Here is a 72089-nt window from a genome sequence, read left to right as displayed (position 1 = left end):
GAGAAAGTAGTACTAGTACTGCTACAGTACGAGTACGTACTCCTCCGTCACATAATGTAAGACGTTTTTTGACACTAGTTGGCGTGTACAAAAAATAGCAAAAACATACCCAAAATTTCTTAATCCACGCCAAAAACTACTAGCTAGTGCCAAAAATTTCTTACTAGTGCTATTATTTACAGTATAATGCAATCCCATAACGTCCCATAATGCTAGTACTAGTAGTAAATAATAGCCTCACCCCTTCGCTAAGGAACGATCTACAGTTGGAAGGGACGAGGCCCTGCGGTTACTACGCTCTTATCTCCTCCTCGCCAGTTCCCCTCCCCCCGAAGAGAAGGCAGTTCGTCGCTGCTCCCATGGATTCGCCAGGCGGTTCTCCTCCTCGTCGGGGCTGGGAGACCTTGGACGACGATCCTCTGGGAGAAATCGCACGCCGCTCCGACGTCCTCACCGCCGCAAGACTCGGTGCTTCCTGCACCAACTTTTTCAAGACGGTGCTTAAAATGGCTTGGGAAAAGGCCATGCTTGTTGGTCTTCCATGCGTCCTCGAGGAGAAGGTTCTTCTATGGGACAATCCTTCGAACAGTCCACCGCTCCCTGGCCATGGTTGCACGTTGACTCCGCTAGAGTTGCCGACGTTGAGAGGTAGTCGGATTTTGTCCGATGAGCAGGTCAGTAATGGAGTTTGATCATGTAGTACTTAGTTATTCCATTTCCATCCCGTAATTTCTCCGCTGCCCACCGTCTTATATATAGGTCTGGGTCGGTGCCAACGAAGATTGGCTTGCATACCTCCGGCCGGATACCACCATCATTTTGCACAACATCCACAGCAGTGCGGCCGTTCCGGTAGACCCCTTCTCCACCATTGGGATCGGCCTTCCGGACTGGCTGGGCTTGAATACGTATGATGATGCCTACATGAGATTGAAGAAGATAGCAATTGCGGACCCGCCGACAAAGCGACGCGGCTACGACGATTACTATCTCATCGCGGTGTTCGACATAAGGATTGCCATCAATGCAAGAGGCAGTAACGGCAGAGGCTGGCGCATGTTGGCGGCGGCAGATTTGTACCCCTACACGTTCGAAGACGCCGTGCGCCATCTAGGCCGCATCTTCGCGGTGACAAGCCAGGGGACTTGTTTCATCTGGTTGCCATCCTACGGTACGGGAGATTACAAACGGAATGCACAAACCATCATTTGCATCCCTAACGGTACTCCATTATTTTGCAGGGACCAGTCATCCCGCGATCAAAATAAGATCGCCGATCCTGGATGTGCATTTGCATCCGCGATTCGGTCTAACCTGGAACCTTGTAGCTGACTTTGGCATATTGGGATCAACTATCTTAGCAGTCGTTACCCATGGTACCACTGATGTGCAACATGGTCACACAATCTACCACGATCGGACCGTCACCATCTACCCAGGTATTCCATTTTTTAACCCTCTCGCCTTCTCTTTCATTGTTGTACTAGTACTCTACTTACGTACTAGTAGGAGTACTTTTTACCTTGGAGGACGCGTATAGCTAGCTAGGCCCTTGAAGACTTGAACCCACTAGCTGCCACCATTTTTGTTTTTCCATGTCTTACTATCTCATCCATGTAGCCAAGAGTGGCTATATATAATAAGCCGGTTATTTTACTTCCTCTATACCGGAGTAGTACTATTTGCTGCACAGTATTACTGACCGCCATATTTGAGCACAACATTATTATGCATGGACCTTGACTATGTACGTCACCATGTGTCCAGATCTGAGATGCCGCGTGTACCAGATGAACGGCGCCGAGTTCGACCCCCGTGATGCTACGTGGGTGCCGAGGAACACTCTTGGAGAGTACTCGCTTTTCATTGGGGACAGCTACCCCATTGTGAAGCGGATGCCACCTTCCGTGCACGACACGGAAGGCCTGCCGTTCATGAAGCATGGTTGTGTCTTCAGTGCGCACCGCCGGATGAACGACATGCTGGGACACGCTATCCCTGATTTATGCCGCTTCAGCTTGGATGAGTCTCCATCGTGTGGAACCGGACTAGAAAGCTGCGACAATGATTCCCGTTGCCCACCGCTATGGATCGTGCCATCCATGAAGAACACCTGGGACTGGAACCTGGAGGAGGACATGTAGCCCATCTATAACGTGTAAGTGGAGTACGGTAAATTGTGAACGGTAGCGCTGTGAATATATGTAGACTAGTCGTGCACAAATTTATCACATGAATTGGAGATGAACTTGTGTGGCATACTGGCATTTGTCCTTTAGAATTTATTACTAGTAAATGTGTTATGTGTACGTGCAACTTGTGTGGTTGTTGCACGGGCTCCAACACGCTCTTTGAGAAAAAAAGGTGGCACAGCTTTGGATATACGTGACGTGGCGGCATCATACAGTAGCATCGTTCGCTATAGTTGTAGTACGCTCCTACTAGGACGACAACTCCTATAAAACCTTGCGCTTGGCTCTTTGCCTCTTCGGGAGGTTCAACAGTTCGTACTCGTGTGAACCTTGCACTTGGCTCTTCGCCTCTTCGGAAGGTCCAACAATGATGATACTACAGTACACATTATGCTTCTGGCAATCTGACACCGATTGAACTGCTGCACGTCCACCGCGAGGGCGAGGGCGAGGGAGAGGGAGAGGGCGCTGTAGTCAAAACCCTCTCCTCGTCCTGCGAACCACCGCGCGCGTGGGCGAGGGAGAGGCGTAGTAAGCAAGCTTCTCCTCGTTCGGCGAGTTGACGGGACACATCAAAGCAGTACTAGTACTAGTCCATACTGCGTCCTTTCCGGTTAATATGGCTTAATTTGAAACGAGAAAAATACACTGGCGGTCAACGTATGTAACAATACGCTCTTTACGGTCACTATATATAGTTTTGCGGTGATTATACGATCACTAGCTCATCGTAGAGCACCGTATTGCACCCTACTGACCGGCCACATAGTCGACGTGGCACTTTGTTGACTGGTTAAATTGTCACCTGGTTTCTGGGTCCCACCTGTCAGTTGGCAGAGCAAAGAAATCAGCTAAAAAACAAAGAGTGTAGTACATCTACACTTCCAATGCATTTAGCCTTTAATCTAAATCGATATTGATTGACTAATGCACCAACTTGTGCTCTAGGTATAGGCTACATGTCTATCCTTAATTACAGCATGCAACGACCTTCATTTAATCTTCTTCTCTCAATGGTCGCATGCACACATAAGTCTGCTACTTTTGGGCGTTAATTATGCCCTGGTCAATGTGTAAATCTCTAAATGTACAGTCTTTCACGGACGTAGGGAGTAGGTTGAGCACTTGAGCGTGAGCGTGTGTGTTGCGTCGTGTGCTGTGTGCCGCATGGGTGCGTGAGTGTTGCGTGCGTCCATGTGTACGTGTGAGTGTTGCATGTTGCATGCATGCATGCATGGGGCTTACTCCCTCCCATTGACATGTTCATATTTCAAGCTTCCTCTGTTCCCTCCATATGGTGATACTCCCTCTGTTCCCAAATACGGAGTAAAATCCTCCCTCTGTTCCCAAATACGGAGTAAAATCCTCCCTCTGTTCCCAAATACGGAGTATTTGTCTTTCTAGAGATTTCAACAAGTGACTACGTACGGAGCAAAATGAGTGAAGTGAGCGTAGAGGCATAGGGATAATGTAGAAAGGAAGTCTTCGCGATCCATTATTCCCCATCTCGGTCAGAGAGAACTATTCAACTAGTCTTCGCAGTGAAGTGACAATACACGCTGCAGCAGATGGGACACTTAATTAATAAGCTGAACCAGCGTGTTGGTGTTACTAAATCAGCCTTACCCAGTACTGCCATCATGTTTGCCAGTAGAGCACGCTTCTGTCCTCCATTAACTGACATATGGGCCCTCTTGTGGTAGACCCACATGTCATCGGTGTAACTATTTACACTCCGAAGGACGGTATATCCTGGTAGTAGTAGTAGAATTGAGATTTAATGCACTTTCTTCCCCGTCTTCCACTCTTCTTCCTCCTCTCTTCTTCTTCCTCCTCTCTTCCCCATCGTCGGCCGCACACCATTTCCCCCCCGCTCACTGCTCGCCCGCCCGCGCTATCTTCCTTGGTAGCTCGCGCGTACCATATCCCCCCGCTCACTGCTCGGCCACACGAGGAGAAGCTTGTTCGCTCGCCCGCCCGAATCCACTTCCCCGCTGGCTCGCAGGCACCGAAAACCCCAATGGCAGAACCGACTGACACGCAGAGCCGCGATTGGAATTCCCTCCCCGATGTTCTCTTGGAGCAGATTTGTAATCGTATGGACCTACTCAGCACCGTTCGTCTGGCCGCATGCTCAGTGTCTTTGTACCGTCTACTCGTCTACAACCGGCCGGCTCTTTTCAAGACACCATGCTTGCTGATGCCCGATCCTCGCAGGTGGCCCAGACACCGACTTGACGATCCTACGGAGGTTGCCGTGGTGCCCCTCGACATGCTACCACTACCCGTCCACCTGTCCTTCATGCGCGGCCACTACTGGGCGGGCATGAAGGCCAACTGGATCGTCCTCATCCACCAATCCGGTAGTCCGTGGCGTCTCGTGGATATCTACACCCAGCGAGAGGTCACCCTTCCATCTTTGGATACCACCGCCATCGAGCCTCGCGGCCCGCCGGACACTCCTGCCTACTACGCACGAGACGCGTCGAGTTTTTGGCTCGACCTCTGTTTGCTGAAGGTTGTAATCTGCAAAGTGCCCACACCATCAAAAGACTACATGGATTACAAGCTCATTGCCGTGTTCAACATGGGATTAGTCTATCTGGAATCCGGTCGCCATACATGGTTATGGCTCATCGTCGATCCTCTTTACCCAACACTTCTGCCTGATGCTATAGTGCATGATGCCATCGTTTATGCGGTCAACGCACAGATTGGCTGCCTATACTGGTTGAATCTATCATCGTGTAATTGTTCTATCTCATCTCATCTTTACCTTAAGAATACGACTACCTATTCATTGTTACAAATTTAGAATATATAGTATGTCTATAACCACATCATTGCTATATGTTCCTCTCATTTCCTAGATTTTTATGACCACACATGTTATTGTTAGAGTTGATATGAGAACAATTGGTATCTAATGATTGTTAGAATAGATATTATGAGTATAACCTCATGATTGCTATATGTTACTCTCATTTCCAGGATTTTTATAACTACGCATGTTATTGCTTAGAGTTGATATGATAACTGTAGTAAGTGCTATGGTAGAATATGAGTAGGCCCTGTCATATCTGTTTTCCTCTCATTGTTACATGATGTTTGAACCATGATATATTGCTAGAATATGAAAGCCATTGGCTTATTTTGTTTTAACTTGGGGTATGATTATGACCACGGCATTGCAATTCTCTATCTATGATATGTGGCACTGTTATAATAATCTTAATTCCACACATACTCTGAACATGATTGTTTATTTTTGTCCTTTTGGTCTCCAATTTGAATTGTTGCAGCAGACACAAATGCGCTGGCCTTCATGATTCCAGGACCTGGAATCATACCAGCCGATGGGTGGTGGTTTATCGCTCGTTCAGCTGACGGTGGTCATTTGATGCTCATTTGCATGTACCAAATTGACCAAACCATTTCAGCAAACCACATGCAGTACAATGCATGGGGCGTTCGTGACATTGATGGCTATGGCTGCTTCGTGTTCGAGAAAGATCCCAGCTCCGTTGGGCCAGGCGTATTAAACTGGAGGTGGGTTTACAGCCTCGGCAACCACTCCATGTTCCTCGGGCTCAAATATCCGATCATCGAACCAATCATCGATCATATCACCGGCGATGATTACCGTGCTATGCAACTTCCATTCACCAGGGGGGACTGTGTTTACACATCATACCATGGGTTTCATGAATCACCATATCCAGAGATTCGTCGACACAGCTTGTTGCCAGATAATCTTCAGTGTGTGAAAGGCATCAAGCTTCCATGTGATGGATGGCTTTTGCAAACCCGACATGCGGTGATGTGGTTCATGCCAACAACAAATATCCACAACTTGATTCGTACTGATATGTAGACTGAGCCATGTATTCTGATGTTGTAGCATGACCCTCTTTTGTTGGATATTATGTACTGTTGTTAGTTTGAAGCACTCCTCTGGTTTGAAGGATAGATACCTTTCTGGGATCAAGTGCATCCTAACTCACCTGCACGGGATGTACTGATAATGATGATGGAGATGTTGTGCAGTATATGTATATATATCTCACTTAGGCTTGAAGTGCGTACTTGTTAGTTAAACCTATGGTTAAAATATGACACTAAATACGACTAGTAAGTAGTACAGTAGCAGTACTAGTATACATCGGTCAAATTATTCACCATGTCCACACATTGAATTGACGTGACAACACGCTGCGCGTGAGGTGACACAAGAATCCCGGCGGCGTGTTCGGGCCTTCTGGACTTCAGATTTGGAGTACCACTTATCTGTCGAAATCTTTCATCATTCACTTAAAACAGTCAATTGATCATACATTGAGTAGCATATAACTGGAATTAACCCATGCAAGTCGAAGAAGGATTGGCCAGTGCTGCCGGCTGGCATCAAGTTCGATCCCACGGATCAGGAGCTGATCGAGCACCTTGAGGCCAAAGTGAGTGCTGACAGCGCAAGATCTCACCCTCTCATCGATTTGTTCATACCAACCATTGACAGCAATCACATATGCTACACCCATCCTGAGAAACTTCCAGGTAAGATACCGATCGGTCGTCTACTTGCACAAACATATTCCTTTGTTTATAGCTCTATTTTTCTTTTTAGACGCAGACCTGGTGAAGCAATTACAATTTGACAGTTAATAAAAAGTGAAACAAGTGACTGCAACATGCCAAAGATGTTATGAAAATGCCAACTACGTACACTAAAACCTGTATTCGACAATACTGCATGTATCACACTGAGTGGCCTAAGCAAGCATTTCTTCCAGCGCAATTCCAGGGCGTTCAAAAGGGGCACGTGGACGCATCGCAAGATACAGTCGGAGTGCGGCATGCACGCGATGTGGCACAACACCGGCAATACCTTGCCGGTGATGGTCAACGGCCGGCAGACGGGCAGCAAAAAGGTTCTGGTGCTGCACACCAACAAGAACTTCGACCATCAGAGGACCAACTGGGTGATGCACCAGTACCACCTCGGGGACCTGGAGCAAGGGAAGGAGCGGGAGCTGGTCCTCTGCAAGATTTTCTACCAGACGAACACTAGGGCTAGGAGTAAAAAGATTATAAGTTAGTTTGGTATTGGTACTTGTACTACCTTGTCGTCCGCAAGTTGGTATTGTTGTTAATGATCTTTTGGTATGAACTTGGCATTTGCTTCCAACCATCATGACGAGGGTCGACGTGGATATAAAGCTGAATCATTTGTTTCGAAACGAATTTTCAGGCACCTGATTTTTATTTGATGGGTAGCATAAGCACCTGCCGTTCGAATTCCCAGTTCTCCAAATTTTTCGAAACAAGTGCATGCTCTTATTATCACGATGAAAAAACAATATCCCTGCTGCATCCCAGTTATCAGTCTGTACTTGCAGAATTCTCTCGTTTATTGAGCATGTATATTGTTTTTTCAGGTCGAGCAAGTTTCAACTGGGCTGTAGACTGCCCAGGCTTGGTTTTGTTTTTAACATGCCCAGCCCATGACGACAACGGGGCACAAAGATCCAGCAGGTATCTATTGGCCTCTGGCCCGCCAGCGTTAGTTATATTTTGTCTTACAACATCCGCAGGCAGTTTTTTTATTGAATCAAACACACAACCCAGTTCTATTTTCCTCTTGAAACGCATGTCCTACATCCGTTTTCCAATCTCTACCTATAGTTTAACTAGTTCATATACACGTATCATTATATTGAAAATACAAAAAAAATCCCTTTTCATATTTACATCCTTATTTTTGTTGTTGTTTTCCCTCCCAGCGCTGATTTTTTTTACCACTGGTTTTCCCTTAAACCAACTCAATTGTCCCACGTCTTATTTGCTTACAAAAACAAAATGGTTATTATTATATTTCTTTGTTCATGATAATTGTCTATTGTTCATGCTATAATTGTGTTATCCGGAAATCGTAATACATGTGTGAATACATAGACCACAACGTGTCCCTAGTAAGCCTCTAGTTGACTAGCTCGTTGATCAACAGATAGTCATGGTTTCCTAACTATGGACATTGGATGTCATTGATAACGGGATCACATCATTAGGAGAATGATGTGATGGACAAGACCCAATCCTAAGCATAGCACAAAGATGGTGTAGTTCGTTTGCTAGAGCTTTTCCAATGTCAAGTATCATTTCCTTAGACCATGAGATCGTGCAACTCCCGGATGCCATAGGAGTGCTTTGGGTGTACCAAACGTCACAACGTAACTGGGTGACTATAAAGGTGCACTACGGGTATCTCCGAAAGTGTCTGTTCGGTTGGCACGGATCGAGACTGTGATTTGTCACTCCGTATGACGGAGAGGTATCTCTGGGCCCACTCGGTAATGCATCATCATAATGAGCTCAATGTGACTAAGGAGTTAGTCACGGGATCATGCATTACGGTACGAGTAAAGTGACTTGCCGGTAACGAGATTGAACAAGGTATTGGGATACCGACGATCGAATCTCGGGCAAGTAACGTACCGATTGACAAAGGGAATTGTATACGGGATTGATTGAATCCTCGACATCGTGGTTCATCCGATGAGATCATCGAGGAACATGTGGGAGCCAACATGGGTATCCAGATCCCGCTGTTGGTTATTGACCGGAGAGTCGTCTCGGTCATGTCTGCATGTCTCCCGAACCCGTAGGGTCTACACACTTAAGGTTCGGTAACGCTAGGGTTGTAGAGATATTAGTATGCGGAAACCCGAAAGTTGTTCGGAGTCCTAGATGAGAGCCCGGACCTCACGAGGAGTTCCGGAATGGTCCGGAGGTGAAGAATTATATATAGGAAGTCCAGTTTCGGCCACCGGGAAAGTTTCGGGGGTTATCGGTATTGTACCGGGACCACCGGAAGGGTCCCGAGAGTCCACCGGGTGGGGCCACCTATCCCGGAGGGCCCCATGGGCTGAAGTGGGAGGGGAACCAGCCCCTAGTGGGCTGGGGCGCTCCCCTTGGGCCTCCCCCTGCGCCTAGGGTTGGAAACCCTAGGGGTGGGGGCGCCCCACTTGGCTTGGGGGGCAAGCCAACCCCCTTGGCCACCGCCCCCCCCCCCCTCAGATGGGATCTCCAGGGGGCCGGCGCCCCCCCCCCCAGGACCCCTATATATAGTGGGGGGAGGGAGGGCAGCAGGACCCTAGCCCCTGGCGCCTCCCTCTCCCTCCCGTGACACCTCTCCCTCCCGATTGCGCTTGGCGAAGCCCTGCCGGGATCCCCGCTAGTTCCACCACCACGCCGTCGTGCTGCTGGATCTCCATCAACCTCTCCTTCCCCCTTGCTGGATCAAGAAGGAGGAGACGTCGCTGCTCTGTACGTGTGTTGAACGCGGAGGTGTCGTCCGTTCGGCGCTCGGTCATCGGTGATTTGGATCACGACGAGTACGACTCCATCAACCCCATTCACTTGAACGCTTCCGCTCGTGATCTACAAGGGTATGTAGATGCACTCCTTCCCTCTCGTTGCTAGTACACTCCATATATGGATCTTGGTGTTGCGTAGAAAATTTTAAAATTCTGCTACGTTACCCAACAGTGGCATCATGAGCCAGGCCTATGCGTAGTTACTATGCACGAGTAGAACACAAAGCAGTTGTGGGCGTAGATGTTGTCAATTTTTCTTGCCACTACTAGTCTTATCTTGTTTCGGTGGTATTGTGGGATCAAGCGGCCCGGACCGACCTTACACGTACGCTTACGCGAGACAGGTTCCACCGACTGACATGCACTAGTTGCATAAGGTGGCTAGCGGGTGTCTGTCTCTCCCACTTTAGTCGGAACGGATTCTATGAAAAGGGTCCTTATGAAGAGTAAATAGAAATTGGCATATCACGTTGTGGTTTTACGTAGGTAAGAAACGTTCTTGCTAGAAACCTATAGAAGCCACGTAAAAACTTGCAACAACAATTAGAGGACGTCTAACTTGTTTTTGCAGCATGTGCCTTGTGATGTGATATGGCCAAAAGGATGTGATGAATGAGATATATGTGATGTATGATATTGATCATGTTCTTGTAATAGGAATCACGACTTGCATGTCGATGAGTATGACAACCGGCAGGAGCCATAGGAGTTGTCTTTATTTTTTGTATGACCTGCGTGTCATTGAATAACGCCATGTAAATTACTTTACTTTATTGCTAAACACGTTAGCCATAGAAGTAGAAGTAATCGTTGGCGTGACAACTTCATGAAGACACGATGATGGAGATCATGGTGTCATGCCGGTGACGAAGATGATCATGGCGCCCCGAAGATGGAGATCAAAGGAGCAAAATGATATTGGCCATATCATGTCACTGTTTGATTGCATGTGATGTTTATCATGTTTTACATCTTATTTGCTTAGATCGACGGTAGTAAGTAAGATGATCCCTTATAATAATTTCAAGAAAGTGTTCCCCCTAACTGTGCACCGTTGCGAAGGTTCATTGTTTCGAAGCACCACGTGATGATCGGGTGTGATAGATTCTAACGTTCACATACAACGGGTGTTGACGAGCCTAGCATGTACAGACATGGCCTCGGAACACACGCAATACACTTAGGTTGACTTGACGAGCCTAGCATGTACAGACATGGCCTCGGAACACAGAAGACCGAAAGGTCGAGCATGAGTCGTATAGAAGATACGATCAACATGAAGATGTTCACCGATCTTGACTAGTCCGTCTCACATGATGATCGGACACGGCCTAGTTAACTCGGATCATGTTTCACTTAGATGACTAGAGGGATGTCTATCTGAGTTGGAGTTCATTGAATAATTTGATTAGATGAACTTAATTATCATGAACTTAGTCTAAAATCTTTACAATATGTCTTGTAGATCAAATGGCCCACGTTGCCCTCAACTTCAACGCGTTCCTAGAGAAAACCAAGCTGAAAGATGATGGCAGCAACTATACGGACTGGGTCCGGAACCTGAGGATCATCCTCATAGCTGCCAAGAAAGATTATGTCCTAGAAGCACCGCTAGGTGAAGCACCCATCCCAGAGAACCAAGATGTTATGAACGCTTGGCAATCACGTGCTGATGATTACTCCCTCGTTCAGTGCGGCATGCTTTACAGCTTAGAACCGGGGCTCCAAAAGCGTTTTGAGAAACACGGAGCATATGAGATGTTCGAAGAGCTGAAAATGGTTTTCCAAGCTCATGCCCGAGTCGAGAGATATGAAGTCTCCGACAAGTTCTTCAGTTGTAAAATGGAGGAAAATAGTTCTCTCAGTGAGCACATACTCAAAATGTCTGGGTTACACAACCGCTTGTCTCAGCTGGGAGTTAATCTCCCGGATGACGCGGTCATTGACAGAATCCTTCAGTCGCTTCCACCGAGCTACAAGAGCTTTGTGATGAACTTCAATATGCAGGGGATGGAAAAGACCATCCCTGAGGTATATTCAATGCTGAAATCAGCGGAGGTGGAGATCAAAAAGGAACATCAAGTGTTGATGGTGAATAAAACCACTAAGTTCAAGAAAGGCAAGGGTAAGAAGAACTTCAAGAAAGACGGCAAGGGAGTTGACGCGCCCGGTAAGCCAGTTGCCGGGAAGAAGCCAAAGAATGGACCCAAGCCTGAGACTGAGTGCTTTTATTGCAAGGGAAGTGGTCACTGGAAGCGGAACTGCCCCAAATACTTAGCGGACAAGAAGGCCGGCAACACCAAAGGTATATGTGATATACATGTAATTGATGTGTACCTTACCAGTACTCGTAGTAGCTCCTGGGTATTTGATACCGGTGCGGTTGCTCATATTTGTAACTCAAAGCAGGAGCTGCGGAATAAACAGAGACTGGCCAAGGACGAGGTGACGATGCGCGTCGGGAATGGTTCCAAGGTCGATGTGATCGCCGTCAGCACGCTACCTCTGCATTTACCTACGGGATTAGTTTTAAACCTCAATAATTGTTATTTAGTGCCAACTTTGAGCATGAACATTGTATCAGGATCTCGTTTAATTCGAGATGGCTACTCATTTAAATCCGAGAATAATGGTTGTTCTATTTATATGAGAGATATGTTCTATGGTCATGCCCCACTGGTCAATGGTTTATTCTTGATGAATCTCGAACGTGATGTTACACATATTCATAGTGTGAATACCAAAAGATGTAAAGTTGATAACGATAGTCCCACATACTTGTGGCACTGCCGCCTTGGTCACATTGGTGTCAAACGCATGAAGAAGCTCCATGCAGATGGACTTTTGGAGTCTCTTGATTACGAATCATTTGACACGTGCGAACCATGCCTCATGGGTAAGATGACCAAGACTCCGTTCTCCGGAACAATGGAACGAGCAACCAACTTATTGGAAATCATACATACTGATGTGTGCGGTCCAATGAGTGTTGAGGCTCGCGGTGGCTATCGTTATGTTCTCACTCTCACTGATGACTTAAGTAGATATGGGTATGTCTACCTAATGAAACACAAGTCTGAAACCTTTGAAAAGTTCAAGGAATTTCAGAGTGAGGTTGAGAATCAACGTGACAGGAAAATAAAGTTCTTACGATCAGATCATGGGGGAGAATATTTAAGTCACGAATTTGGTACGCACTTAAGGAAATGTGGAATCTTTTCACAACTCACGCCGCCTGGAACACCTCAGCGAAATGGTGTGTCCGAACGTCGTAATCGCACTCTATTGGATATGGTGCGATCTATGATGTCTCTTACCGATCTACCGCTCTCATTTTGGGGCTATGCTTTAGAGACTACCGCATTCACTTTAAATAGGGCTCCGTCGAAATCCGTTGAGACGACACCGTATGAATTATGGTTTGGGAAGAAACCTAAGCTGTCATTTCTAAAAGTTTGGGGATGCGATGCTTATGTCAAGAAACTTCAACCTGAAAAGCTCGAACCCAAGTCGGAAAAAATGCGTCTTCATAGGATACTCTAAGGAAACCATTGGGTATACCTTCTACCTCAGATCCGAAGGCAAGATCTTTGTTGCCAAGAACGGGTCCTTTCTGGAGAAAGAGTTTCTCTCGAAAGAAATAAGTGGGAGGAAACTGGAACTTGATGAGGTGATAGTCACCCCTTCCGAACCGGAAAGTAGCACAGCGCGGGAAGATGTTCCTGTGGTACCTACACCGACTGGGGAGGAAGTTAATGATGATGATCATGAAGCTTCGGATCAAGTTACTGCTGAACTTCGTAGGTCCACAAGGACACGTTCCACACCAGAGTGGTACGGCAACCCTGTCCTGGAAATCATGTTGTTAGACAACGGTGAACCTTCGAACTATGAAGAAGCGATGGCGGGCCCGGATTCCAACAAATTGCTTGAGGCCATGCAATCCCAGATAGGATCCATGTATGAAAACGAAGTATGGACTTTGACTGACTTGCCCGATGATCGGCGAGCCATAGAAAATAAATGGATCTTTAAGAAGAAGACAGACGCGGATGGTAATGTAACCATCTATAAGGCTCGACTTGTCGCTAAGGGTTATCGACAAGTTCAATGGGTTGACTACGATGAGACTTTCTCACCCGTAGCGAAGCTGAAGTCCGTCTGAATCATGTTAGCAATTGCCGCATTCTATGATTATGAGATATGGCAAATGGACGTCAAAACAGCATTCCTTAACGGCTTTCTTAAGGAAGAATTGTATATGATGCAGCCGGAAGGTTTTATCGATCCTAAGAATGCTAACAAGGTATGCAAGCTCCAGCACTCCATCTATGGGCTGGTGCAAGCATCTCGGAGTTGGAACATTCGCTTTGATGAGATGATCAAAGCGTTTGGGTTTACACAGACTTATGGAGAAGCCTGTGTTTACAAGAAAGTGAGTGGGAGCTCTATAGCATTTCTCATATTATATGTGGATGACATACTATTGATGGGAAATGATATAGAATTCTTGGAAAGTAAAAAGGCCTATTTGAATAAGTGTTTTTCAATGAAGGACCTTGGAGAAGCTGCTTATATATTAGGCATCAAGATCTATAGAGATAGATCAAGACGCCTCATTGGTCTTTCACAGAGTACGTACCTTGACAAGATATTGAAGAAGTTCAATGTGGATCAGTCCAAGAAGGGGTTCTTGCCTGTATGGCAAGGTGTGCAATTGAGCACGGCTCAATGCCCGACCACGGCAGAAGATAGAGAAAAGATGAGTGTCATCCCCTATGCCTTGGCCATAGGGTCTATTATGTATGCCATGCTGTGTACCAGACCTGATGTAAACCTTGCCGTGAGTTTGGTAGGAAGGTACCAAAGTAATCCCGTCATGGAACACTGGACAGCGGTCAAGAATATCCTGAAGTACCTGAAAAGGGCTAAGGATATGTTTCTCGTTTATGGAGGTGACGAAGAGCTCGTCGTAAAGGGTTACGTCGATGCTAGCTTCAACACAGATCTGGATGACTCTAAGTCACAAATCGGATACGTGTATTTTTTGAATGGAGGGGCAGTAAGCTGGTGCAGTTGCAAGCAAAGCGTCGTGGCGGGATCTACATGTGAAGCGGAGTACATGGCGGCCTCAAGAGGCAGCACAGGAAGCAGTCTGGATAAAGGAGTTCATTACCGACCTAGGGGTGATTCCCAATGCGTCGGGCCCGATGACTCTCTTCTGTGACAACACTGGAGCTATTGCCCTTGCCAAGGAGCCCAGGTTTCACAGGAATACCAGGCATATCAAGCGTCGCTTCAACTCCATTCGTGAAAGTGTTCAAAATGGAGACATAGATATTTGTAAAGTACATACAGACCTAAATGTACCAGATCCGTTGACTAAACCTCTCCCTAGAGCAAAACATGATCAACGCCAGAACTCTATGGGTGTTCGATTCATCACAATGTAACTAGATTATTGACTCTAGTGCAAGTGGGAGACTGTTGGAAATATGCCCTAGAGGCAATAATAAAATGGTTATTATTATATTTCTTTGTTCATGATAATTGTCTATTGTTCATGCTATAATTGTGTTATCCGGAAATCGTAATACATGTGTGAATACATAGACCACAACGTGTCCCTAGTAAGCCTCTAGTTGACTAGCTCGTTGATCAACAGATAGTCATGGTTTCCTAACTATGGACATTGGATGTCATTGATAACGGGATCACATCATTAGGAGAATGATGTGATGGACAAGACCCAATCCTAAGCATAGCATAAAAGATCGTGTAGTTTCGTTTGCTAGAGCTTTTCCAATGTCAAGTATCTTTTCCTTAGACCATGAGATCGTGCAACTCCCGGATACCGTAGGAGTGCTTTGGGTGCACCAAACGTCATAACGTAGCTGGGTGACTATAAAGGTACACTACGGGTATCTCCGAAAGTGTCTGTTGGGTTGGCACGGATCGAGACTGGGATTTGTCACTCTCTGTGACGGAGAGGTATCTCTGGGCCCACTCGGTAATGCATCATCATAATGAGCTCAATGTGACTAAGGCGTTAGTCACGGGATCATGCATTGCGGTACGAGTAAAGAGAATTGCCGGTAACGAGATTGAACAAGGTATTGGGACACCGACGATCGAATCTTGGGCAAGTAACGTACCGATTGACAAAGGGAATTGTATACAGGATTGATTGAATCCTCGACATCGTGGTTCATCCGATGAGATCATCGAGGAACATGTGGGAGCCAACATGGGTATCCAGATCCCGCTGTTGGTTATTGACCGGAGAGGCGTATCGGTCATGTCTGCATGTCTCCCGAACCCGTAGGGTCTACACACTTAAGGTTCGGTGACGCTAGGGTTGAAGAGATATGAGTATGCGGAAACCCGAAAGTTGTTCGGAGTCCCGGATGTGATCCCGGACGTCACGAGGAGTTCCAGAATGGTCCGGAGGTGAAGAATTATATATAGGAAGTCCAGTTTCGGCCACCGGGAAAGTTTCGGGGGTTATCGGTATTGTACCGGGACCACCGGAAGGGTCCCGGGGGTCCATCGGGTGGGGCCACCTATCCCGGAGGGCCCCATGGGCTGAAGTGGGAGGGGAACCAGCCCCTAGTGGGCTGGGGCGCCCCCCTTGGGCCTCCCCTGCGCCTAGGGTTGGAAACCCTAGGGGTGGGGGGCGCCCCACTTGGCTTGGGGGGCAAGCCAACCCCCTTGGCCACCGCCCCCCCCTCAGATGGGATCTCTAGGGGGCTGGCGCCCCCCCCCCCAGGACCCCTATATATAGTGGGGGGAGGGAGGGCAGCAGGACCCTAGCCCCTGGCGCCTCCCTCTCCCTCCCGTGACACCTTTCCCTCCCGCTTGCGCTTGGCGAAGCCCTGCCAGGATCCCCGCTACTTCCACCACCACGCCGTCGTGCTACTGGATCTCCATCAACCTCTCCTTCCCCCTTGCTGGATCAAGAAGGAGGAGACATCGCTGCTCCATACGCGTGTTGAACGCAGAGGTGTCGTCCGTTCGGCGCTCGGTCATCGGTGATTTGGATCACGACGAGTACGACTCCATCAACCCCGTTCACTTGAGCGCTTCCGCTCGCGATCTACAAGGGTATGTAGATGCACTCCTTCCCTCTCGTTGCTAGTACACTCCATAGATGGATCTTGGTGTTGTGTAGAAAATTTTAAAATTCTGCTACGTTACCCAACAGCGAACCAGTGAACCCTCATACTCCTCTACGCGTGGGCATCCATTGCCGCGTCTTCCCCAGCTCCGCGTTGTCCCCTTCCTAGGCCTCACCGTCGTCCACCGCCCTGGTGCTCTCGGCACGGCGTGGTGAACATGGTCAAGGAACGGCTTCCATCGGACGTGGACTGTACGTGGAGAGGCTGACAGCTGGGTCCACGGTCGCAGGAAGGAAGTGCCTCCTTATTACGCGCAAAATAATTATTCCTCCACCTAATAGCGGGGACCCACCGGACGGGCCACCGTATTTTGCAAAAAAAAAATGTTTCCCCTGACTGTTGGGACCCACCAGCTACATCTTCGCACGCAAGGAAGTGCGTCCGGGCAAAAAAAGCGATTCGCCCCCCTGACTACTGGGACCCACCAGCTACATCTTCGGAGGCAAGGAAGTGCCTGGCAGTCGGGACCCACCTGGTCGAAGCGTACGTAGCGTTGTCATTCTGGTCGTTAACGTGTACGTACATACTGGTCGATGTAGAGGGGTGCACGTGTCGTAGTAGAGGCGCGCACGTAGCATGTACACATACGTACAGCGGCCAGTGTGCAAGAAAGAAAATACGGCCACGTACATACATACGGGTAGGGTCTCGAACGCCTACTCGGGCATACGTACGGCCAGGGCTCGTGTACATAGCTGGGTCGGAACAGAGAAACTGCATCGTCGTCGTGTTCATGGGGAGCCAACCGGCTGGGTCAGAACGGAATGCGTCGTCGTGTTCATCGGGAGGGCTTGGACGGAACAACCGATGGAAACGAGGCCTGGCATACCGCAGAACGGAGGAAACGGCCTTGTGTTCGACCGGCCACGGTCGAAACAGGATCCTGTTCATCGGGAGGGGTCTGGCGTACCGCAAAACGGAGGAAACGGACCTCCTACAGTCGAAACGGGGGTCCTGTTGATCGGGAGGGGTGTGGCGTACCGCAAAACGGAGGAAACGGACTTGTGTTGAGCGCTACGGTCGAAACGGGGGTCCTGTTCATCGGGAGGGGTGTGGCGTACCGCAAAACGGGACTCCACGGGATACTGTTCATCTCCACCGTCGACCCCCTCCAGCCTCCACGGGCTATTGTTCATCCACCGTCGACCTCCTCCAGCCTCCACCTGCGACTGTTCATCCACGGGCTCCTGTTCATCCAGTCTCCACCGCGCGCTACTCCACCGGCTACTGTTCAACCAGCCCTCTCCACGGGCTCCTGTTCAACCACCCCTCCACGGGCTACTGTTCATCCAGCCCTCCACCGTCTACTGTTCATCCAGCCCTCCACGGGGTGGTCCTGTTCATCCAGCCCTCCACGGGGTCCTGTTCATCCAGCCCCAACCGGCTCGATCGATCGGGGTCCTATTCATCCAGAGGCAACACCACGGGGTCCTGTTCATCCACCCCCACCGGGAACTGTTCATCCCAACCCCCCAGCAACGCTCACTGTTTATCCAGAGGCAGCATCGATCAGCTTCAGTTAGCAGCAGTAGCGAAGGAATCGCTCGATCGGGTTCAGTTAACAGCCATCCATCGATCGCTCGGGTTCAGTAACGCGTAGCCTGCAGTGCAATCGCTCAGGTTCAGTTAGAGCCCAATGCCTCGCTCGAGTTCAGTTAGAGCCCAACGCCTCGCACCCACGCGCGTGCGTGTACAAGAGAAACGCGCATCGCTCGGCCCCGACCACCCACCGTAACCGGGAACACCCCGATAATTTCCTCGCCCTCGCTTCTACCACGGTTTTTTCCGTCATGGACGGCCCAAAGTATGTCATGCGGCTGCGTCTCCGGCCCGCCCAGGACGAAAAGCCCATTTTCTGTCATGATTTTTTGTCATAGAAGTAGGACCCCACCACACCTATGATGATACCAGGTTTTGTCACAATTATCATCATAGAAGTGTCATAAGTATGACAGGAAAAAAAATCGTTCTGCCCAAAATGTCACGGATGTGTCTTTTTTTGTAGTGTAAGGGTATGATGCATAATGATCATGATGATCTAGCGACTAGCCTGGCCTCGGTTTATATAATGTACCAGAGGCCTAGGATAACAAGAGTCCTTGTCGAATACGCCGGTGGAGAGGAGTCCTTGCCTTGATCACCAAATCTTGTGGAATCTTCCTTGTGTATACATCGGTTGTCCGAACTGGCCCATGAGTAAACGGCCATGGGGGTCCTAGGCCCAATCCAACTGATCGGGAGACGACGTGGTGAGTACCCACTAGTCTAGGACACCGTCAGTAGCCCCCTGAACCGGTCTTCAAGTTGGGGACGCTCCTCGGTTCTTCCGAACTGTTCTTCATCTTCGGTCGTCGGTCTTGAAAACTGGTTCAACAAATCATCTCATCTTCGATCTTGAGGATCACCGAAGTGAATCTGAAGAGTTTACACGTCGGGTATCCGAGGAGCCCCTTTAAGTTCTCGGCCTTTATCAATGCCTTGTTACATTTTACACCACACCTCGGGTTTGAAGTGGTTCCCATGCGGTGGTGTCCCCTTGTATCCAAGCTCCAACGTCGGACTGCATTCGAGATATCTTTTGCAGCCGAGCACCAACGCCGGACTATATCCGAGATCCAACGCCGGACTGTATCTGAGCTCCAACGCCGGACTATATCTGAGGTGTCATAGATCACCTTGGCTTGAAATTTTTTGAAGGAGGTTACCTAAGTTTAACGTTGAAAAGTTCTCTATGGAACGAGCCATTCGAATCCGAGCTCCAACGATGGCCAGCGTCCGAGGTGTCGTAAACTACCTCGGTCTTTTAAAAGATTGAACGAATTCAGCCGAGCTTAATGTCGGAAATGCCCTCTATGGAGCCAGCCACTGGCACCCGAGCTTTATGCCAAACTGCTTCTGAGGTGGTGCACCACCCCGACCGTGGGCTGAGTTTTTGTGAATATTTTTGATTGGTGCAATTTATTCTCTGCCGAGATATATAGCTAGTATATGTATATCCAGTAGCGCTCAAGGTGTGTGTCGGTCTAAAACCCGAGATGCACCTGAAGGAAAACAGAAAATTGCTGATCCTTGTAGCCCCTGAGACTCAGGTCAATTTGCAAAATTGGCCTGAGGATCAACTCCTAGCTCGGCAGCATACGTAGGAATAGAAATGTAGTGTAATGTATTGGAGATAATAGTGATCAGTGAACAGGCCCTTGAGAGTGGGTCTTGAGAAGTTGCCGTAATATATTAGCTTGATGCCGGATAGGTCCAGATGGTACCTATTGTTGTCCGAAGACGCGTTTTCCCATAGTTCGGTCAAGCCGAACACTAAGCACTTTGAATTTTCTGCATTGAATAGGCAATGCAGTAGCCCCCGAGACACTGGTCAGGTGGCAACACCAGATCAGGGGATCGATGTGCCCCTGTAATATTTGTAAATAATAAGCGCGAAGCCCAGTAGCCCCCGAGCTTTAATGTGGGCACGGGTGGCCAAATTAAGGATCGATATCCGTTTGACAGAAAATTTTGTTGTGTTTAACACAAACTTCTCGGAAAGAGAATAAAGATCTCAAAAAGGAGCTAGAGCTAACGAAAGTTGAGGTCGCCAAGTTCGTCTTTAAGGGGCTTAATAGATAGGAAATCAATGCCAATAGGGAACTATGAGAGTGTTATGTCAGCTGATCGGTTGTCTCAAGGAGACTGTGCCATTGACTCTTTAAAAGATTGGCTGCGAAAAAATTGATTTTTGCTCACAATTTATGTGTAATGACTCTATGTACCCAAGTACTTTACATCATTAATGCTTGGATCCATATTGTACAAAACTTTCTTGACCGACCATCGGCTTCAACCTCTTCGACCAGTAGCCGAGGAATGTTTTCCTACTTTATAAAGCTGTTATAAGGGCAAAGATTTATGGAAAACAAGGCAATCCGGCCATACGGTTTTATAAACAAAGGTACACGGAGAGATATGTTATATTACATTTTAACGTAAGAAACATCTTCCAAAGAAAATAGTCCCGCTATCGGTTCCTTTCTTTGGGTCTTCATGCTTATCATGATCATGAAACCTCACCTCCAATCTATGTGGGAGGAAAATATTGAGGATTTAGTTCGTGGAAAGTTCCCGAACTCTATGGTACTAATGAACCAAAATTTTCAATTTCGTCATTGCCGACCAATGTGCTCCTTTAAGATTGCTAGCTTTCGGCTTCACCCAGTCTGAGGTACTAACTCGGATGACCCGGTAGTAACAATCACAGAGGTGCTCTCTTTACCGCCTAGCCGAACAATTGAGAATGTAGGGGTAAGCACAGGAGCCATGCAACCTAGCTTGGCCGAAATCTTAAGTCAAATTGATGCATATTTATGAATTTATAACGATGATTGCGGAAGGCAGCCTTCGTATATTAAATACAAACGCCGATGATATGTTTATTTTGACTCCGTTGCGACCGTTTATTAGTTGAAAGTGGCCCATCGTCGGCTTCCGCCCCCTTGTAGATGCTACGCAGGGTGTTTTCGCAATAACAAGACAACCCTTAGCCGACGTCTCGGTACCCGAAGGCGGTTGTGTTAGCGGAAACGAGGCAATCAGATATGCGGGCTTTATAACTTTCACTTAGTCATAGGAGTTTAAAGTTGGGAGGCCAGTTACTAGCCCCCGGTTAGTGTTCGGCGACAGTCGAGGTCAAGCCGTAAACACTTAGGCCAATGTTATGAACGGCCTGTCATTTAACATGGGTGACCTCTATCGATCTTATAGTTTAACACAGTCATCGGATCGCTGACCAGTTTGCGCTTATTGTGACAGTCAGTTTTCGGCTTTCTCCACTGAGGTGCTTTAACCATGCTAGCTGGAAGCACAATCGCAGTGGTTCTCCCTTTGCACACCTAGCCGAACAAAACGTAACGTAGGAGGCAAGCACAGGGGCTGGGCAACCCAACTATTGACCGAAGACACAATTCGAAACCGATGCATATATAGCAATATCCGAGAATGTTTTTTCCGAATCTCTAAAGGTGTCCGGCGTTGCACTGCGAGACTAATGTTGGAAACACACAAATAGTTTAAAAGTGCCATAGGCTCGAAAAGCCAAAAAACTTATTCAAAAGTTTAATGTCCGAACTAGATCAAGTGTTCGGTGCAAATCCAAAAATTGGTCTTAGAAAAAGAAAATTGTGCTTTTGTCGTGCTTTAACATGACACATCCTATCTCAAGACTTCAAGCGGGTCAGTCTACAGCTTCAACCTCCTATCCCAAAGGTGGAGTACTTCTCGTTAGGCCAGTTTAGCAAACAAAACTCTAGCGGCTTTGAGAGGGAAATTAGGCTCCTCGGCTATTGACCACACACTCGCGTCGAAAAAAGGAGTGATAGAAAAAGACTTTGCAACGACTAAGAAGAAGAACACTTATTATAAAACAGCTCACACTAATTTAAGAGCCCCCAAGTGACTTGGGTAAAAGAATTTTATGTATAATGATTGTATGTACCGAAGTACTTATATCATATCTGTGCTCACCCAAACTTTAAACGCATCTTAACCGACCGTCGGCTTCTCCCTCTTTGGTCAAGGGCCGAAAAGTGTTATGTACTCCACCTGTCGAGAATATCGACGGCGTTTCCGATAACCAGGCAATCAGGCCATAAGGCTGTAACAGACAAAGCGCACTCAGGGAACTTATGCTATATTACTGACGAAGTGTAAGAAGCATCTTCGAAGAAATAGTACCCCCATCGATACCTTTCTTCGGTTGCTCATTGTTACTATGAGACTTGTGCAATAGATTTTTTGTACTCATGAGTTCTGTTGTGTGCCAACCATGATTGAAACAATAAGAGCGCTAGCTTTCGGCTTCACCCAGTCTGAGGTCCGAGCTCGGATGACCCGATCATGACAATCGCAGAGGTGCTCCCTTTACTCCCTAGCCGAACAATCGGGAACACAGGGGTAAACACAGGAGCAAGGCAACCCAGCTTGCGGAACACTTAAGTAAACATGGTGCATATTGTGGCGTAATACACGAACAAGGAACGAAGACATACAAGTATAATCATATGCAAAAGTAAAGGCTTCATAAAGGAAGCCCCCAAGTAAACGGGGTATTTGAATTTGTGTGTCACAAACAAAGTTTTGACAAGGAAGTTTCCCACAAACAACTTTTTGCCAAAAAAGTATAATGCTTGGTCGAACCGAACAAAATTTAAAACTGAAAGTCTTTGAGCATGAAAGTGACTTAGCTGGTTATGTGCTCGATGTTGATGATGCGATTCGGGCTTGTGGCGGGACGAAGACGCCCATTGATCTGTGACAGATCCGACAAGGTTCCATCCCCCAAGACGGTCCCGAGGTGGCGGAGCGAAGAGCTCGGCACTCCGAAGAGGTGACATAGCACGGCCAATGCAGGCCGGCAGAGTGACGTCGAAGTCCCCGGCGTGGGTTAATGAAGTGTTGAGGAAGCCCCCCGTCCAGTCGAGGTGACGTGGTATGTCAGTACGCCGAGGTGACAACACTGCACAACCCGAATCATTTACCTGCACAAAAAATAGTGCAAACCAAATATAATAGTAATAATAATAAATTAAAAAAATGTTGCATAATAAATAATTTATGCAAAGTGAGTAATAAAAGAAATATGGCCTGTTCGCCGAACGCTCGATGAGGTAGAGCTCTCTCGGTGATGCCAAAGTCCCCAAGGCAACCGAACACATTGGTATGGCAACACGACCAACAAGGTGATCACGCGAGCCGATTTACGCCGATTGGGACGACGGCGTCGGCTTGCTGAAGAGACCACGTGACGCAGTCAAAGTCCATTACCTGCACATGTAAAATAGTGCAGGCCAACAATAATAATATTAATATATAAAAATCATCGCGTAATTAATTTACGCAAGATAATTCATTTAAAAATATGTGGCTTGGCGCCGAAGTCAATGTCGGTGTCGGGCGTCGGCGTGATGCGGTAAAGGCGTGGCAAAGCCTGAATTCACATGTCGGTCCGAAGTTCCGGATGCGGCGTTCGCCGAACTATGCACGGAAACTGACCGAACCACCATGCGACCGTTGTTAATGCGGCCGCCATTTGATAGACCTCTATACAGATGATGGAACAAACTGGAGTAATAATTCCTTGGGAAAAATAAAACCCAAACAAGCAAAAATTGCTAGGATTAATAGCACCTGGTTTATTTGTCGTAGCAGTCCGAAGAAAAGTGACTCCCAAAATTGGGACTCGATCCGCACACCCATTGCCTGATGGGCGGTGAAGAGACGGCGTGGCGATGCTGGTAAAGGTTGGCTCGCCGAGGCAAAGCCCTTGGTCCACCTAACATGACGAAGCTGATCGGCTGACGACGCCGAAGTCTCCGGAGTAGGTTGATGAAGGGATGGCGAATCCCCCGGTCCAGACGAGGTGACAGAGCAGGTCGGTAAGGAGACGTTGCAGCTGCCATGTCAGCCGAGGTGTTGAAGTAGTTCGGCGTGATGGACATCGACTCAAACAAGCAACGGTGCGGCCATGCCGATGCAGGTCATAACTCGTGACGTGGTCAATGCCGGCTTGATGAAGTGACCGTGCGGCGATGCCGATGTGCCCGCTCTGTGTAATCCGTGGGGCGGCGAGGTTAGTGATGATTTATCCTTCGCGATGCCGAACTCTTGTTCGGCTTGCTGAGATCATGATCCGAAGAAGTTGAGCTCGGCTCAACAAAGCGACGACGCGTCTAGCGCAGGTCGGCAGCCGTGGAACAACGTTGTCGGGCAAATTTGTCACCGGCACGATGCTGAAGATCATATTGGAAAAGACTTTAAAATTAGTGGGATGTGTTTGGGAACAAAACACAATACCCCATACAAAACTTCCTTCAAAAAGGATGTCCGAAATCCCGTTCATTAAAAAGATGAACTCGGGTCGGATTCGTTCTCGCGCAGAAAACAGATCTGAAAAGTGATGCACTAATCGGAAGGTTCCCGGAGTTTGGACGGTCGGATCGAGCTGAAATTTTGAGGGGTGGTACATATTGAAATTCCGCAGCAGATCAACGGTTGGATCTTCCAAAGGACGCCCGAGCTAAGTGCTGGACACCACGCTCCAAGCTCGTCCAGATTCCCATCCAGATTCGATGGGGCTCCGGTAAATCGGAGACCGCCGGAGATTGCTCCATCGGAATGCGACGAAATTTTACAGTGTTGTTGTAGACTCAATTCCGCACAATCCCACAGAAGGAATCATCAAAGCGATACTCGAGGAGGTGGTGGCAGCGGATACAAGTTCGCTATTTGGAAAAACAGCACGGTCGCCCGAGGGCAATGTTGACGTTGAGCCCCCGAGCTCCATGGATGATTCCTCCATGATCTTGATAGAGACCGGAGTTGATGTTGATGAAGGCCCTCATCCGAACATGATGATTGGAGGTAGGGCACAGTCCTCGGTCAAGCCAAGGTGACTAGTCGAGGCGACGACGAAGACACCGACGTCGCAGTTGATCTGCAGGCGAGCCATTGATCCTTTTGCCGACCACACAGCGGAACTCTCAATGAAAGCACCATTGTCGGTGTCAAAACCGGCAGATCTCGGGGTAGGGGGTCCCAAGCTGTGGATCATGGATTGATGGGCAACAGGAGACAGGGGACACGATGTTTACCTAGGTTCGGGCCCTCTTAATGGAGGTAATACCCTACTTCCTGCTTGATTGATCTTGATGAATATAAAGAGTACAAGAGTTGATCTACCTCGAGATCATATGTTGTGGTCTAAAACCTAAGGGTATGATGCATAATGATCATCATGATCTAGCGACTAGCCTGGCCTTGGTTTATATAATGTACCAGAGGCCTGGGATAACAAGAGTCCTAGTCGAATACGCCGGTGGAGAGGAGTCCTTGTCTTGATCACCAAGTCTTGTGGAATCTTCCTTGTGTATACATCGGTTGTCCGAACTGGCCCATGAGTAAACGGCCATTGGGGGTCCTCGGCCCAATCCAATTGATCGGGAGACGACGTGGTGAGTACCCCCTAGTCCAGGACACCGTCAGCGTGCATGACGACATAAGCCAAACCTTCTCAAATTTTTACCAGGGCATGGTGAGGTCATATCATGGCACCATGCCAGGCGTCATGTTTTTCAAGCATTTATTTCATTTTTTCTATAGTTGAAAACCCAATAAACAAACGTTTGTGGTTGACTATTGCCACACATTTCATCGAAGTATCCGTCCATTCCTTGTAAAAGGCATGAGAATTTACTAAATGGCACGAGCATGGTTTTCCAGGCCGTTCTTGTGCACCCTTTCATGCATCAATTGTTTGAACTTGAATTATGTGCATTAATCCCTAGAAAATGCACATGATCCCCTAAATATGGTAAATGAACCCGGAAAAGTTCCAAATTTGAACACGGTGATTTGCAGGGTGTATGTTCATCGTAGAAAAAAAAACTCATGGACAAAGGACAAAGGAAATTTGGATCCCCCTTCAATCTTGGTGATTTCCCCCTCGAAACCATGAAACTTCCTCGGTGATGGTTCGATTTATGAAAGGCGTGCATGACGACATAAGGAAATCATTCTCAAATTTTTACCAGGGCACGGTGAGGCCATACCATGGCACCACGCCAGGCGTCATGTTTTCCAAGCATGTATTTCATTTTTGTATAGTTGTTAACCTAGTAAACGACGCGTTTATGGTTGACTATTGCCACACATTTCCTTGAAATATCTCTCCATTCCTTGTAAAAGGCATGAGAATGTACTAAATAGCACGAGCATGGTTTTTCCAGGCCGTTCTTGTGCACCTTTTCATGCATCGATTGTTCGAATTTGAATTATGTGCATTAATGCCTAGAAAATGCAAATAATCCCCTAAATATGGTAAATGAGGCCGGAAAAGTGCCAAATTTGAACACGGTGATTTGCAGGGTGTATGTTCATCATAGAAAAAACTCATGGACAAAGGACAAAGGAAATTTGGATCCCCCTTCAATCTTGGTGATTTTCCCCTCGAAACCATGAAACTTCCTTGGTTATGGTTCGATTTATGAAAGGCATGCATGATGACATAAGGAAAACATTCTCAATTTTTTACCAGGGCACAGTGAGGCCATACCATGGCACCACGCCAGGCGTCATGTTTTCCAAGCATGTATTTCATTTTTTATATAGTTGTTAACCCAGTAAACAACGCCTTTATGGTTGACTATTGCCACACATTTCCTTGAAATATCTGCCCATTCCTTGTAAAAGGCATGATAATGTACTAAATAGCACGAGCAAGGTTTTCCAGACCGTTCTTGTGCACCTTTTCATGCACCGATTGTTAGAATTTGAATTATGTGCATTAATGGCTAGAAAATGTAAAAAAAAATCCCCTAAATATGGCAAATGAGCCCGGAAAAATGTCAAATTTGAACACGTTGCATTTGAGGCGGTATGTTGATCGTTGGAAAAAAACCGAATGATAAACTAGGATGGAAATTTGGATTCCCCTTCAATCTTGGTGATTTCCCTCTCGAAAGCATGGAACTTCCTCGGTGATGGTTCGATTTATGAAGGGCGTGCATGACGACATAAATCAAACCTTCTCAACTTTTAACCAGGGCACCGTGAGGCCATACCATGGCACCATGCCAAGTGTCATGTTTTTCAAGCACATATTTCATTTTTCTATAGTTGATAACGCAGTAAATGACGCGTTTGTGGTTGACTATTGCCACGCATTCCCTTGAAATCTCTACCCATTCCGTGTAAAAGGCTTGAGAATTTACTAAATACCACGAGTATGGTTTTTCCAGACCGTTCTTGTGCACCTTTTCATGCACCGATTGTTTGAATTTGAATTATGTGGATTAATGCCTAGAAAATGCACATAATCCCCTAATACGGTAAATGAGCCCGGAAAAATGCCAAACTTGAAACGTTGCATTCGAGGGGGTATGTTGATTGTAGAAAAAACTGAATGACAAACTAGGAAGGAAATTTGGATTCCCGGCCCCTTCAAACTTGCTGATTTCCCCCTCGAAACCATGAAATTTCCTCGGTGATGGTTTGATTTATGAATGGCGTGCATGACGACATAAGACAAACATTCTCAAATTTTTACCAGGGCATGGTGAGGCCATACCATGGCACCACGCTAGGCGTCATATTTTCCAAGCATGTATTTTATTTTTGTATAGTATCCAGTAAACACATTTCCTTGAAATATATGCCCATTCCTTGTAAAAGGCCTGAGAATTTACTAAATAGCATGATCATGGTTTTCTAGATCGCTCTCGTGCACCTTTTCAAGCACCGATTGTTTGAATTTCAATTATGTGCATTAATGCCTAGAAAATGCACATAATCCCCTAAATATTGTAAATGAACCCAAAAAAGTGCCAAATTTGAACACGGTGATTAGCAGGGTTTATGTTCATCATAGAAAAAACTCATGGACAAAGGACAAAGGAAATTTGGATTCCCATTGAATCTCGGTGATTTACTATCGCACACGATTCATCTCCGCCGCCTCTGCGAACCGTGTGTGTTCACTCACACATGCAAAAGCAAAAAGAAAACCCTCGCCCACTTCGTCCCCACCCACACAGTGATTCGTGGGTGTTCATTCATGTGTCCACAGTGCGAGCACAAATCGTTCAAGTGTGGTCGCGGCCAGTCGGAAACGAAGTTCTATCTCACCATTCCGCATGACTTCAGGGAGCACTCGATATGTTCAATCTCAACCTACCACGGTCGGCATGGCCTAAATTTATGAACATATACCGTCTGTTGCTACATTATCTATATATTTGCATCAAATCTTTGTTACATTATCTATTTTTAATTAAATATTTTTGTACTTTGCTTTCATCTATATATTGATCTTTTCTATCAGTTACTCCCATATTTGCATCTTGCTCTGTTATTTCAATATATCTAATTTATGATCTTAATTTTCATTTCAAGCAGTACCTCCCTTGCTTTGCAAGAACATGAGTAGAAGGAAATCTTGGGCTTTACTTTGTTGATGACTCCCAGGATATCATATTGACAACGCTACATGAATTTACAATGACGGTTAGCGTAAAACTTGATAAAGATGGTCACTCCTATTTTAATGCGGACCTTTGGAGAAAATTATCTAAGTGTTATGAACTGAAAGCTGGCAATAAAATTCTAGTGCGTGCACCACAGCCTGGTCTAATTAACATGGATGTTTACTTCCCCAACGTAATCAGCCGATCAAAGTCTGATCGAGGTTAGTGTCCTTTCAACTTTCTCCATGCTGTCATATTACTTAGCAAAATCGGGGTATTTGTTCAGACTAATTGATCACTATTTAAGCAACCAATTGTGATTTCATTTTCTGACTCTGTTCCTAGGCAGTAACAAATTCTATTTACCAATTTATGCGCACTATATATTCTTCTGCCATGTTCTGAATAAATAATACCTTTCCGCCTTTTAAGCAGGACATGTTGGATGCATAGTGAACGATATGTATGTTACTAAGCATACCAAATTTCACTGGAAGGACTTGAAGCATGTCATAAACTTTGTTGGTAATCTGACAGAGATAGCACAGCGTATGAATGTTGGATTTTCGATGGGATTAATTATACCTATGGTGCGCACATTGAACAAGACCAATCACTAGTACGCGTCGGTGCTATACAAACAGTTTTTAACCCCTTTCCGCGACGGCATCTGGAACCGTCGCCTAGTGAGTGTGGGCGATAGGGGGGTCCTTCCCACACGACCCAGAAACCGTCGGGGATATGCCCTCCTGGCACACACGCTCGACAAAATGAGGTCGTGTGCGACCGGCGAGCGCTCAAATATGAAAATATGTACAATAGAGCTAAAAATACAATTATAAAGGCGAAATTGTTTCCGTTCGCAAGTACATCCCACACAGTCAGTCCTTGCTAAACGTTTCCGTTCGTATGTACATCCCACATAGTCGCTCCAAGGAAAACATTTCCGTTCACAGGTACATCACACACAATTTTTCCCGTTAAATCATTTGCGTTATTGAATGCATCACGAACGGTCCGTAGAAGAAACTGTGTGGCAAAGATTGTCCATGACACATAGTTTTTATGTGGTAAACGTTCGCGCAAGGTGGCCTAATGCAAACAGTTTTCAAGAGAAAGTCGTGTGTGATTGTTCATTGATCCAACACGGTTTATTCCTAGAAACTGTGTGCGTTGCTTGAGGTCATCGCCCACGGTATTTTTTTAACCGTTTGCAATAGCAAAACCCAATTAGCAGGCTAATTCGCCATTAGCAGGCTAATTGCCCTATTATTAATAATCCATTTATTAATCTAATGGACATTCATATTAAGAACATAATATATTTCATTTCCATATTAAGGAAGCAGAATTTCATAATTGACATACATCAGAGTACAACATGATATAGCTTCAGCACTCAGCTACCCCATTACACAACTGCACCAGCACTAAGTTTCACATGCAACATGTAGAACCTTTCAAAATTAGCATCATAGACGGTATATAGACAGATGTATCTCATCTGGAAAACTGCTGAAGCGGAAGGCGAATATTGAGCCTTCATTCATGTTGAAGTTCTTTGCAACTTTAGGCCAGTGCTTGTGGATGATTGACCGTTCGTCCTTCATCCTCTTCAGGAACACTTCAATATTGAACCGTGGGTGTTGTATTAAAACCTTCCTCGCCTCCTTCATCAGTGAACTGCTTTGGAAAGGCCTGAAAACAAGGATGTGCATAAATATCTTCTCTATATTGGAAATGGGGCAAAGGAATAAAAAAGGCAAAGCTGTAATAGTTAGTACCATCTTATAGTGAACTGATGTCTTCTTCATTGTGCAGACAAAGATCTTGTTGTTTTTTGTCGCTAATTTCTTTATCCTAACAATCTTTCTGAGATTCTTGATTTGATTGATATTCATGGACAACTCATATCCCCATATGCAAAAAGGGTCGAACAGTGGGTCAAAATCTCTGACAGCAGGACCTACATGTGCAAGACCAAATTGTTAGAAACCTAAATATTAGAATGGTACCTGCAATTGCACAATAATGTGCTATTAGACAGCGGACCATGCGCATGCTAACCTCGATTGTAAACCTCAGTGCTTCCCATTGTTTCCCTGCAACACATATAAGGTAGTTAGTCATCAGGTTAAGTAAGGGTTCGCATGCTATTAGTAAAATATGTTGATGAAAAATAAGCACATTGCAGATTCTTCAGATTAATTCAAGCCACATCGAAAACCCATTTATCCAAACCAAGCATGATTAAGAACTAGGAAATATATCACTTGTATATGTTTCTCATGTATTAAGTGCAGCCAAATTCGATTTATTCCTCACATGCACAACAATACAAAATTCTACCCACAACAATTGGACATCGCATTGTAGAATTGAACCAAGTAGTTAATTAAACACCACAACAAATGAACCAAACATTAACTGAGCACCACATTGCACAATATAACATACTCCTAATAGAAGATCAGACAGTACCAAACCAAGCATGCTTAACAACTTGGAAATATAGCAATTGTATTTGTTTCTCATGTATTTAGTACAGCCAAATTCTATTTATTTCTCACATGGTATACAATAATAGAATGCAGCCAGAACAATGGGACATCGCATTGCAGAATTGAACCATGCAGTTAAGTAAACACCACAACAAATAAACCAAATATTAACTGAGCGCCACATTGCACAATATAACATACTCCTAATAGAAGATTAGACAGTTAACCAAACCAAGCATGCTTAACAACTTAGAAATATAGCAATTGTATTTGTTTCTCATGTTTTTACTACAGCCAAATTCAATTTATTCCTCACATGGTATACAATAACAGAATGCACCCACAACTATTGAACATCGCATTGCAGAATTGAACAAAACAGTTAACTAAACACCACAACACAAATGAACCAAACATTAACTGAGCACCACATTACACAATGTATAACCAAACCAAGCATGCTTGACAACTTGGAAATATAGCAATTGCATTCGTTTATCATGTATTTTGTAAAGATAAATTCAATTTATTTCTCACATGGAAGACAATACAAAATTGCAGCCTGAAGAATTGAACATCACATTTGCAGAATTGAACCAAACAGTTAATTGAAGACGACAACTAATTAACAAAACAATTAATAAGTGAGCACCACACTGCATGACATATAGAACATATACACTAGAGCAATAGATTGCATGGTAAAATTAGATAGCACAATTCACTAGAATTTGTGAAGGAAAGGCAGGAGCAGCACACACAACGGGTAAACCGAGCATGCTTAACCGGCGTAGCTAGCAAATGGCAAGGTGCTCCTCCAAGATCTGGGGGTCGGCACGAATGGCAGTCATCGCGACCTCATCTGCGCGTGCGGCCGCGATTTGCTTCTCCGCTACCAAATGCTCCTTGAGATCCTGGCTATACTGCATGCACCATGGCTTAGGGCGGTGCTTATTTGGTGGAGGGGTCGGTGATTTGGGTGGAAGGTGTCGCGCTCGCGCCGGCGGTCGGGGCATGTGGGATGTGGAAGTAGGAGGAGGATGGGGGTCGGGTGTGGATTACCTGCCTGGATAGGCGAGGCCGAGCAGCGTGAAGGAGGGTCGCCGGCGAGGAGGTGGCACTGCAAGCAAGGAGTGAAGGTTTCAACTTGGAAAGGAAGGCGGAAATAGGGGAAATGTGGCTTTTGGTAAGGGGGAGGGGCGGGGAGGTAGATATTTCCATGGAAGCCGAAAATTTGGAATCGCTTCAGCGAAAAAACTGGCGCGCAAAGTGTCATCAGACACGGTCCCTTATTCATAACTGTGTACGATATGTGAACATCACAAACGATTCAGATAGCTTAACCCGTGTGTGATGAGTTTGAATGTCAAAAAATTTGGTTCGAATTTCCATGGTTACAGTGGTCATCCACATTATTGCGTAATTTGGGTACACAAACGAGACTACAGCACACCCACACTCCTTAATCGAGCAAGTTCAGCAATTAAACAGAGCTAGCTGACCTAAACATTACTCTAACAAATTAAAGATCGTCGCTCTTAATTAAAAAAACAAAGAGTACTAGTACTACGGCTGGTGCTCGTCGATGTCTGCCGCCGCCTCCATGTCCAGCTCGCGCCCGACGGTCTCCTGGGGAAGGGGCTCCATGGCATCTATCGCACCATACTCGGCAAGCATCTCGCCATCCGTGTCTGCCATATCTTTGGAAAAGGCCACCATGAGCTGGGCGTGGGCGGCCACGATCTGGGCTTGGACGGGCTCCGTCATAGCAAGGTATGCGGCGGAGGCACGAGTGGCTGCTCGAACGCTCTCGGCGATTGCCAACTCTTCGGCCATGGGTTGCCGACCGTTGTCGGAGAAGCTTCGTTCGATTTGTGCGGTGACCGCCACGAGCTGGGCGTGGGCGGCCTCGACATGGTCGTGGGCGGCCTCCATCAGGGCTAAGGCCACCGCTGCGGAACGGATAGCTGATGTGCCGCTCTCGCCAGTTGCTATCCCCGAGGCAGATGTTGCTGCCGCCACCTGAGAAGCAACAACGGCTGTTTGGGCTGCCTTGGCCGCCCGGTCGCAGATTGCGGCCGCGCTCATGCACCTTGTTAGCACACGCATGGCGGCTACGGCCGCGCTCTCGCCGGAGTGGGCCACCGAAGTTGCCCTCACGACGCGGGTCCACGTGCCCATCTTTCACCAGCGATGATTGAACAGTGAAATGATATTTGGGGAGCGAGCTAGTGTGCTTGAGACGCCGGCTGTGGACTGTAGCCGACGCACCTTCTTGCGTAAGCCATAGGCGTACTATATATACACCGACGGTGCTCCAGGATATTTTGTGATGCATCTCACATGGTTGGTGATAATAAACTGTGTGCGATATACTTGATTTTTATCTTGATTTGAATTACATAATGGGGTTACAGCGGCAATGGACGGTGTTTGAATTGCTAGACCTTTTATCTGCAGTGAACATGCAACTATATGTGTGTCATAAAAGAATTGGAATTATTCAGGGTTGGTTTGAACATTTTATACATTAAATTGGTTTTCTAGCCATTTCAGGTGCACAATTCAAAATTAAACTACATGCACATGCTCCGGTGCACCAACATGGGTTGTAAAATCATAATGTGTCCATGGGTTTATGCTTATGTCCCATGCAAGAAATGGGGATGAAATTCGAACACCACGGCATCGTGGCTCTTCGGCAAACGCCGACGTACTTGCATTTGTAATTCTAGTAAATCCAAAATTCGTCTGAAATTCATGAAACTTGGCATGCTATCATGTAGCGGCATCAACATGCCGTGGTAAAATTTTTGTCCCATTTGGGGCAGGTTTGGGTATAAGCTTCTCATAAACCAGAGCTTCTCACAACAAGTGTGATGGTTTTGGTAGGAAACGTTTCACCTTTCTGGACGAAACGATATTCATTGCCTCTTCTCGATTTCAAATTTTTTTCCTAGTGTCAACATAGAACAACAGGAGTGTTGTGTCAATTTTTGGGATTTTTCGGGGTTCGCTTGGACATTTTTATACATTAACTGAGTTTCTATGCATTCATGTGCATAATTCAAATTTGAACTACAGGCACATGCTCTAATGCATATAAAGTAGTTGAAAATTCAAATTTGTGTCCTTGGTTGCCTGCTTAGGTCCCATGCAAGAAATGGGAATGAATATCAAACACCCTGCCACCGTCACTCGGCCGCAAACATTGAGATACCTGATTTTTAAATTCTAGTAAATCCAAAGCTCATTTGAAATTCATGAAACTTGGCATGTTGTCATGGAGCGGCATCAACATGTTGTGGTAAATTTTTTGTCCCATTTGGGGTAGGTTTGGGGATATACTTCTCACAAACCAGAGCTTCTCACAACAAGCCTGATGGTTTCGGTAGGGAACGTTTCACCTTTCTGGACGAAACGATATCAATTGCCTCTTCTCTATTTCAATTTTTTTCCTAGTGTCAACATAGAACAACAAGAGTGTTGTGCAATTTTTGGGATTTTTCGGGGTTCATTTGGACATTTTTATGCATTAATTGAGTTTTTAATGCATTTATGTGCATAATTCAAATTTGAACTACATGCACATGCTCTAATGCATATAAATTGGTCGAAAATTCAAATATGTGTCCTTGGTTGCATGCTTAGGTCCCATGCGAGAAATGGGAATGAATGTCAAACACCCTGCCACCGTCACTCGGCCGCAAACATTGAGATACCTGGTTTTTAAATTCTATTCAATCCAAAACTCGTCTGAAATTCATGAAACTTGGCATGCTATCATGGAGTGGCATCAACATGCCATGGTAAAATTTTGTCCCATTTGGGGCAGGTTTGGGTATATGCTTCTCACAAACCAGAGCTTCTCACAACAAGCATGATGGTTTCAATAGGGAACGTCCCACATTTGGGGATGAAACGATATCCATTGCCTCTTATTGCTTTCAAAAATTTCTCATGTAAACATAGGACAACAGGAGTGTTGTGTCAATTTTTGTGATTTTTCGGGGTTTGTTTGGACATTTTTATGCATTAACTGAGTTTTCAATGCATTCATGTGCATAATTCAAATTTGAACTACATGCACATGCTCCAATGCATATAAATTTGTTGAAAATTCAAATATGTGTTCTTGGTTGCATGCTTAGGTCCCATGCAAGAAATGGGAATGAATGTTAAGCACCCTGCCACCGTCACTCGGCCGCAAACATTGAGATACCTGGTTCTTAAATTCTAGTAAGTCCAAAACTCGTCTGAAATTCATGAAACTTGGCATGCTATCATGGAGCAGCATCAACATGCCGTGGTAAATTTTTTCTACCATTTGGGGCAGGTTTGGGGATATGCTTCTCACAAACCAGAGCTTCTCACTACAAGCATGATGGTTTCGGTAGGGAACGTCCCACCTTTGGGGACGAAACGATATCCATTGCCTCTAATTGCTTTCAAAAAATTTCTCGTGTCAACATAGAACAACAGGAGTGTTGTGTCAATTTTTGTGATTTTCGGGGTACGTTTGGACATTTTTATGCATTAATTTAGTTTTTAATGCATTTATGTGCATAATTCAAATTGAACTACATGCTGTAACGCCCTGGACACACCCGCCGGTGGTCGTTACTCCTGGCGGGATCAAGACTGGCCCCATAGATCAATACTAGTCATTTCTGCGCACTTTGTCCTCACTCGTGCGCACCCGGGAGCAACTTCCCGGTCGGTCACCCATCCTGAAACTACTCCAAGCTAAGCACGCTTAACTTTGGAGTTCTTTCCGAATGGGCTCCCGGAAAAGAAGGAATTCCTTATTGATATGAGTAGTCTATCATCCCTAATAAGCCAGGCTATCACACATGCACATGCTCCAGTGCATATAAATTGGTTGAAAAATCAAATATGTGTCCTTGGGTGCATGCTTAGGTCCCATGCAAGAAAAGGGTAATGAATTTCAAACACCAGGGCACCGTTGATTGCCGGCAAAACATTGAGATACGTGGTTTTTAAATTCTAGTAAATCCAAAACTCGTCTGAAATTCATGAAACTTGGCATGCTATCATGGAGCGGCATCAACATGCCGCGGTAAAAATTTTGTCCCATTTGGGGCAGGTTTGGGTATATGCTTCTCACAAACTAGAGCTTCTCACAACAAGCATGATGGTTTTGGTAGGGAACATCCCACCTTTGGGGACGAAACGATATCCATTGCCTCTTATTGCTTTCAAAAAATTTCTCGTGTCAACTTAGAACAACAGGAGTGTTGTGTCAATTTTTGTGATTTTTCGGGGTTCGCTTGGACATTTTTATGCATTAACTGAGTTATCAATGCATTTATGTGCATAATTCAAATTTGAACTACATGCACATGCTCCAGTGCATATAAATTGGTTGAAAAATCAAATCTGTGTCCTTGGGTGCATGCTTAGGTCCCATGCAAGAAATGGGAATGAATTTCAAACACCAGAGCACCGTTGATTGCCGGCAAAACGTTGAGATACTTTATTTTTAAATTCTAGTAAATCCAAAACTTGTCCGAAATTCATGAAACTTGGCATGCTATCATGGAATGGCACTCGACATGCTGTGGTATTTTTCGTGTCCATTTTGAGAGAAGGCGCACTCGAATAATGACAACCAACAAAGGCATTTTGAAAAAATAGATGTCACTTTAATACCTCAAACGTTTGTATAATTCAAACCATGTGCATTATGTTAAACATTCACGTGACGTCGCGTGTCTTGGTTTTAATGGCTGTAGGAGGTGCCGTGCGGACAGCTGCTTGACCTTGACTGAACGGGATGCGTGCGAGCGCAGTCCGGTGCGCAGGCTGACCAAGAGGCGTGCAAGTTGTCCTCGAATGCGCAGGCTCACCGGGAAGCGTGCGAACTGTCCTCCCGCACCCCGCCCGTCGATCCCGGGACGACATGATGCAAAGTGAGAGCAGGATTTGTGCATCTCTTCAACGCAAACGGTTCTTTTGGATGACCGGTGTGCAACCACTTACAAACAATTTGGTAAGATTTGCATCTGTCATATTGGGTATGTTGCCATTCGTCAAACTGGAAAGATTGACATTTGTTGGTCTAGTAACATTGCCATTTGTCAACCTTGTAACACTGCGATTTGTCAAAATATGAAGCTAAAAATCACTAGCAGTATCTAATTTTTGCAACTAAAAATCAGTAATTAAGCATAGATTTAATTCATAGAATAAGCAGTCATTCTTAATTTATACAAACAGTTCAACTCGACAGCTGAACCGACCAAACTTTTACCCAATTGTTGCCAACCACGTACTGAAATAGCTAGTTCAACTATATATACTAGCTAATTTTAAGTATGTTGTACAGTTCCACCACATCTATGAACTGAACAAAATAGCCCCTAAATACTACTACTACTGCGGAGGGGCTTTGTACTACTTTTTTGCTGCCTCTCCTCTGCCGAGCGCGCTCAGTAAGAGGCGGCGGAGGAGGAGCCTACTGACGAGCTGGACAACCGCAATACGGTGCCTGCCGCTGTTGCAGCTTCAGCGACACTCACCTCGAACGCCCTCTGCCGCTCCAGACGACCCCTCTCGAAGCGATGGTTCTCCTCGTAGATCTCCTGATTCCTCGCCTCTTAGGCGGCGTGTGCCGCGGCCATGGCGGCGGTAAGGCTCTTTGTGTGCTCGACGAGGCGCTCCTACTCCTCTTGCAGGAACTCGGTGTAGCACGCAAGGTCGCTGACGCACGTGCGAGCATCCACCTCCGCCTCCCGCCTTCGGGCGGCGGTGGCGGAGCGGGTGATGACCTCCGCCTCCTCCCTCCCTCCTCCTTCCCGCCTCCTCCCTCCTTCCTACTCCTCCTTCCTCCCTCCCTTGTCTCTGTTCTTGTAGAATGTAGGTAACTTAAATGTAGATTTTAGAATGTAGACACTGTAGAATGTAGGTTTTTAATAGAATAATTTTTTAGACTATTTTAGGTGTTTTGAATAGAATATGAAATTTTAGGTCTTTTGATTAGAAATTTTAGTAATGGAAATTTTTAGTTGGTAGAATTTGAAATGGATGGATGGTTATATTGATAGATATGTAGATAGATGGATGGATGGATAGATGTTAGGGCTAGAACTAGTTTTTAATTTATAGCAAGTGCTAAATAGAACTAGTTTATTTATAGTAAGTGCTTAATAGAATTAGTTTATTAATTTATAGTAAGTGCTAAATAGAACTAGTTTATTTATAGTAAGTGCTTAATAGAATTAGTTTATTTATCGTAAGTGCTTAATAGAATTAGTTTATTTATAGTAAGTGGTTAATATATTTTGTTTTTGCAGAAATCAAGTTTGCCCCTGCCTCATCCCCGCAGTCGACCCCTTAAGACCTCTAGGTGAGAATAGCCAAATGATAATGTGTTGTAAATGTGGATGATGAAAATTCTAGTGCTATATACTTGCCATATCATTGATGTCGATGATGATGCATTCTGAATATAGAGTATGTCTTGGTGTTCTTGTTTGCAATGTGCCTCCGAGTGGCCTATGTTTTGCTGGAATGTTGATTCGTTTCCGTCTCGGCAAATTTCAGGCGCTCGATATGTCCTATTTTAGCAAAGGTCATGCCGGATTTTTCCGTGAATTTAAGCATGACTTGTGCTAGAATATGTAGGAAATATCGAGTGCCCCGGATTTTCAATTAATGTTTCAACTATGAACATAGGAAATGTCTGATGACGAAAAGGATTTCGGTATGTGCGAATACTGCGAAGACGAGCGCGGCCTGTGCGACAGACATTTCCTAGTTGATGATAGGCGCTTCAGCATCAAGCTGGATGAGAACTTCGAAGTGGATACAGTAAGTCACAACGAAAAGTTTTTTTTCGTAATTAAGCATGACTTCTGCTTCTTTTGCTTCAACTTATAATTTTAATTTTTCACTATTCTACTAGCATATCCCCTGCCATGCAAGAGTTTTTGTCTTGGATAAGATTGGTTTCAGTCCTATGGAAACTATGGAGGTAAAGAGAGTTCACTTGAGGACCGAGCATGGTTATACTTTTGACGCAAAATTATACAATGCAGACACCTACACCTATTTTGAATGCAATAATTGGAGAGCACTATGCAAGGCTTATGCATTTGAGCCTGATATTCTTATCACCTTTGATATTCGTCCCGAAGACGATATTGAAGGCAATATCGACATCTGGGTCGATGTGCAGACGCCTCCAGTTCTACCATTATGTGAGTTTCTCAACCATATTTATGTCTCCGATATTGTTTATTCAAAAATAGTTGACAACTAATTTCTATTGACAACTTATTTCCATTCAAGCAAACATGTCCGGCGCTTGGTAGACATGACCTACCACTGTCCCGAGGCTGAACTAAATTGCGAGGAGATAAGTCATTATGTTTCATGACTTGAGGATCTTGATGTTGTCAAGAGAAATTATTTTCCTGGACTTGAAAATCTTAGTACTCAAATTGTGCGACCAATAGTATTCTTATTGAACTACGGTCACATCTATTTAGGAAAGATGGTAAGATTTTTACTATTTGTCCTCAGTGCATCTTTTGCATACATTATGTTTTAAGCTAAACTTCATTGCTAAGTATGTTACTACAATGTTCTTCAATAGGGGCTCCCGATGAATGTTGTGCCTCATTGGATCGAGCCTAAAGGTCGCATGGCAATGGTTAGCTTATAGCCAAGACATCCTACATTGCACATGAGTGCATTTAGGATTTCTCGAAGCGAGCAAGTCTTAATAGTCTAAGACTGGAGCAGAATTGTGAATGATTGCAGAGAAGTACTAGGGGGCAGCAATCAGAAGCGCAGCCTACAATTAGGAGACAGGTTCATCTGCATGCTCCAATATGATGAATCAGGACTGCTACACATGTTCTATGCTATTTTACCTAAGAGAGAGCAGCAGGAGTGATTAGCTAGCTAGAATGAGTTTGAAGATGATGATGTGCTACACTATGACTATGATGATTAAATAGCTAGTGTTGGTGGTAATGACATGATGATTAAATAGCTAGTGTTGCCGACAACAAGTACCGAGTGGTCGGCTTCGATCTCGAGTGCACCATCGGTCGTGCCGGGCACAATCAGAAGGTTGTCGTCGCCCAGTTGTGCGTGCGACATGACGTCCTCGTCTACAACTACCACCTTGCCACAAGGCCTTCCGAGCGTTTCTCCAGCTTTATCAACAGCCCCGACTACAGTTTCTCTACGGTGGACACCACCAACGATCTAAAAGCGCTCAAGGTTTCAAACTTGAAATGCCCGAATTTTGTCAACATCCAGCACCACTACAAGGTCTGGGGCAGCGACAAAAACAAACTGAACTCCCTGGTTGACCTCGCCTCGGCCATCATCGACCCCTACTACATGAAGATGAAGGATGAGAGCAATAAGGACAAGAATGCATGGCACAGTGTGTGGCATGAGAGACTGGATGAACAACACGTCAAGTACGCGGCCATGGACGCGTACACAAGCTACCAGATGTACAGGCGGATCGTTGACATGAGGAAGTGTCTTCTTCCTGCCCCAGATGAGGGATCGAGCCACAAAGCAGTGGCGGGAGCATCACAAGAAGTAGATGACTAGACGATCGTTTCTCCTACTTTAGAATGCATGCAATTGTTTATTGAGGTGTGTGCGAATGATCTGTATAGTCACTTATGTAATTGGATGTTTATTTCAGTTATATATATATACATGTTATTCTATTGTAGACAGAGCAAATCACACGGCTTCTTAGCAGCAATCATCTCTGTTATTATTGGTCTTCGCACACATTTCTGATTACGGACCTGTTTGCCGCGTATCACACACATCTTGTTCAGTTGAACCATTTCCATTGTGTTGTCTAATCACACACAGTTCATCCTAGTGAACCGTATGTTATATATCGCACATGCCTTCATCTGGCTGCCCGTTTCTTTTGTTCCTCCTCATCCCAAACAGTTAATTGAACTGAACCGTATGCCCTGCATCGCACACGCAACTAAAATCTGAACCGTGTTTGATGCATCTGTCATCGCAAACGTTTTGCACCTTTTTTGACAGTTTTTTACACCACCGTTTGCGATTATGGCATCGCACACAGTTTCGTCGAAGGTCTCTAATCATAGTGTCGCGTTTGGACCATCCTGCAGTAGTGACTTATGTGCACAAAACGCTGGTAAAAAGTCTTATTTTAATGTTGATGCTCATAAACTATATATATCTTCAACGATATGTTACAACTGGTTTTTATTCTACATTTCAACAGAAATTGCCAGCTGTAGCAGTTCCTGGATCGATTTCCCGGCGTGGTCGAATTACACTTGTGCCTGCTAATAACGCCAAAGTGATTGCAAGGTACTGTATTTCCCACAGAAATGGAACCATTCAAATTAACAAGTTCTCGCTTGTCGTGGCAATGCATTCGTATTGGAAAATTGGAGACACTATTCTACTCATGCTCTACCAAGGCACAGGAGGGCTCTTCCTTTTCATTGACGAGATGTCGAGTCGCCGTGATCAAGCTGCTTCCAGCGGATAGTTGTGGTTGTTGGCCCTCGGCCTCTTAAAATGTGCTAGTTGTTACTATGTTAAGTATGTTGATATGGACCATATGGTTGTTGGACCTTAGCCTCTTAAAATGTGATAGTTGTTACTACGTTAAGTATGTAGATATGGACCATATGGTTGTCAAAACCGTGTTACAAAGATCCTCCTTTTGTCGAATAGTGTAACCACTATATATATGTTACTCAAATGATGTTACCCAAGTTCTTAAATTTTCATGGAAAGTATTAGTATCGTACACAGTTCATCGAGTTTAAGCGTGTGCCCGATGTCCAGAAGGCATTTGCATATTAACTATCCATATTGCAAATTCACACAGATGTTAACATAAGGGAACATATGTGTAACTTACTAATCATCGCACACGAGTACTAGCAGACGCATCGTGTGCGATACTCCTAGCCACCGCAAGCAACTAGTTTGCATTTTTCAAAGTTTATTGTACACACAAAATCGCACACGAACTAACTGTATTAACCGTCTGTGTTGTAATTTCTCATCGCAAACAGTTCATCCATGTGAATTGTATGCCGCATATCACACACATCTTGTTAAGCTGAACCATTTCTGTTGTGTTCCCTAATCAAAAACAGTTCTTCCGAGTGAACCGTATGCCGTATATCACACACACCTTGATCTGGCTAACCGTTTTAGCAAACAGTTCATCGAAGCGAACTGTATGCCGTATATCGCACACACATTGATATGGCTGCCCATTTCTGTTGTTCTGCCTCATCACAAACAGTTCGAATGGATTAAGTGTGTGCCCTGCATCGCACACGCAACTAAAATCTGAACTGTGTTTGATGGATCCGCCATCACAAACGTTTTGCACCTTTTTTGACGGTTTTTTACACCACCGTTTGCGATTAATGCATCGCACACAGTTTCGTCAAAGGGTCTCTGATCGTAGTGTCGCGTTAGCAGCATTCTGCAGTAGTGTCAATAGGTAGTGGGTCATCAAGAACATTTTCTAACCTAGACAAGTTGTTTGCTATGGGGTTCTCAGCTCTCTTTCTATCAATAATATGCAAATCAAATTCTTGCAGCAAGAGAACGCATCTAATGAGCCTAGGTTTAGCATCTTTCTTTTCCATTAGGTATTTAATAGCAGCATGATCAGTGTGACCAGTTATTTTGGAATCAACAATATAAGATCTGAACTTATCACAAGCAAATACAACTGCTAAAAATTCTTTTTCAATAGTAGCATAATTTCTTTGAGCACTGGCTAGAGTTTTACTAGCATAATGAATAGCATTCATTTTTTTCTCAACTCTTTGTGCTAGAACAACACCAACAACATAATCACTAGCATCACACATAATTTCAAAGGGTAGGTTCCAATCAGGTGGTTGAACAATAGGTGCGGAAATCAAGGCTTTCTTAAGTATTTCAAAGGCTTCTACACAATCATCATCAAAAACAAATGGAACATCTGTTTGCAAAAGATTAGTAAGAGGCCTAGAAATTTTAGAGAAGTCTTTAATAAATCTCCTATTGAAACCAGCATGACCAAGGAAACTTCTTATAACTTTGATATCTTTAGGACATGGCATTTTTCAATAGCATCAACTTTAGCTTTATCAACTTCAATACCTCTTTCAGAAATTTTATGCCCCAGGACAATACCTTCATTAACCATAAAGTGGCACTTCTCCCAATTCAAGACAAGATTAGTTTCTTCACACCTCTGCAAAACTCGATCAAAGTTGCTTAAGTAATCATCAAAAGAAGTTCCGTAAACGGAGAAATCATCCATGAAAGCCTCAACAATCTTTTCACAAAAGTTAGAGAATATAGCAGTCATACATCTTTGAAAGGTAGCAAGTGCATTGCATAAACCAAAAGGCACACGTCTATAAGCAAAGGTACTGAAAGGGCAAGTAAAAGTAGTTTTTTCTTGATCCTCCTGTGACAAAGGTATTTGAGAAAAACCAGAAAAACCATCTAGAAAGCAGGAGTGTGTATGTTTTGATACTCTTTCTAGTATTTGATCAATAAAAGGTAGAGGGTAATGATCTTTCCTAGTAGCCTTGTTTAATTTGCGAAAATCAATTACCATTATGTAACCTCTAACAATTCTTTGTGGGATCAATTCGTTCTTATCATTGGGAACAACAGTAATACCTTCCTTCTTAGGGACACAATGAACGGGACTTACCCATCTACTATCAGCAATAGGATATATTATACCTGCTTCCAGAAGCTTTAGTATTTCATTTCTTACCACTTCCTTCATCTTAGGATTTAACCGCCGCTGATGATCAACAACCGGTTTAGCATCGGGCTCCATATTAATTTTGTGCTGACATAGAGTGGGGCTAATGCCCTTAAGATCATTCGGAGTATATCCAATAGCGGCACAGTGCTTCTTCAGAGTTTTCAACAATTTCTTTTCTTCATGCTCTAAAAGGTTAGCACTAATAATAACAGGATATATCTTCTTTTCATCAAGATAAGCATATTTCAAAGTATCAGGTAATTGTTTAAGATCAAATACGGGATCCCTCTTGGGTGGTAGAGGATCTCCAAGAGTCTCAATAGGCATATGTTTAAAGAATATTTCATCTAATTCCTTTTTTTCATTCATGAACATATCGTTTTCATGGTCTAGCAAATATTGTTCTAAAGGATCAGTAGGAGGCACGGCAATAGAAGCAAGACCAATAATTTCATCTTTACTAGGAAATTCTTTATCATGGGGTTGTCTACAAAATTTGGGGAAATTAAAATCATGATACACATCCCCAAAACTTACACTAACAGTTTCTTTCTCGCAATCTATCTTAGCATTGACAGTGTTCAAGAAAGGTCTACCAAATATAATGGGACAAAAATCATCTTGTGGTGAACCAAGAACGAGAAAATCAGTAGGGTATTTTATTTTCCCACACAAGACTTCAACATCTCTAGCAATCCCAATTGGCGATATAGTGTCTCTATTGGTAAGCTTAATAGTAACATCAATATCTTCTATTTCAGCAAGTGCAATATCATTCATAATTTCTTGGTATAAGGTAAAGGGAATTGCACTTACACTAGCACCCAAATCACGTAAGCCATGATAACAATGATCTCTATTTTAACAGAAACAACAGGCATGCCAACAATAGGTCTATGTTTATCTTTATCATAGGGTCTAGCAATTCTAGCAGCTTCATCACAGAAATAAATAACATGCCCATCAATATTATCGACCAAGAGATCTTTAACCATAGCAACACTAGGTTTAACCTTAATTTGTTCAGGGGGTGTAGGTGTCCTAGTATAACTCTTACAAACCACAACTGAAGCTTTAGCATGTTCTTTGATCCTAACAGGAAAAGGTGGTTTCTCAATGTAAGTGGTAGGAATACCAGGATCAACATTATAAGTAATAGTTTATTCTTCAACTTTAATAGGTTCTACTACTTTTACTTCAATGGGAGGATGATATTTAAACCACTTCTCCTTGGGGAGATCAACATGAGTAGCAAATGATTCACAGAAAGAAGCTAGTATCTCAGAGTCAAGTCCATATTTAGTGCTAAATTCTCGAAAAGCATCGGTATCCATAAAAGATTTAACACAATAAAACTTAAGGTTTATACCTGACTCCTTACCTTCGTCGAGATCCCAATCTTCAGAGTTGGATTTAATTCTTTCCAATAAATCCCATTTGAATTCGATAGTCTTCTTCATAAAAGAACCTGTACAAGAAGTATCGAGCATGGATTGATCATTACGAGAAAGCTGAGCATAGAAATTCTGAATAATAATTTCTCTTGAGAGCTCATGATTGGGGCATGAATATAACACTGACTTAAGCCTCCCCCAAGCTTGACCAATACTTTCTCCTTCACGAGGCCAAAACTTATATATATAATTCCGATCACGATGAACTAGATGCATAGGATAAAACTTCTAATGAAATTCCAATTTCAATCAGTTGTAATTCCAGGATCCAATATCATCACATAGCCTATACCATGTCAATGCCTTTACCTTCAAAGATAAAGGGAATACCTTCTTCTTGACATCATCCTTGGGCAAACCTGCAAGCTTAAATAATCCACAAACTTCATCCACATAGATTAGATGCATATCAGGATGTAGTGTTCCATCTCCTGCATAAGGATTAGCTAGAAGTTTCTCTATCATACCCTGAAGGAATTTCATAATAAATATTTTCAGTAGGTTCAGTAGGTTGAGGAGAAACTTCTTGCTCTACCAGTCGAGGTGAAGATACCCCGAACAAGCCCCTCAAAGGATGATTCTCCATAGCAACAAGTGACAGTAAATTTCAGCACACTATACAATTTTTCCTTACCAAAGGCGCTTCACCCCCAGCAACGGTGCCAGAAAAGAGTCTTGATGACCCACAAGTATCCTTTTGATAAGTAAGAGTGTCGAACCCAACGAGGAGCAGAAGGAAATGACAAGCGGTTTTCAGTAAGGTATTCTCTGCAAGCACTGAAATTATCTGTAACAGATAGTTTTGTGATAATATAATTTGTAACGGGTAACAAGTAACAAATGTAACTAAGGTGCAGCAAGGTGGCCCAATCCTTTTTGTAGCAAAGGACAAGCCTGGACGAACTCTTATATAAAGCAAAGCGCTCCCGAGGACACATGGGAACTGTTGTCAAGTTAGTTTTCATCATGCTCATATGATTCGCGTTCGTTACTTTGATAATTTGATATGTGGGTGGACCGGTGCTTGGGTGCTACCCTTACTTGGACAAGCCTCCCACTTATGATTAACCCCTCTCACAAGCATCTGCAACTACGAAAGAAGAAGTAAGAGAAATCTAACCATAGCATGAAACATGATCCAAATCAGCCCCTTACGAAGCAACGCATAAACTAGGGTTTAAGCCTGTGTCACTCTAGCAACCATCATCTACTTATTACTTCCCAATGCCTTCCCCTAGGCCCAAATCATGGTGAAGTGTCATGTAGTCGACGTTCAGATGACACCACTAGAGGAAAGACAACATACATCTCATCAAAATATCGAACGAATACCAAATTCACATGATTACTTATAACAAGACTTCTCCCATGTCCTCGGGAACAAAAGTAACTACTCACAAAGCATATTCATGTTCATAATTAGAGGGTATTGAATATCATTAAGGATCTAAACATATGATCTTCCACCGAATAAACGAACTAGCATCAACTACAAGGAGTAATCAACACTACTAGCAACCCACATGTACCAATCTGAGGTTTTGAGACAAAGATCGGATACAAGAGATGAACTAGGGTTTGAGAGGAGATGGTGCTGGTGAAGATGTTGATCGAAATTGACCCCCTCTCAATGGTAGGATCGTTGGTGATGACGATGGCTTCGATTTGCCCCTCCGGGAGGGAAGTTTCCCTGGCAGAACAGCTCCGCCGGAGCCCTAGATTGCTTCTGCCCAGGTTCCGCCTCGAGACGGCGGCGCTTCGTCCCGAAAGCTTCCTTATGATTTTTTCCGAGTCAAAAGACACCATATAGCAGAAGATGGGCACCGAGGACCTGCCAGGGGCCCACAAGCCCTAGGGGCACGCCCAGGGGGTAGGGCGCGCCCCCAGGCTTGTGGCCACCTGGTGGGTCCCCCTCTGGTATTTCTTCGCCCAATATTTTTTATATATTCCAAAATAATTCTCCGTAAATTTTCAGGACTTTTGGAGTTGTGCAGAATAGGTCTCTCAGATTTGCTCATTTCCGGTCCAGAATTCCAGCTGCCGGCATTCCCCCTCTTCATGTAAACCTTGTAAAATAAGAGAGAAAAGGCATAAGTATTGTACCATAATGTGTAATAACAGCCCATAATGCCATAAATATCAATATAAAAGCATGATGCAAAATGGACGTATCAGCTAACTACCCAGAGGGCCTCTCTTTTCTCCCATGGTGAGTTCTTGGTGCTTGTTCGCCATGTCCTATGTGTGATGCCAGTTCACCTGCAGCTTTCCATGGTACTAAGCATGATCATCCTCAAGAAGCTATCCGCATCATCCGAGACATCCTCTAGCAAAGGCAGTGATGTCCTGTAAGTGTAGATGATTTAGTTGTAGCCTTTTCGAAGTAAGAGTATCGATCCCTTAGGGAGCACAAGAGTCAATCTTTTGTCTCTTGAAGGGTTTAAATAGATATGCCTACAAATTGTAAGAAATCCAAAGCAGTAGTAATATGTCGGAAACGGTGTAGCGAGTGTAAAGGTAAAATACTGAAATAGAATTTAGTAACAAGGGACGAAAGTGGTGCCGAAATCAATAGGACTAATGTGTTCCCAGGGAGTACGGATTCCCCACTAGTTTGCATCTGTAGCGGTGCCTAAACACAATGCTATGTCGGATTCCTAAGCCACTTTGCATATTTCTATTTGTGGGTAGAGCCGGTACAGAAACGGGCATACAAGCGGCTACCCTGTATCACATACGCCACCACCGTTCTTCCCCACTCCGGTTACCAAACGGTGATTAAGGGGAAAAAGGTCCCCGTGGACGGTAGCCTATAGGTGGTCTCTGTTTTACCCCCTAATGCAATGATCCAGGACAGAGGGAGATAGGTGATGACCCACAAGTATATGGGATCAATGATAGTCCTTTCGACAAGAGTGTCGAACCCAATGAGGAGCAGAAGGAATCAATAAGCGGTTTTCAGCAAGGTGTTCTCTACAAGTGTTGTAAAGTAGTAGTGACAGATAGTTTGATAGCAAGATAATTCGTAGCAAGTAACAAATAACCAAAGTAACAAGGTCCAGTAAGGTATCCCAATCCTTTTATTGCAAAGGACAAGCCGAATGTACTTCTTATAGTGAGAAAATCGTTCTCGAGGACACATGGGAATTTCGTCTAGTTAACTTCATCATGATTAACTAACTCACATTCACTGCTTTGATAAGTTGTTATGTGCGTGGACCGGTGCTAGGGTGTTGTTCTTACTTGAACAGACAAACCACTTATAATTACCCCCTCTCGCAAGCATCCGAAAGTACGAAAGAAGAATTAAGATAAATCTAACCTTAACATGAAACATATGGATCCAAATCAGTCCTTACGGAATAGCACATAAACTAGAGTTTAAGCTTCTGTCACTCTCGCAACCCATCGATTATCTTTCCTATTCTAGGTTGACCATCCTTTTATATTCTGCTCAATAGCGCCCTCGGCTTTGCCTAAGTTGTGTATGCGGCTGAGGATCACCTGTTTGTACTATTTCTACCCCTCTATCAATGGAATGATACACATCCGATGTATTCGAGAAAAAAAGAAACTATAATAGTGGCCCAAAATGCGTTGCTTTACATATAATTAGCGACTTCAAATGTCGTTTAACCACATTTTCAAAATAAACAATGTCACTACCTACACTAGTCGGTGGCCGGCACCACCTAGTCGTCGTCCTCCAATGACGATGATGAGAGATCCTTGAACAAAGTATAGACTCACGAGAGGCGGTCGCGAGTTGCCATTGCTCCTCCTCGTCGGTGAGTGTGGAGTCATACTCACGGAGGATGCGCCCCTCATTGCGAGCTTCGAGGGTTGAGAGCCAGAGCACGACGTGGATCAAGTCCTCGGGCTTTGGATCCAGATGGGCCTCGGGGAAGACGACGTCGTTCACTGGGATGACGTCCTCCTCCTTCACTCAAACGAGGGGGGCTGGATCCCTTGCGCCCACTGCTAGCACCACGGGATGCGTCGGATCCCCCGCGAGCGCTAAATGCACTGCCACCGCGGGAGGAGGATCTGGCGGCTGCTGCGGGTTTGCACCGGTGTGCGACAGGACGTTCCGCTCCGCCACCAAATTGATCCAATAGGTTGTGTTTTTGGGTGTCAGCATTGTCCCAGATGGTGGAGCGGATAGGAGGGGAGGAAGCAACGAGGATGTGGGAGGAGGCGACATGTTCTTTGGTGATGGGGACACCACAACATCGGGGTTTAATAGCCGGGGATGAAGTAGTGTGGCTATTCGAACGTTCGGCGGACATCATTAGTGGGTGTGTGGATAGTCATCATAGCTCGCCGATGATTACATGTCTTTGTGTTGTGTGTGCATGCACCATATAGCTTCAAAACCAAGTTGTGGCACGAGGATGAAGAAGCTGAAACTCCCCCCATGCTGACGGTTGGGTATGGAGTGAGCTTCATACTAGACCCCCCCCCCCCCCCCCCACACACACACACACACCCACCTCTAAATATGGAGACTATGGAACTATTTATGGAGTGAGATCCATAAATTATGCGGATCGACGCTCACATGATGACTCTATTAGAGTGTTATTTTGACTCGAAATTATCATATTGATAATTATTATAACGATTGGGGCCATCCGGTGACTATGCTCTTAAATAGCAGCTCTCATGCGGTCATGCATGCTACTATTAGGATAAAAAGGCCATGTTTGGTTACAGGAACTAGACTAAAAAAAGTTTCTTTTAGTTTCTATGTAACCAAACAGGAGGGACTTTTCCTTAAGGGGCTAGAAAAAAAACTCTACTGAAGGGTTTTTTTCTTTAGTCCCTATGACTAAAAAAAATCTAGTCCCTTGCAACTAAACACCCTAAAATCACGCGGTCATGCATGGCAGTTTTTTGGAAATGTTTCTTGCCAATTCCTTGGCCGCCAAGAAGATCTCCAACATGGGAAGTCCAGCTCTACGCGTACGTACGGCCAGCCGGGGGTCTTTGAATGTAAAGTCCAGCTCTAAATGCGACGACTCTTCTTCTATTTAAGTAATTAATTATTATTATTATTATCTCGCCGGCCTCTCACTGTCGTGGTCGTTCAAAGCGCTGTTCATGGTCTCCCCTAACTTCACTACGTAATCGTGTTGAGTATCCTGCTGGCCAACAACTTTGATTAACAAGGCGGCGGCTCACCGGAGTGGTTTGGCGCGTGATGGCACAACGCATGGTCGTCTTTGACCAGGCGGCCGGCTTTGTGCACACATATACTCGTACTTATTTCTAGATTTTATTAATGGGCTCCACGGTTAAGCCTGACTTGTCACCTGCCGTGGGAGCCAGGATATAAACATAGGGGAGGCGGACAACGGTTAAAGCAGATAATATTGTATGACTCACAACTAACTTACTCCAACTATTGTTCATGTTTAGATTTTCCTCACGCAATTTTTTCTACAGCCAAAGCATGTGTGACTAATTTTTGTTAATGATTACTCAAGATACTCATGAGTATTCTTACCCAAGTCCAAGAATAAGGTGAAGATGACATTCAATGATTTTGCCAAGCAATTTCGAGAAATAGATATTGGCAATTAGAAGCGGTGACAGGCTTGGAGTTCAAGAACTATACCTTAAAAGGATTCTTTATATAGTGATGAGTGTATTGAACATAAATATTGTGAGCGTCGATCATATAGCTTTTGGGTTGAGCCGTCATCACCGTTTGTCATGCTTCAAAACGGCTATTCCTTCACAAGTGCTTGAACAAGACACAATATGAACTCCTAATAGATAACAAGCAAACGTCAAATACTTTGGGTATTCAAATGTAAGTGTTGCATTCTCAACAAAAAAAATACCCATTTAGCCAAATTTTAACCAAAATTGTTGAGGGTATATTAGTTGGATATGAATCAAACTCTCACACCTATAGAGTCTTCAACAAATTCAATGGATGTGTTGAAGAAACTTGTGATGTGGTGTTTGATGAATTTGATGACTCCCATGGAAAGCAAGTTGATCTAAATTATGTAGGTGATCAGGGCCGGGCCGGCAAAATCCGGGGCCCTGTGCGAGACTAAAAAATGGGGCCCTTTTTCACAAAAAATGAACTGTGAAGCAATTATAATGTATATATATTGCACAGAAAAAATTATAATGTATATAATATAATGTCATACAAGATAAAGAAGATGACTCAAATTTGTATTATTGAAACACAAGATAAAAAAGATGAATAAAATAAAATTGAATTTATACGGTAGCATATATCAATCGGAGATCATGTGTCATTGTTTGGCAATTAGATGAACCGTCTAACTCATCTAATTTTTGGTATTGTGATCTTTAACCGAGGAGGTAAGAACCAACCTCTAACGAGTAACGATCCCTGCCAAAAATTAATTAGAAAATTAGAAATTAGGAGCAGGAATCGAAGTTAATTGAAAAGAAGGACTCGCTAAGCATCTAAAGGTGAGTCGGTAACTGATCAATCTGACGAGACGATGTCGAAGAGTCTAAAATTTGAGAAAGGGGGCCAGGAAGGCAACGGCGGCACCGCGGCAGCGGCCTGACGCTTGGTCGGTCTGAATCCGAATTCCGATTGATTTAAGGACCAGGGAGGCTGGAGGCAGGGACCGAGGCAGAGCCACCGAGGGACGAGGCGTCGACGTCGAGGGCTCGAGGCGTGGAGGACTCGAGGGCTCCAGGCGACGAGTGGACGAGACGTTCTTATCCTGTAGCGTAGCGTAGCCACGATCCCGATCCCTGACTCCCTGTAGCGATCTAGTTTTTTTATTGATAATGTAGCGATCGACTGATCAAGTAGGAAGAGTCCAGGATCGCGTTGGATGCCTCGACGCTCTCGCTCGATGGCCGACGGGCCTAGTCGCTCGGCCCAGTATGCAGTAGCGCTTAATTATTACTAGACCTATATAAAAAATATGGGCCCCCCAGAATTTTGGGCCCTGTGCGGGCCGCACTTTCTGCACCACTGTGGGCCCGGCCCTGTAGGTGATGATAATCCTTCACAAGATATCGTAGCTATGGGCATTGGTGGAATTTCCCCCCTACAACTAGTTCACACCAATGATGAAGAAACCTCAAGTACCATCCTTGTTTCTCCCCGCTCTAAATCGCAAGAAGATCACATTGCTCAAGATGAGCCAATTGTCCAAGAACAAGAACACGGCCATCCTCAACAAGATGAGTAAGATCAACAAGAAGAACATGTCATTGTGCAAGATCAACATCAAGATGTTTAGATACACATTTACATTCTACAAAGCCTAAACTTGCTAATTATCAAAGTAAAGTTTGTAGTTCTACCTATTCACTCCTTCTTTAGGTCCATCTTGGTCACCTTTTTATTCTCCATCAATCCCCCCCCCCTTGTCAGAAAAAGATGTTCATCCATGTTGCGGACATTTTGCTTGTTGGACCGTCACGCGTGAGCCTTTCCTCCTCCCACTTCTTCGCCATCACATGTCTATTCCTTTTTGGCACAGTCCCTTGTCCATCCGCCCCTCCACTCGGCTCGTCGTCATCATTCAATCCAATAGACTGGTGAGAGCTTGAGCCATCGTTGTTCTTCATCCTCTTAGTGGGTTTCTTAACATCTTCATAGAGGATGCATCACTTTGGTTTCCTATTCAACGTTATCCAACGATCGGATAAAGTGAATGGCTTTTTCTAAATTGCATGGCACAAAGTGGCAGTGAACCCGAGCTAGCAATCAAACATCAAACATTAATATAATGGCATAAATAACAGCAAGCAATAAAAAAGACGACCATGTGAAGCAAACAAAAATTGCATGGCTTTCGAGTCCAATGCCCACTTTGTTGCCTATTCATCATTTGTACATACAAACTGCAAAACATGTCCAAGGACTCTTGGATGGTGGACTAACTATGCTGGAGAGAGCCTTGTTGTGGGTGGTATGAATAGGGTTTGGCTCCACATAGTGTTAGTGTTCATGGTACCAATCATGAATTTTTTGACACTACTTCCATTCCTTTTGCTTGGTTCCACGAATAGGATCCATGTTTGTGGCCAGCCAAGCTCTAACAACAAGACATCTTCATGGGTTGAAAAATATGCTCTTCTTTCTTTTGGAGCCTTCTTTTTTTGAGTGCCTGATAATTTCCCAACATTATAGAAAGGCGAATTGGTATCACCCATTTCATAAGTTGGAGGTTTTTGACCATCATTTATCAAATCCATCATGAATGATCCCTAAAGATGAATCACAGTGAAACAAAAAGGCTACCGTTTGTCCGAAAATTCATATGGGGCAAGGAAAAACCTGTAAATTTTGGTTTGAACTATCCATGAACAGTTGGTGGGCATATCCGGCGTCGAAGATGCCCAACATTGTTCACGGCCGTTAGAGTTGCAGTGACTTGTATGCCACTCCAGGATCTGTCCTCTTCTACCTACGTGAAGTCATATGGGATACCCCCCCCATTATAAAGGCAGAATGATGCCGGGCAAGGGCATGTCAGAGAGCGCGGATGTAGCAAACTCCATTTGGATGACATCCTTCTCCACCCTTCTGAGCCTTCTTGCGGGCGTTCTTCCGGGCGCGCCCCTCCCACGGGGCGATAGTCTTTGTTTTGTTCACGAAGTTAGGGATCCCGAAGGACTCTGCAGAGCCATCCACCATGGGGCGAGCAGACGATGGAGCGAGCATCAACGGCTAGGACGGAGGAGGAGGTCCATCACGTGGATGCAGATCAAGGGCGGAGGAGAGCGAGGTGCGGACGGAGGATAGGGAGGAAGGACTCAGGAGAGAGGGCAGTTGATTTGGTCAATTTGGAGGTATTTGGGGTGGGTTTGAGGGGGGTTGGACAACCCGGACAAGTGTATCTATGATAGATCCCTTGGACAAGTGGTAGCTTCCAACATGTGATTTTTTGGGACAGAGATCCGGCCCACAGTCAACCACTGCTACATGAGAGGATCTATGTCAGACTTTTTTGTGGGTCTTGTTGGGAAAGTGTTCACCATCTCCTTCCATGTGTTAGTACCCATTGGCATTTTTGCAGGTGCTAATACCATCTTCTTTATTTTCCCGCAAGACTTGTCATTTGACATTATACACCATCACCTAATCAATAGTTCAATACTATATGGCTTGTGCGCACCAATTGACGCAAAGGTAAGAGTTATTATTCTTGTTTTCGAAAAAAACATTAGCATTTGCATGGCATGTTGGTTTCATCATGCAAATCATCAACCATGCATCAATACGTTTTTTGAAGCATGTTGGCTCGATTCCGATAGTCGGGTTGGCAAAAGGCAAAACATTTTTTTCAACAGAAATAATAGGCAAATAGATTAATGTAATGTATATATAAGGGAAACATGTATGTACTTCTTTTTACAGAAAAGCCAATTTTGCAGTCCTAGATAGGTATTTCTCTCTGTCTTATGATTACCGAAATGCATCTCCTTCTTGAAAGTTTGCCCCATATGATGTAACTAGACAAAATATATTGAAAGATATAACCATTTATGCTTCGCCATATACTTTAGGCAGCTTTGTTGTTGTTGTTGTTGGAAATAAGATAACTACAATAGCTGCAGTTATAATATCCATAGGGCGCTCTCAATGCTAATTTCTTAGCATGAGTTTATAGGCAAAATATAGACGGGGCACACCAATTAAAGAAAAAAGAGAAGGGAGATGTAGCTTAGCAAAGATATGGGCCTTAGCATGTTTCTCTGCACAATGTAATTAATGTTTTGATCCGGTGCATCTTCTTTTCCTATGTTTTCCTCATTCGCTCTTCTTTACAACTATGCCACAATATTAAGATGCATATGTGATCCACAAACCTTATTCGTAAAAAACAAAATATGATCCATAAACTAATCAAACGCAGCATCACTTAGAAACAACAATTAAGAGACAATGCAATAGGGTGATTGTCTCTAATTTATTATCACCTAGGATGACAAATTAAGAGCTAATGCATTGGGAGCACCCTAATGAAGAAGCTCACTTGAAGTTAATGCTCCCAAGCATATAAAAGTATGTGATGATTAAATTAATTAAAATAGGATGCGTTAAAGAAAGATGACGTCTCATATAATGTATTGTTGAGAACAGGTGTCACCCTGTTGGCTAGGCTCGCAAGGAGCGAGCTAGCCCACCCGGGCTCGAGTCCTGAGTGGCTCATGGTGGTAGTCCTGAATGGTCTCTTTTTTAATAGTATAATGTATTATTTCTAAGATAGAACATGTTGATTTAAAAAAAACTATCATATGTTCAGATTATCTTACGCACAAAAAAATGGGGTTTTCTGTTAGACCCATCTCTGTCAACAGAAGAAAAGAAAATAAAAAGAAGAAGAAACCCTTGCACAACATCCATTGGTCACCCAAAAATGGTGTCTGGTGTTGTGCTGAGCCACAGCGGATGCCAAGTCTTACAGGCCTCGCTTCTCCTTCCTTTCGCAGGCAATAAACCCCAGACGAGTTCTCTCATTTGATTGTTTCCTCTCCAGACGCGAACCTTCCTTCTTTTCAACCCAAAATCACCGATAATAAAAGCCGCGTTCCCCGATCTGTTCCGGTCTCCAAGAACCCGCCCACCTCTCCTGTCTCTCTTTCCCCGCGAAATTTGTCTGCGATTTCGTGGAGCAGTTCCGCGCCTTCTCGCCGGTCGCCGCTCTCCAGGATGCGCAACCTCCTCTCGGTACGATCTCTTTCCCTGCTGTTTATCTTCGTGTTAATCGTTGATTCTTGCGGTGGTTTTAGGGGCGTAAATGTGAAATTAAGAGGTCCTGCCATGGGGTTCTTGTTTTCCTTTAGCCAACTTTGAGTTCTTGCGAGGATTTACCGAATTGTTGTGTCAAGACTTGGATTATGCTTAGGATTAGTTCGTGGCTGGATCGGCCTTGATAAACTGCGTCCCTACTACAACTAGATGTACTGCTGAGTTGATGTTTGTTAAACTTTTTAGATGTTTATTTTTGGAAAGTTCAGTCTTTAGATCTTTCGTGGAATTGAGCATCTTGTTGACACTGGGAATTTCAAGGCGAAGAGGAATCATTTGCACTGCTAAATTTTGTTGACCATTTGTCATGGACACGTTGATATATTCTTCAAGACAACATAAGTTTCCAAAAATCTCTTATTTTCTGCGTGGAGGGTAACACAAAAAATAACCTTCAGTTTCTTTCCCCATGCCTTGATTCCAGATAGTTCGTTCTTCAGTGAGTTTTTTTTAACTGTTCTTCAGTGAGTTTTGGTAAAAGGTACTATCTCTGCGTTTATAAATTGTAACACTGAAAAGTAATTCCATAATTACATTTGCCAATTTAACAGAATTCGTTTGAGCTCAACAAGGAGGAACGGCCCCCGGGGAATGTCGATATTGAGCTAGGTTTGCAAGGCGACCTGTCGGGTTCCGCACAGCCAGGTTTCGATGGCTTCTATGAACAGGTGCCTCCTTTTCCTTTTCTGTATTTTCGAGTCTCTTTGTGTGTGGGCATAGCCGGTAGAATTCATGTGGCATGGTTTTCTTCTTGTGAGTTGAGCTCTGTGTTATTATGACATTCAGGTCAGGGAGATTGATAAGTTGCTTGAGACGTTGACAAAACTACTGAAGGATCTTCAGGTGAGTAAGAGTACCAAATTGGAGTTGTTCAATTTATCTAAGTTCAAATATAGGGTCTCTTATAGGAGTTTGGACCACTAAACCTCAGTAGTACTTCAGAGTTTGTGGCTTTCTATATTGTCAGGTGTCACATATGGCCATATGCCTATATGTTGTCAATCGAGTGCTGTTTCCTTTTCATTCAGAGTATACCGGCTTCTGTCATAACAAGAATGCAAATAAGTTGATCTTAAATAACGTTATTTGTCCCCCAAACCAGTTTAATTGAACGGTTATTTTAACAATCATGACATCCATCTCTATAACAGTCTTGGATCTTTATGTAGAACTCAAACGAGGAATCAAAAATTGTCACTAAGGCATCAGCTATGAAAGGTACTAATTTTGATTGTTTTCTCCAAACATGAGAGGGCAAACATGATTTCCCTTTCTCCAATTTCTTTTCCAATTTGTTCCTTTTTTATGAATTGCAGATATCAAAAGGCGCATGGAGAAGGATGTTAATGAAGTGACAAAGGTTGCACGGCTCACAAAATCAAAACTTCAGCAATTGAATAAAGAGGTGAGCTATTTTGCGCTATGCCTAGGACTTTTACCAACTAATGCATGAGAAGTACGCATAGTAATCCAATAGTATTCCGCTATGCTTATAGATTTGATGTATGCAATTCTCCACTATAATTAATCACACGCTCCTCTGATTTCTTTCAAGAATCTTGCAAACAGAGAAAAGCCGGTCTTTCACAAGGGATCAAGTGTGGACCGATCTCGGACCTCAGTGACAATGTATACTCCTTCTGTCATCCTCTTGCTTGTTTTTCTTTTCACTTCTATTCTAGTTTTTGCATTATTGATTCCACTTCATAATAATCATATGTGCAGTACATTGACTATGAGGTTGAGAGAACGCATATCAGAGTTTCAGGTACGCATTTCATCAACTCTTGCACAGAGTCTACCTGCTAAATATGTTATTTTCTTGCTTATAGACTGTAACTGCTGCTACTAAATAGCCCATATTGTATCAAAAAGGCGAAAGCTAAACACAAACCACCTTTAGTTGGCCTGTCTAACATTTAGTAGTCCGATAAAGCTTGAAAAGCGCTTCAAAATGTCAGTTTATACTACTATGTGACCATACATGCTACTGGTAAATGAGCATGTTATGAAATATGTTTTCAGACACTAAGAGAAGCAATCCAGACGGAGTACAGGGAAGTTGTAGAGCGGCGTGTTTTCACCGGTCTGTTGCCCTTAACTCTCACCATGATGCCAGCCCTTTTGCATTTCAGTTGAGCTGACTTATTTTATCTTTCACTCTGCAAATTTCCAATGAGCAGTAACGGGCGAGCGTGCTGATGAAGAGGTATAAATATCCATCTACTCTCATTTACTTCAAGCCACAATCACTAAGCGAATCCGCATACTGTATGTTGCTAACATCGTGTCAATTTTTTCAGACTATTGACAAGCTGATAGAAACAGGCGACAGTGAGCAAATTTTTCAAAGAGCTATTCAGGAACAAGGGCGTGGAAGGGTGATAACTCTTTGCCTTGTTTAGTTCTAGTACCAACAGCAATGCATGTTTTGACCTGAATCTCCTGCATTCACAGGTGCTCGACACACTCCAAGAGATCCAGGAGCGGCATGACATGGTGAAAGAGATCGAGACTAAGCTCCTTGAGCTGCAGCAGGTAAATGACTAAATGCATGAGCACTCTTCCAGAATTGGAAATTTAAAGCCTGGGCATCATCAGTTCACCTGGTATCCGCCAAATGCAGATTTTCCTCGACTTGTCGGTACTGGTTGAGGCGCAAGGCGAGATCCTGAACAACATCGAAGTGCAGGTAGGGAAGATTGGTCCATTTCATATAATTCTTTTCCAGCATTGTAGTACTTTTCTGCAAGCTTCAGTTTGTTCCTGACTTTTTCTGATCATGTCTGCTGCCTCAGGTTACAGGTGCAGTGGAGCATGTTCAGACTGGAACAAACCTCCTTCAGAAGGCGAGGGTCCTGCAAAAAAACACGCGGAAATGGACCTGCATAGCGATCATCATCCTGCTGATCATCGTACTCGTCATCGTCCTCTCGTTGAAACCGTGGGCAAAGAAGTAGGGAAAAAGGAGCATCATGCTATGCTAGGACAATATACGATATTTCATATGATGTTTATTGTATAGCTTTTGCTGTGTATACGTCAATGCCATATGGTGCCGGAGCCGTCATGTATATTTCTCTGATTAGTTTTTGGTGGGGTGTGAACTTTGTTCGATTTTGTGGTTCGAATAACAAAATTCAGCTTGATTATGTGATTGTCTTTCTGCATTTGTCTGCACTGCCTTTTGTGGCCACAATGAGTGTCCATTATTTCTGTCGTGACCATGATCATACGAGATATCACGCTGACTGTAGAAGAAGAGAAACGGAATGTCATTCTAAGCCGCCAAACGATGACCTTGCGATAGAGTAGTTGTGATATAATGCAATTTTTGTTCTTTTATACACAATTTATTAAGGGGCCTGCTACGCGTCCGCCGGCTGATATTTTTGAAAGATTAGCCGGCTCGCGAGCCATCAGATTGCCGCATCAGGCGAGCCAAGCGTGCCTCCAGAACTTCAACACAGGTCTTGTTGCGGAATTATTTCTGTAACATAGGTCTTGTCGTAGAATTTTTTTGCAGCGACTGTTTTGTCGCGAAAAAAATATAACTAGGGTTTTGTTGCATTTTTTTCTGCAACTGAGGTCTTGGTGCAGAAAATTTCTGCAATGGAGGTTTTGTTGCAAAAACTAGATCCATCATAGACCATTGCAACACCGCATATGTTTCTGAAACATAGTCTCTGTTTCGGAAGCGCGTTCAACAAAGAACGGCAAATGCAAGCCATCAATTGGACGCGTGTCATGCAGCGGAGGTGGCGGACGCGGCCACTACGATCCGCCGGATGACGATAAGCTTTTCCCATTTATTAAAGAGATCCAACAATTCTGATTTCCTCCACATAGAGATATCCGAGCGCTCTCTTTTTTTTTTGCACGGTTAAATAGAGATTACTCCATATAGAATTATGTGCACCAGACGCGCTACAACCCTCAACTCAGCATGGCTCGACCAGATCACATTTTTTTTTTTTGCGGGGGACATATAGTTATGTGCATCAAACACGCTACAACCCTCACACAGCCTGGCTCGACCAGATCAACGCAGAAGCAGGCAATGGACGACGGTTGGCGTGAAAAGTTTGAGCGACGATGCCTTGTGACATTGTAAGCTTTGGCTGTGGCCCTGGTGGGCTTGTAATTTTAGGTGTGACTTTATCTAGCTCTTGTACCAACTCTTTTCTACTCCTTCTCTAAAGAAATATAAAAGTGTTTAGATCACTACAGAGGGAGTATCAATCAATGCATGGGAACCGTAAGGCTTTTGCGCTTTCTCGGAAAAACGAGTGAAGCTGACAAACATTTTCCATCTGCTTAAAGCCTTAAAAGATAAATACACTCATGGTCACTATAGTTGCGACCGAAGCACGATACGGTCACTGAACTTAGAAATACGCTCGATACGGTCACTCAATACAATGTGACGTGAAAATACGGTCACTGTAGCACGTACACGGTGGGTAGGCGGTGGGTTTGACCAACTGTTGACCGCCACGTAGTTCGTTTGGATTTGGCCAAATTTGCATGGAGGATTTTTTTGTAAAAGAGCCAAATTCCCCATCCTCAAATCCCTAACCCACAGCTCGTCCCCGTCAAATCCCTCCCGTCGTTCTGCCTCCCTCCCGTCGCTGTGCTGCGCCGCCGTCCCGTCGCTCTGCTCCGCCACACCTCGCCGCCGCCGTCGAGGAGGGCAGTTCCTTGCCCTCTGGTGGTCATGTCTGCCGCCAGCTCCTCCTCCTCTGTTGTTCGCCGTCGTGCACTGGCGCTGCCGCTGGCCCGCTGCCCGACCTGCAAGGAGAAGGTGCGCATGTACATCTCCACCACAGAGAAGCACGGCGGATGGGTGTTTTACAAGTGCCAGAAGCATGGGGTAAGTTATACTGGTCGATTTACATTGTTGATGTGATTTGGCTTAGTTCTGGATCCAAAGATTGAAGATTTATTCACCCAATTCGTCTCTGGTTTGGATAGGTCACTTGTGATTTCTGGAGGTGGGAGTTGGAGTATGTTGAGCACCTAGTTGAGAAGCAGTATCTCACTGGCGATGGGGCAGTGGATGCTATTGGTGCGGCGGAGGAACGCAGGGAGGAACTTCTGAAAGCATAAGAACTGTTCTATATGAATGGATCTGTCAGCAATGTGAAGAAGGTTTTGAAGAAGAATGACAGTGCCAATCTGATGACCAGGCAGCAAGCTGCTACACTGATGATGCTTGGGAGAGAGCCGGTGATGCTCATGAAGATGCTGGTTGGTGTTGTGGTGGTGCTGGGTCTTGCAGGAATGGTGGTGATCATGCTGAAGAAGTGAAGATGATGATGTTCTGGTGTTGCTAGGTTCTGGTGTTGCTGGGTCTATGCTGTTAGTTAATTTGTGTCTTGTAATGGTGGTGTTGAACCCTGGTGCTAGTTATTTTGTGTCCTGTCTTGTAATGGTTGTGGTGAATCCTGGTGAACCCTGATGCAATGTTGGTGCTTCAACTCTTTTGTTTCAGCATGATGCAATGGAAAGTTAAGTGGTGGTGAACCCTGATGCAATACTTTGTGATGTTCTATTCATGATCATTGCATGATATTGTCAATTGATCAGTCCAGTTTCTTTGTGCCAATTTAAGTTAAGTGATAATGTACATGATTGTTGATGTGAAGTGCCAATTGGTGATCATCAACACTTTCTTTGTCCAATAAGCAGTAGCATGTGTTTGAATGTGAAGTGCCAATTGGTGATCGGCATAATACAAGAATGGTTAAATTGTAGTAAATTTGGCATGAGAAGAACAGCAAACATGATCATCCACCAAAATGGGTACACATCATCAGTCAAGAAGAGCAGTTAACATCATCATCCACCTGTTGGGTAACGTAGTAATTTCAAAAAAATTCCTACGCACACGCAAGATCATGGTGATGCATAGCAACTAGAGGGGAGAGTGTTGTCCACGTACCCTCGTAGACCGACAGCGGAAGCGTTATCACAACGCGGTTGATGTAGTCGTACGTCTTCACGATCCGACCGATCAAGTACCGAACGTACGGCACCTCCGAGTTCTACACACGTTCAGCTCGATGACGTCCCTCGAACTCCGATCCAGCCGAGTGTTGAGGGAGAGTTTCGTCAGCACGACGGCGTGGTGACGATGATGATGTCCCATCGACGCAGGGCTTCGCCTAAGCTCCACAACGGTATTATCAAGGTGTAATATGGTGGAGGGGGGCACCGCACACGGCTAAGAGATCTCAAGGATCAATTGTTGTGTCTATGGGGTGCCCCCCTGCCCCCGTATATAAAGGAGCAAGGGGAAGGCAGCCGGCCAAGGGGAGAGGCGCGCCAAAGGGGGGAGTCCTACTCCCACCGGGAGTAGGACTCCTCCTTTCCTTGTGGGAGTAGGAGAAGGGAAGGGGGAAAGAGAAAGAAGGAAGGGTGCGCCCCCCTTCCGTAGTCCAATTCGGACCAGACCATGGGGAGGGGTGCGGCCACCTTTTGAGGCCTTTCTCTCCTTTCCCGTATGGCCCATTAAGGCCCAATACGAATTCGGTAACACATCCTCGTCTTCACCGGCTCCACTCTTGGTTATCTCGTTCCTTTACTTTAGCTAGTTTACTTGTGTTATATCTCTTACTTGCTTGCGTGCTTGTTGTCGTTGCATCAATATAGGTTGCTCACTTAGTTGCATATCTAGACAACCTATTTTGATGCAAAGTTTAATTTGGTAAAGAAAAGCTAAAAATTGTTAGTTGCCTATTCACCCCCCCTCTAGTCAACTATATCGATCCTTTCACGAGGCCATATCTGTTATATGCTAGGCTCGTCAAGTTTAACCTGAGTATTCCGCGTGTGCAACTGTTTTGCACCCGTTGTATTTGAACGTAGAGCCTATCACACCCGATCATCACGTGGTGTCTCAGCACGAAGAACTTTCGCAACGGTGCATACTCAGGGAGAACACTTATACTTTGATAATTTAGTGAAGGATCATCTTATAATGCTACCGTCAAACAAAGCAAGATAAGATGCATAAAGGATTAACATCACATGCAATCAATATAAGTGATATGATATGGCCATCATCATCTTGTGCTTGTGATCTCCATCTCCGAAACACCGTGCTTGTGATCTCCATCTCTGAAGCACCGTCATGATCACCATCGTCACCGGCGCGACACCTTGATCTCCATCGTAGCATCGTTGTCGTCTCGTCAATCTTATGCTTCTACGACTATCGCTACCGCTTAGTGATAAAGTAAAGCATTACATGGTGATTGCATTGCATACAATAAAACGACAACCATATGGCTCCCGCCAGTTGCCGATAACTCGGTTACAAAACATGATCATCTCATACAACAAATTATATCACATCATGTCTTGACCATATCACATCACAACATGCCCTGCAAAAACAAGTTAGACGTCCTCTACTTTGTTGTTGCAAGTTTTACGTGGCTGCTACGGGCTTAGCAAGAACCGTTCTTACCTACGCATCAAAACCACAACGATAGTTTGTCAAGTTGGTGCTGTTTTAACCTTCGCAAGGACCGGGCGTAGCCACACTCGGTTCAACTAAAGTGAGAGAGACAGACACCCGCCAGTCACCTTTAAGCAACGAGTGCTCGCAACGGTGAAACCAGTCTCGCGTAAGCGTACGCGTAATGTCGGTCCGGGCCGCTTCATCTCATAATACCGCTGAACCAAAGTATGCCATGCTGGTAAGCAGTATGACTTATATCGCCCACAACTCACTTGTGTTCTACTCGTGCATAGCATCAACGCATAAAACCAGGCTCGGATGCCACTGTTGGGTAACGTAGTAATTTCAAAAAAATTCCTACGCACACGCAAGATCATGGTGATGCATAGCAACGAGAGGGGAGAGTGTTGTCCACGTACCCTCGTAGACCGACAGCGGAAGCGTTATCACAACGCGATTGATGTAGTCGTACGTCTTCATGATCCGACCGATCAAGTACCGAACGTACGGCACCTCCGAGTTCTACACACGTTCAGCTCGATGACGTCCCTCGAACTCCGATCCAGCCGAGTGTTGAGGGAGAGTTTCGTCAGCACGATGGCGTGGTGACGATGATGATGTTCCATCGACGCAGGGCTTCGCCTAAGCTCCGCAACGGTATTATCGAGGTGTAATATGGTGGAGGGGGGCACCGCACATGGCTAAGAGATCTCAAGGATCAATTGTTGTGTCTATGGGGTGCCCCCCTGCCCCCGTATATAAAGGAGCAAGGGGAAGGCAGCCGGCCAAGGGGAGAGGCGCGCCAAAGGGGGGAGTCCTACTCCCACCGGGAGTAGGACTCCTCCTTTCCTTGTGGGAGTAGGAGAAGGGAAGGGGGAAAGAGAAAGAAGGAAGGGTGCGCCCCCCTTCCCTAGTCCAATTCGGACCAGACCATGGGGAGGGGTGCGGCCACCTTTGGAGGCCTTTCTCTCCTTTCCCGTATGGCCCATTAAGGCCCAATACGAATTCCCGTAACTCTCCGGTACTCCGAAAAATACCCGAATCACTCGGAACCTTTCCGAAGTCCAAATATAGTCGTCTAATATATCGATTTTACGTCTCGACCATTTCGAGACTCCTCGTCATATCCCCGATCTCATCCGGGACTCCGAACTCCTTCGGTACATCAAAACTCAATAAAACTGTCATCGTAACGTTAAGCGTGCGGACCCTACGGGTTCGAGAACTATGTAGACATGACCGAGACACGTCTCCGGTCAATAACCAATAGCGGGACCTGGATGCCCATATTGGCTCCCACATATTCTACGAAGATCTTTATCGGTCAGACCGCATAACAACATACGTTGTTCCCTTTGTCACCGGTATGTTACTTGCCCGAGATTTGATCGTCGGTATCTCGATACCTAGTTCAATCTCGTTACCGGCAAGTCTCTTTACTCGTTCCGTAACACATCATCCCGCAACTAACTCATTAGTCACAATGCTTGCAAGGCTTATAGTGATGTGCATTACCGAGTGGGCCCAGAGATACCTCTCCGACAATCGGAGTGACAAATCCTAATCTCGAAATACGCCAACCCAACAAGTACCTTTGGAGACACCTGTAGAGCACCTTTATAATCACCCATTTACGTTGTGACGTTTGGTAGCACACAAAGTGTTCCTCCGGTAAACGGGAGTTGCATAATCTCATAGTCATAGGAACATGTATAAGTCATGAAGAAAGCAATAGCAACATACTAAACGATCGGGTGCTAAGCTAACGGAATGGGTCAAGTCAATCACGTCATTCTCCTAATGAGGTGATCCCGTTAATCAAATGACAACTCATGTCTATGGCTAGGAAACATAACCATCTTTGATTAACGAGCTAGTCAAGTAGAGGCATACTAGTGACACTCTGTTTGTCTATGTATTCACACATGTATTATGTTTCCGGTTAATACAATTCTAGCATGAATAATAAACATTTATCATGATATAAGGAAATATATAATACTTTATTATTGCCTCTAGGGCATATTTCCTTCAGTCTCCCACTTGCACTAGAGTCAATAATCTAGTTCACATCGCCATGTGATTTAACATCAATAATTCACATCACCATGTGATTAACACCCATAGTTCACATCTCTATGTGACCAACACTCAAAGGGTTTACTAGAGTCAATAATCTAGTTCACATCGGTATGTGATTAACACCCAAAGAGTACTAAGGTGTGATCATGTTTTTGATTGTGAGATAATTTTAGTCAACGGGTCTGTCATATTCAGATCCGTAAGTATTTTGCAAATTTCTATGTCTACAATGCTCTGCACGGAGCTACTCTAGCTAATTGCTCCCACTTTCAATATGTATCTAGACCGAGACTTAGAGTCATCTAGATTTAGTGTCAAAACTTGCATCGACGTAACCCTTTACGACAAACCTTTTGTCACTTCCATAATCGAGAAACATATCCTTATTCTACTAAGGATAATTTTGACTGCTGTCTAGTGATCTACTCCTAGATCACTATTGTACTCCCTTGCCAAAATTAGTGTAGGGTATACAATAGATCTGGTACACAGCATGGCATACTTTATAGAACCTATGGCCAAGGCATAGGGAATGACTTTCATTCTCTTTCTATCTTCTGCCGTGGTCGGGCTTTGAGTCTTACTCAATTTCACACCATGTAACACAGGCAAGAACTCTTTTCTTTGACTGTTCTATTTTGAACTACTTCAAAATCTTGTTAAGGTATGTACTCATTGAAAAAACTTATCAAGCGTCTTGATCTATCTCTATAGATCTTGATGCTCAATATGTAAGCAGCTTCACCGAGGTCTTTCTTTAAAAAAACTCCTTTCAAACACTCCTTTATGCTTTGAAGAATAATTCTACATTATTTTCGATCAACAATATGTTATTCACATATACTTATCAGAAATGCTGTAGTGCTCCCACTCACTTTCTTGTAAATACAGGCTTCACCGCAAGTCTGTATAAAACTATATCCTTTGATCAACTTATCAAAGTGTATATTCCAACTCCGAGATGCTTGCACCAGTCCATAGATGGATCGCTGGAGCTTGCATATTTTGTTAGCACCTTTAGGATTGACAAAACCTTCTGGTTGCATCATATACAACTCTTCTTTAATAAATCCATTAAGGAATGCAGTTTTGTTTATCCATTTGCCATATTTCATAAAATGCGGCAATTGCTAACATGATTCAGATAGACTTAAGCATAGATACGAGTGAGAAACTCTCATCGTAGTCAACACCTTGAACTTGTTGAAAAACCTTTTTTGCGACAATTCTAACTTTGTAGATAGTAACACTACTATCAGCGTCCGTCTTCCTCTTGATGATCCATTTATTCTCAATTGCTTGCCGATCATCGGGCAAGTCAACCAAAGTCCACACTTTGTTCTCATACATGGATCTCATCTCAGATTTCATGGCCTCAAGCCATTTTGCGGAATCTGGGCTCACCATTGCTTCTTCATAGTTCGTAGGTTCGTCATGGTCTAGTAACATAACCTCCAGAACATGATTACCGTACCACTCTGGTGCGGATCTTACTCTGGTTTACCTACGAGGTTTGGTAGTAACTTGATCTGAAGTTACATGATCATCATCATTAACTTCCTCACTAATTGGTGTAGAAGTCACAGGAACAGATTTCTATGATCCAATAAGGGAGCAGGTACAGTTACCTCATCAAGTTCTACTTTCCTCCCACTCACATCTTTCGAGAGAAACTCCTTCTCTAGAAAGGATCCATTCTTAGCAACGAATGTCTTGCCTTCGGATCTGTGATAGAAGGTGTACCCAACTGTCTCCTTTGGGTATCCTATGAAGACACATTTCTCCGATTTGGGTTTGAGCTTATCAGGATGAAACCTTTTCACATAAGCATCGCAACCCCAAACTTTAAGAAACGACAACTTTGGTTTCTTGCCAAACCACAGTTCATAAGGCGTCGTCTCAACGGATTTCGATGGTGTCCCTTTTTTATGTGAATGCAACTGTCTCTAATGCATAACCCCAAATTTATAGTGGTAAATCGGTAAGAAACATCATAGATTGCACTATATCCAATAAAGTACGGTTATGACGTTCGGACACACCATTATGATGTGGTGTTCCAGGTGGCGTGAGTAGTGAAACTATTTCACATTGTTTTAACTGAAGGCCAAACTCGTAACTTAAATACTCTTCTCCACGATCAGATCGTAGAAACTTTATTTCCTTGTTACGATGATTTTCTGCTTCACTCTAAAATTATATGAACTTTTCAAATGTTTCAGACTCTTGTTTCATTAAGTAGATATACCCATATCTGCTCAAATCATCTGTGAAGGTCAGAAAATAATGATACCTGCTACGAGCCTCAATATTCATCGGACCACATACATCTGTATGTATGATTTCCAACAAATCTGTTGCTCTCTCCAGAGTTCCGGAGAACGGCATTTTAGTCATCTTGCCCATGAGGCACGGTTCGCAAGCATCAAGTGATTCATAATCAAGTGATTCCAAAATCCCATCAGTATGGAGTTTCTTCATGCGCTTTACACCAATATGACCTAAACGGCAATGCCACAAATAAGTTGCACTATCATTATTAACTTTGCATCTTTTGGCTTCAATATTATGAATATGTGTATCACTACGATCGAGATCCAACAAACCATTTTCGTTGGTGTGTATGACCATAGAAGGTTTTATTCATGTAAACAGAACAACAATTGTTCTCTAACTTAAATGAATAACCGTATTGCAATAAACATGATCAAATCATATTCATGCTTAACGCAAACACCAAATAACACTTATTTAGTTTCAACACTAATCCCGAAAGTACAGGGAGTGTGCGATGATGATCATATCAATCTTGGAACTACTTCCAACACACATCGTCACCTCGCCTTTTACTAGTCTCTGTTCATTCTGCAACTCCCGTTTTCGAGTTACTACTCTTTAGCAACTGAACCAGTATCAATTACCGAGGGGTTGCTATAAACACTAGTAAAGTACACATCAATAATCTGTATATCAAATATACCTTTGTTCACTTTTACTAGTCTCTGTTTATTCTGCAACTCCCGTTTCGAGTTACTACTCTTAGCAACTGAACCAGTATCAATTACCGAGGGGTTTCTATAAACACTAGTAAAGTACACATCAATAATCTGTATATCAAATATACCTTTGTTCACTTTGCCATCCTTCTTATCCACCAAATAGTTGGGGTAGTTCCGCTTCCAGTGACCAGTCCCTTTGCAGTAGAAGCACTTAGTCTCAGGCTTAGGACCAGACTTAGGCTTCTTCGCTTGAGCAGCAACTTGCTTGCCGTTCTTCTTGAAGTTCCCCTTCTTCCCTTTGCCCTTTTCTTGAAACTAGTGGTCTCGTCAACCATCAACACTTGATGTTTTTCTTGATTTCTACCTTCCTCGATTTCAGCATCACGAAGAGCTCGGGAATTACTTTCGTCATCCCTTGCATACTATAGTTCATCACGAAGTTCTACTAACTTGGTGATGGTGACTAGAGAATTCTGTCAATCACTATTTTATCTGGAAGATTAACTCCCACTTGATTCAAGCGATTGTAGTACCCAGACAATCTGAGCACATGCTCACTAGTTGAGCGATTCTCCTCCATCTTTTAGCTATAGAACTTGTTGGAGACTTCATATCTCTCAACTCGGGTATTTGCTTGAAATATTAACTTCAACTCCTGGAACATCTCATATGGTCCATGACGTTCAAAACGTCTTTGAAGTCCCGATTCTAAGCCGTTAAGCATGGTGCACTAAACTATCAAGTAGTCATCATATTGAGCTAGCCAAACGTTCATAACGTCTGTATTTGCTCCTGCAATAGGTCTGTCACCTAGCGGTGCATCAAGGACATAATTTTTCTGTGCAGCAATGAGGATAATCCTCAGATCACGGATCCAATCCGCATCTTTGCTACTAACATCTTTCAACATAATTTTCTCTAGGAACATATCAAAAATAAAACAGGGAAGCAATAACGCGAGCTATTGATCTACAACATAATTTGCAAAATACTATCAAGACTAGGTTCATGATAAATTTAAGTTCAATTAATCATATTACTTACGAACTCCCACTTAGATAGACATCCCTCTAATCCTCTAAGTGATCACGTGATCCATATCAACTAAACCATGTCCGATCATCACGTGAGATGGAGTAGTTTCAATGGTGAACATCACTATGTTGATCATATCTACTATATGATTCACGCTCGACCTTTCGGTCTCCGTGTTCCGAGGTGTAAGGGCATATTTATCCCTAAGATGTTTTGGTGATTGATGACAATGCTTTTGCGGACTAATCGTGTGCGTTGAGTGTTTTTCAGAGATTCATTCTTTTGGCACGAGACGATTTCCTCCCCTCGGAGCTTAAAGCGAAGACGGTGTAGTCCTTTTGGATTAGTTTGGTGGACTAGTTTCATAGGGATCACCGTTCTATCAAGAGGGGGTCCGTTTTGGAAAGGCTAGGGCGGAATCATCACGTACACTTCCTTTGCCCCTCCCTCCGAGCCTTTCCGTTTCGATGATGGGCTTGGTTCTCCTCTCTTTGTGCCCTCTCTGGTCCCTGCGGTAGTACCGCGGGCCAGAGCGGTAGTACCGCTTGGGTGCTACAAGCGGTAGTACCGCTCTGGAGCGGTAGTACCGCCCAGAGCAGTAGTACCGCTAGTAGCCCCATGTGTGTACTATCTCTGGTCCCTGCGGTAGTACCGCGGGACGGAGCGGTAGTACCGCTTGGGTGCCACAAGCGGTAGTACCGCTCTGGGCGCGGTAGTACCGCTCCAGAGCAGTAGTACCGCTAGTGGCCCCAAGCCGTAGTACCGCGGTGGTCTCGTGCTAGTACCGCCTCGATTCGAGGGCTCCTTTTTCGTGTCGGGTTTTACGGTACTGGCCGCGGCTGTGGGGGGGCCGTAGTACCGCTCCTGTGCGGTAGTACCGCCCTCCCTCCGCGGTATTACCGCTGTGGGCCAAGCGGTAGTACCGCGCTTTGGGGCGGTAGTACCGCTTATAGTGGCAAGCGGTAGTACCGCTGGCACAGCGGTACTACCGCTCTCTTCGGGGCAGAAGGGGGTAACGGTTGGTTTGTTCCCCCCACTATATAAAGGGGTCTTCTTCCCCAAAGTTGACTCACCTCTTCCCCCAAAAGCTCCATTGTTGCTCCAAGCTCCATTTTCGCCCGATCTCTCTCCCTAGCCAATCAAACTTGTTGATTTGCTCGGGATTGGTTGAGAAGGCCACGATCTACACTTCCACCAAGAGAAATTTGATTCCCCCCACTTATCCCTAGCGGATCTTGTTACTCTTGGGTGTTTGAGCACCCTAGACGGTTGAGGTCACCGCGGAGCCATAGTCCATTGTGGTGAAGCTTTGTGGTGTCGTTGGGAGCCTCCAATTAAGTTGTGGAGATTGCCCCAACCTTGTTTGTAAAGGTCCGGTCGCCGCCTTCAAGGGCACCAATAGTGGAATCACGGCATCTCGCATTGTGTGAGGGCGTGAGGAGAATACGGTGGCCCTTGTGGCTTCTTGGGGAGCATTGTGCCTCCACACCGCTCCAACGGAGACGTACTTCCCCTCAAAAGGAAGGAACTTCGGTAACACATCCTCGTCTTCACCGGCTCCACTCTTGGTTATCTCGTTCCTTTACTTTCGCTAGTTTACTTGTGTTATATCTCTTACTTGCTTGCGTGCTTGTTGTCGTTGCATCATATAGGTTGCTCACTTAGTTGCATATCTAGACAACCTATTTTGATGCAAAGTTTAATTTGGTAAAGAAAAGCTAAAAATTGTTAGTTGCCTATTCACCCCCCCCTCTAGTCAACTATATCGATCCTTTCAATTGGTATCAGAGCCTCGTCTCTTTATTAAGGACTTTACCGTCCAAAGAGTATGGTTGACGTCGTAGACGGTGCGGAGGAGCACTCCGGTGAGAATCCAGTCTCGTCTACGGGAGATGGGGGAACCGCGGTCTCTCGTGAGGAATTCAATGTGGCGTTGGACACATTGAAAACCTCCATGACGACCAAGGTCGAAAGCATGTTGAATAAATTCTTAGAAGGGCTTAAACTTACCACCGCACCGTTGAAAGTGGGTGATCCCGCTAACAAGGTGACGGATGCTACCTCCGACAAGGGGGAAGCTTCGAGCGAGAAGGCTCCTTGTTCTAGTGATAAAAATGGGACCGGCATCTTTGCCCATGTGGAACCTCCACCCGTCTATGGTGGACCGCTCCCTTCCACTCATTTGAATCATGCCGGCCCGGCCCCTAAGATTGAGAAGAATGTAGATTTTGATTCTTG

At 44.6% G+C, this 72089-nt stretch overlaps 1 protein-coding gene across 2 annotated transcripts; it reads left to right on the top strand.

Annotated features, from left to right (window-relative positions):
* The first annotated feature begins 55870 nt into the window (after positions 1 to 55870).
* LOC123119835 (syntaxin-132) lies at positions 55871 to 59419 on the top strand. 2 transcript variants are annotated; one of them, XM_044539782.1, is made up of 13 exons: positions 55875 to 56186; positions 56819 to 56935; positions 57054 to 57110; positions 57437 to 57485; positions 57584 to 57672; positions 57823 to 57896; positions 57993 to 58035; positions 58293 to 58353; positions 58451 to 58476; positions 58571 to 58648; positions 58725 to 58805; positions 58894 to 58959; positions 59066 to 59419. In XM_044539782.1, the coding sequence occupies exons 1-13, from the start codon at positions 56169 to 56171 to the stop codon at positions 59225 to 59227; spliced, it is 921 nt and encodes a 306-aa protein (XP_044395717.1). In that variant the 5' UTR covers positions 55875 to 56168; the 3' UTR covers positions 59228 to 59419. The 2 variants fall into 2 exon arrangements, with proteins under 2 accessions (XP_044395716.1, XP_044395717.1); XM_044539781.1 differs by having other exon boundaries at positions 55871 to 56186; positions 57823 to 58035.
* The last annotated feature ends 12670 nt before the right edge of the window (positions 59420 to 72089 follow it).

This window comes from Triticum aestivum, chromosome 5D (assembly GCF_018294505.1).
Source record: "Triticum aestivum cultivar Chinese Spring chromosome 5D, IWGSC CS RefSeq v2.1, whole genome shotgun sequence".
In the NCBI taxonomy this organism is placed as follows: domain Eukaryota; kingdom Viridiplantae; phylum Streptophyta; class Magnoliopsida; order Poales; family Poaceae; genus Triticum; species Triticum aestivum.
Note: the sequence above shows the minus strand (reverse complement) of the source record. Positions and strands in the feature narration are given on the sequence as shown.

Excerpts from the sequence above, each read along its gene's own strand:
- LOC123119835 (XM_044539781.1), top strand. Across the intron at positions 57,673-57,822 it reads TTCAGCAATTGAATAAAGAG|AATCTTGCAAACAGAGAAAA; the intron begins GTGAGCTATTTT and ends ATTTCTTTCAAG. Across the intron at positions 58,477-58,570 it reads GCGAGCGTGCTGATGAAGAG|ACTATTGACAAGCTGATAGA; the intron begins GTATAAATATCC and ends CAATTTTTTCAG.